The sequence below is a fragment of the Rutidosis leptorrhynchoides genome, chromosome 7, assembly GCF_046630445.1.
Source record: "Rutidosis leptorrhynchoides isolate AG116_Rl617_1_P2 chromosome 7, CSIRO_AGI_Rlap_v1, whole genome shotgun sequence".
Classification (NCBI taxonomy): Eukaryota; Viridiplantae; Streptophyta; class Magnoliopsida; order Asterales; family Asteraceae; genus Rutidosis; species Rutidosis leptorrhynchoides.
Window position 1 is genome coordinate 128736687 of NC_092339.1, and position 72089 is coordinate 128808775.

Consider the following 72089-nt stretch of genomic DNA (forward strand, 5'->3'; position numbering starts at 1 on the left):
AAATAAAAATGTGATGAAATATGAAATAAAGGAATTATGCTTATTTAAACTTTCGTAATCATGATGTTCGACGTATTGATTTTAGTTTATTACCATGGGTTAATTGTCCTTTGTCCTGGATTATTCAATATGTCCATCTGGTTTTTGTCCATAACAGTCCATCAGTCATAAATATAAAGGGCGAGTGTCCTCGTCAAATTATCCTTATATCCGAAGTCAAATATTCCAACTAATTGGGGACTTAAACTATAATTACACCAATTTTCCTTGTATGTAATTCACCCCTGTTTTAATAAGTCCATTGACTATTAATCCATTCCCGTGTCCGGTTAAATGAACGATTATTAGTACTTATAAATATCCCGCCCATCGTGTCCGATCGAGTGTATATGGTTATTTATAGGTACATCCAATTGTAAATCTTTATATTAAATTAACGAACTATCATTCAATTAAACAAATATAAAGCTCATTAATAGCCCATAGTCTAATTTCCACAAGTGTCGTTCTTTTGTCCAAACCCCAATTATGGTACAAAGCCCAATAACCCCGTCTTTAATATTTTAGCCCAACATCACGATTACTTAGGCATTAATTAAGCATAATAATAACTTACCTACGAGATATTAATTTAAAAAGGTTGAACATAACTTACAATGATTAATAATAGCGTAGCGTTACACGAACATAATTTCGACTTACACCCTTACAACATTCGCTAACATACCCTTATTATTATTAAATTAAAATTATAAATTATATATATATATATATATATATATATATATATAAATTAAAATTATAAATTATATATATATATATATATATATATATATATATATATATATATATATATATATATATATATATCGTAGAGATAGAGAGGATAGAAAAAGTGTTACATTCGACCAAAAACTGCGAAATTTATAGGATGTCACCAACATTTTTGCTCCATGCGATCGCATGACATTTGTGCCTTCTGGCCATGCGATCGCATATCCTGGGAATCCAGCTCACATTTGCTTGTTTTCTTCTTGCCGACGGTTTTAATATATAATATAATATATATATAATTTTTAAGAATTAATTATATATTATATTATATTCATGAGCATAGTTGACTTGTAATTTTTAGTCCGTTGCGTCGAGTGTTGAGAGTTGACTCTGGTCCCATTCCGAATTTTCGAACGTCCTTTCGTACTATTTAATATCTTGTACTTTGCGTTTTGCGGCTCGTACTCTTGTAATTTTGAGACGTTTCTCATCAATAATTTGAACCAATTTGATTGTACTTTGTACTTTTGAGCTTTTTGGTCGTTTGCGTCTTCAATTAGTCGAATCTGTCTTTTGTCTTCACCTTTTATTATTTAAACGAATATCACTTGTAAATAAAACAATTGCAACTAAAAGCTTGTCTTTCTTGAGGGATAATGCTATGAAATATATGTTCGTTTTTAGCATTATCAACGGCTAGGGGTCGCAACTACTTGATGATGAATGAAGAAGCCAAATAATCAAATGAAGTCGTCTCAGGTACTTTCATGGTTAACTCTAGTCTGGCACGTATACTTTTTGATAGTGGTGCTAACTTGTCGTTTGTGTCTCCAAGATTTGTGCCTAAGTTGAATAAACCGCTAGCTAAGTTAATTCATTCGGTAGAAGTCAAAATAGCGGATGGTAAAACGGTGCTAGGGGTTGATGTTTGTAAAAATTGTAATGTTGTGTTTGGTACCGAAACTTTTGAAATCGATCTCATTCCGATGACTTTGGGTGATTTTGATATTGTTGTTGGTATGGATTGGCTCGATCGTAATAGAGCCGATATTGCATGCCATGATAAATTCATTCGTGTGAAGACCCCAAGTGGGGGAGAGTTAATTATTCACTGTGACGATCGCTCCAAATCCATATGGACGAACACGTCATTCATTGATTTCATTGCGAGGTATTTGACCCCTATGTGATACGTTTTGTAACATTGCATTCGTTTGAAAAGGTATTTCATAAATGAATATATAAATTCCAGGTTTTTAACATGTGATGATTCCTAGGTATAGACAATCACCATTTAAATGGTTTACAATAATACATCTGTTGACAATACAGTCAAAATAAGATACATGGTAATGGTTTGGTGAATGTAAGTTTCTTGTATATAGCATGTATGACTCCAAGCACATAACTTGTATCACGTATGAGCAAACAGCGGAAGACTTCTAGAAACCTGAGAATAAACATGCTTCAAGTGTCAACACAAAGGTTGGTGAGTTCATAGTTTTAATATTACACATAATCCGTATATCAATGTGGATTACAAAAGTTCAGTTGTTTCATTCAAAACGTTTATCATTATGTTTTAAATAAAAGGTGGACCACAAGATTTCAGTTGTTTCATCCGAAACGTTTATCAATCGGTTCTACAAAATTGAGCACCCTGGTAACTAAACTTTAACGTTTATATAATTTGTACCCTCTGTATAATCATCTTAATAATACACGCAAACCAACGTATACGCTTCTCAAATAGCATACGTCCGTTAAAAGGCTAGTGCTCTAGCTCGGACGGGGATGTCAAGCCCTATGGATCCATATATAACTACTCGCGCCCACCAGTTCTTATAACCGGAAGTTACTAGTTACCAAAGCTAAGGGATTTTCGGTTTAAACTCAGTGTAGAATTTAGTATGTACTTGTATCCATTGCGTTTAAAATAAAGTGCATGTATTCTCAGCCCAAAAATATAGATTGCAAAAGCAATTAAAAAGGGAGCAATGAAACTCACGCATATAAATATTGTATATCTGTTAATAAAGCATTTGCATGTATTCTCAGCCCAAAAATATATGTAAAAAGGGATCAAATGAACTCACTGTTTAATATTGATATACAATATTGCAGAAAAGCACGTAGACGCATCGGAGATGATAAACACGAGGTTTGATTCACAAAAAAATACCCCCGAACATTACCCATAACCTCCTTGGCAATAATCCATAATTTCCTTAGCTCTAGCTTGCTCGAAAACTCATTTTGAAAATTACTTGGACAGCACTCCGTCGTAATATTTGATGTACATTATTATTTTTGTATCGCAAAAATAATAACACTAATAATAAAAAATAATAATAAGATTAATAATAATCTTATTAATAATAATAATAATAATAATAATAATATAAATAATAAATAAAATAAATACGGAGTAATATGTATGTGTGTGTTATTTTTCTTTCTTTACTCGGCAGAAAATGTTGCAATTTATAGAACCTGGCCTGAAATCTGGAGTCATGCGACTCGCATGGAAATGGCCTTCTGGCCATGCGACTCGCATGAGGACCAGGGACAGCTCACATTGTTTTGGCTCCTAGCTTGTCGACATAATAAATAAATATAAATATAATATATATAATTTATATAATTAATTATATATTATATTAAATTCACGTGCATAGTTGACTTGTAATTTTTGTTCCGATAAGTCGTACGTCATCACTCGACTTATGTCCCGGTTCCGGTTTCTCGAACGCATTTTCGTACGCTTAGAAAACTTGCATTTTACATTTCGTGACACGTACCTTTGTCAAAATATAGCCTTAAATTATCCCTTAATTATATCACTCAAAGTGTATCTTAAACTTTCGAGTGTTTTGGTCATTTACTTCTATAAATCATCGTCTCGCTATTTGTTAAAATACATTTTTATAATAGTGTTTTACTGTAGCAAAGTCAATTTCACTGTAGCAAATTGGAATTTTCGAAAACACTGTAGCATTTTGAGTAATGTGGCAATTTGAAAACACTGTAACAAATTAGTGTTTAACTGGTTCATCTTAAACGCTTTAGTTAACTTATCTAAATATCAATTGAATCAATAAACGAATGTTACTATCGTTTATTATATATATGTATATATCTTTTTAATATACATAAATCAGTTTTTAAATACACATTGGAAGTTATTTATAAATAAATTTTAATAATAAATATTTCAACTTATCATATACATTCAAATAGATATTTAAACCAATAAGTTTAATGTACGGTATCAAACAATTAATACATTGTTACCTTTTCATGTTATAGTATATATGTATCTATTTACATATAATTGTTCGCGAATCGTCGAAAACAACCGAAGGGTATTTAAATATATAAAAGTAATTCAAAAATTTTGAGATTCAGTTTTACAGACTTTGCTTATCGTGTCGGAAATGTTAATCATACAAAGATTAAGTTTAAATTTAGTCGAAATTTCTGGGTCATCACATTCACGGTGATAAATGAAGAAGACTTGTGCCGATATGCACTTTTGCACGGGCACGTCGTTTCCTTGTTAGTGGTGGCATGGCTTTTCTTGCCCATGTAGTTGATACTCGTGATGAGCTACCACCCATTCATGAAATTCCGGTGGTTAACGAATTTGAAGATGTTTTTCCGGATAAGTTACCGGGTGTTCCGGCGGAAAGACAAGTCAAATTTCGCATTGAGTTGGTTCCGGGGGCTACCCCCATTGCTAAAACTCCTTATCGTTTAGCGCCGACAAAAATGCAAGAATTGTTAAATCAAACCCAAGAGTTGCTTGAGAAGGGTTTTATTCGACCGAGTTCCTCGCCATGGGGTGCTCCAGTTCTATTTGTGAAAAAGAAAGACGGTAGTATGCGGATGTGCATTGATTATCAGGAGTTGAACAAAGTGACGATCAAGAATCATTATCCATTGCCTTGGATTGACGATTTGTTTGACCAACTCCAAGGTGCAACGTATTTTTCTAAGATTGACTTACGGTCCGGCTATCACCAAGTACGGGTCCGTGAGGAAGATATAGAGAAGACGGCTTTCCGAACTCGTTACGGGCATTTTGAGTTTGTATTTATGCCTTTTGGTCTTACGAATGCACCGGCGGCATTCATGGATCTTATGAACCGAGTGTGCCAACCTATGTTGGACAAGTCAGTAATTGTGTTCATTGACGACATACTTGTTTATTCTAAGAGTATGAAGGAACATGAGCACCATTTGCGTGAAGTGTTGAAGACATTGCGGAAGGAGAAGTTGTATGCTAAATTATCCAAATGTGAATTTTGGCTAAGGGAAGTTCAATTCCTTGGCCATATTGTGAATAAAGAAGGTATTCAAGTAGATCTGGGGAAGATTGAGACGGTGAAGAGTTGGGGACGACCGACTACGCCTACGAAAATCTGAAGTTTTCTCGGATTGGCCAGTTATTATCGTCGGTTTATCCAAGACTTTTCTAAGATTGCTTCTCCTTTGACGAAGTTGACAAGGAAGAACGTAAGGTTCGATTAGGAAAACGAGCAAGAAATTGCTTTTCAATTGCCAAAAGAGAAGTTGTGTCAAGCTCCGGTGTTAATGTTACCAGAAGGGGTAGAAAACATGATGGTTTATTGTGATGCTTCTTTAAATGGGCTCGGGTGTGTTCTAATACAAAGGGGTAAAGTCATCGCTTACGCCTCTCGATAATTAAAGGAACACGAAAAGAGATACCCGACTCATGATCTTGAATTGGCGGCGGTGGTACATGCGTTGAAAATTTGGCGCCATTACTTGTATGGTGTCAAGTGTACGATTTATTCGGATCACAAGAGTTTGAAACATCTTTTTGATCAACGATATTTGAACTATCGTCAACGTAGGTGGATGGATGTGGTAAAGGATTATGATTGTGAAATACTTTATGTAACGACCCAGAATTTTCCGATCGTTCTATACTTATGAGATTAATATTTACACAAATTAAACCTTACCAACATGATAAGCAATTCAAACTGTTGAGACATATATTTTTGAAAAGAGTTTTACACAACGTTTGACCGTCCAATTTGACCGGTGATATCACGAACTATATAACACACGATAATTATACGATTATGTATATGTACATATCTATACATATTTAACATGATTTAAGGATGGTTTAACATTTCATTGTGAGCTAACAACAATGAGTTATAAGTATACTTTGAGACCACTAACTTAAGTTTTCAAAACGATAACTATATGTAACGTTCTTTGACATATATACTTACAATCTATAATGTGTTGTGATTTATGTCACCAATATGATTTAAGTGTAATGGGATTAATTTGTAACCAAAATAATCTTGATAAATATCGAACAAGTTTGGGGAAGTGTGGAGTGCACACTTGTTTGAACTTATCTTGATTATGACGGGGGTTCGGGGGCAACGCCCCCGATAAGCGGGGTCCAAGGGGTGGCAACCCCTGGCGGGGTCCAAGGGGCAGAGCCCCTGGCTGGGGTCGACATTGCTTTATTAAAAATGTCTTAAAATTTTATTTTTGGAAATTTATTTTTTTGGGCTAACATTGCTTTATTAAAAATGTCTTAAAATTTTATTTTTGGCCCGGTTAGACCCAAAATAAAAGCCCGATTTTGAGCTTCTTTTACCGTATCATACTCATCATCCATATGTATTTACTATTGGTAAATACACATCAAATCAATATCCTTATCAGCTTTAGATCTGCCCTAGATAAGAGGGAATCTTATTTGTAAGCTAGCATACATTATTACTCAAAAATTCAACACAATAATTTGTCCTTGTTCCCTCAACAACCAGACTGTCCTATAAGTATCACCATCACCTTGGTTTTTCATTTCATTCTTACAACCATCTTTCTCTAACCAAAAACACACTCTTAGGAACTCTAAGTGTTCTTCACAATCTCAGCAAATACTCATGAAGAACTAGCTTCATGAACAACCTATAATCATCATAAGAAAGTTTGATCAAGATTATTTTCTATCTTTTCCAGTAGCTTTATCCAAGTAACTTGAGGTAGTAACCTTATTCATAATCTTATTCAATTCATATTTATATAGCTATCTTATTTTGTGTTATAAAATTTTTAACAACAAGAACATAGTTTGAATGATTTCAAACCCGTTCGCAAACTAAATAGATCCTTCTAATTTGATTTTTAAAACACTTCAAAACCTATAATATATCATATTATGACAAAATCGGATTAATCATATCTTGGCTAATTAACATAATATTTAATATATATTTACTTATGATTTAATTTTATATATTCCAGGACCACCCGTAAACAACACGAGAAAATTAATCATAAGACCTCATGATTGTACGCAACACGTCATCTGACAATACGGTACTTTATGTACGCAACACGTCATTTGACAACATGGTACCATGGGTCGAGATTAATTCTGATCAATACGAATACGATGGGGTCTTTATTTATTTTATTGAGCAACTAACTGTGGACCATTAACAACAGACTGCTAACTACGGACTAAGAAAATATTAAAAGTATTATAAGTATATATATATATATATGTAATGATTACTTGAAAAGAAAATATGTTGATATATTATATATATGGTTAGGTTCGTGATATCTATCGGAGACCAAGTCGAGTTAAATACCTTCAAGGAAAAGGTGAGTATATAGTCCCACTTTTAAACTCTAAATATTTCGGGATGAGAATACATGCATTTTATGATTTACGTTATGGACACAAGTGATTAAAAATATATATTCTACGTTGAGTTGTACCACTGGCATACTTCCCTGTAACTTGGTAACTATTATTTACATGAGGTATTGTAAACGCGAATCCTGTTGATAGATCTATCGGGCCTGACAACCCCAACCGGACTGGACGACCAGTATTCAATGGTTGCACAGTACTTCGTTTCGGTAACTACACTTGGTACGGTGTAGTAAGATTTCATAATAAAGGGAATATGCGACGTTGATTAAATGTTAAGTATGGTTATCAAGTGCTCAACAACTTAGAATATTTTTATTAAAACGTTTATATATGAAATCTTGTGGTCTATATTTATAACGCTGCCGGCATTAAACCTATATCTCACCAACTTTATGTTGACGTTTTAAGCATGTTTATTCTCAGGTGATAACTAAAAGCTTCCGCTGCAACATGTTGAATTTAAGCAAGATCTTGAGTATGCATATTTGTGTCAAAAATAAAACTGCATATCGGAGGATTTGTAATGTAAAATATGTTGGAGGTTGTATTGTTATTATCACATGTAAAGTTTGTAAGTCTAAGATTATCGCTAAATGATAATCATTATTAAGTTGTTTAAACCTTGTATTTGTAATAAAAGCTATGGTTTGTATTGTAAAAACGAATGCAGTTTTTGAAAAATGTCACATATAGAGGTCAATACCTCGCGATGAAATCATATGTTATTGTATTCATCCTTATGGTTAAGGTCGGGTTATGACACTTTATCATCCGGGTAAGGCGAATGTGGTCGCGGATGCGTTAAGTCGAAAGAGTCAACATCAGGCAATACAAGTAGGATCGTTACGCATGATTATTACTAACGATTTTCTTGTAAAGCTTGGCGAGATTTAAATTGAAGCTTTTGTTAACAACAAACATGAAGAACGAATTGTGGGGCAAACGGAGTCTATTACTTTAGGCCCTCATGGTTTGTTATCCTTTCAAGGACGAGTGTGGGTGCCTAAAATGGGTGATAATCGACGAGTGCTACTTGATGAAGCGCATAAATCAAAGTATTCCATTTACCCGGGCGCAACGAAGATGTATCTTGATTTACGAAAGGAGTATTGGTGGCCGGGCATGAAACGCGATGTTGTTAAGTATGTTGAACAATGCGTTACGTGTTTGCAAGTTAAGGCCGAATACCAAAAGCCGTATGGTATGTTACAACCGTTAGAAATCTCGAAATGGAAATGGGATCACATTACCATGGATTTCATTACAAAGTTACCAAGGACGGTGAGAACCCAATTTGATTCGATTTGGGTGATAGTTGATCGGTTGACGAAGAGTGCCTTGTTTCTTCCCATTCTGGAAGCGATATCATCGGAGACTTTGGCTAAGTTGTTCATCAAGGAAGTGATATCAAGGCATGGGGTTCCTATATCTATTATTTCTAATCGAGATACCCGTTTCACATCTCGGTTTTGGGAAAAGTTTCAAGAAGATATGGGTACACAATTGAAATTGAGCACGGCGTATCATCCTCAAACGGACGGTCAAACTGAACGTACAAATCAAACATTGGAGGATATGTTACGGGCGTATATTATCGATTTCGGTGGTAGTTGGGATGAGCATTTGCCTTTGGTGGAATTCTCGTACAATAATAGCTATCATGCTAGTATTGGAATGCCACCGTATGAGATGCTTTATGGGCGAAGGTGTCGAACTCCCATTTGTTGGGGTGAGGTGGGTCAAAGAGAAATCTGGAGTACCGATTTGGTCTTAGAGACGAATAGCAAGATCGATATGATTCGGGCTCAATTGAAAAAGGCTCAAGATAGACAAAAGTCGTATGCTGACAAACGAAGACGACCGATCGAATTCCAAGAGGGCGACATGGTGATACTTAAAGTTTCGCCATGGAAAGGTGTTATTCGGTTTCGAAAACGAGGGAAGTTAGCTCCTCGGTTTATTGGTCCGTTTAAGATTTTAGTTCGTGTTGGTAAAGTTGCGTATCGTTTGGAATTACCCGAAGAGCTTGCGGGGATCCATAATACATTTCATGTTTCCCATCTCCGTAAGTGTCTTGCGGATGATTCTTTATGGGTACCATTAGACGAGATTGAGCTAAACAACAAGTTGGAGTATGTTGAGAAGCCGATTGCCATACTCGATGAAAAGGTAAAGAGATTGAGACATAAAGAGGTGAGAACTTTTAAAGTCCAATGGAGTCGTAGTAAAGGTTCCGAGTTTACATGGGAACCCGAAGAGTTTGTATTGGTGTACCTCCCGGCTTGTCATGCGGCTTGGATCGCGAGGACGCGCTCCGATTCAAGTGGGGGAGAGTTGTAACATCCCATTCTTCCCATACATGTCTAAAGGTACATACTTAATTATTAGTACGCTTATAACTTGTGCATTTGTGTGATTAAAAGACCTAAGTGCTAGTTATTGTGTAAATATATATATGAATCTGTATGTGTGTGTATATATATATATATATATATATATATATATATATATATATATATATATATATATATATATATATATATATATGTTTAGAATATATGCATGTACGAGTATATGCATGGGTCCTTGTTGATGTTAAGTCTTGTGAGACTAAAAGACAAAGTTTAGACGTGCATAGGAAGCGTGAACAAGGTGCACAAGTTGAATAAATCGTTAAGTTGTGTAAAGTTGTCGAATGGGTCAGTTGAAGGCCATTACCGCGCCGCGGAAGCCTTTGTCGCGCCGCGACATTGAACTCAAAAGAAAGTCATGAGGCTTGCTAAGAAGGGTCGAGTTTTCCTTTATATGTCGCGCCGCGGAGAATAGGGTCGCGCCGCGACCAATAACTAGAATCTGAGTCAGGAATGATTTAAGACAGCTCGTAAAATGCGTTAATTGCCGCGCCGCGACAATTGGGGCCGCGCCGCGACCCACTGGGTGAACTGGTTCCAGATTTTTGTTTTAAAATAAGGGGTTCAAGGGCAAATTCGTCTTTTTACATGAAGATCTGATTGAAGCATTAAATCTCCACCACTTATCCATTTAATTCATTTCCTTTTCTCTTTTCTTTCTCTAATTCCTCTCAAAACTTAAAAACCCATTTGTTTTCAAGTGAGATTTGAGAGTGGAGATTTGTGAATCAAACCTTGGAGCAAGAATTAAAGTTGTTCTCCTCGTTCTTAGCTACGAGTGGATAGTGTTGGTAAGTCTTAACTCCATATTTTGAGTTTTAATTAGTTTATGCTAGGGTTTGGTTCATTTGGAACTTGTAAGACCCATTTGGGGGTAATATGGGTAGATTTGGGTTAGATTGATGAAAGTAAACCGTAATGGCCATAACCTAGGGTTTGGTCTTATGATTTGAGATGTGTAAGTGTTAATCGTGTTGTTAAGCACTAAAACACTTGTTAAATGTTAAAAAATGGTAAATGGGTTAAGTTGACCCACTTTGTAAGTTTAAGTGTTGAAATGGGTCAAAATAGTAAGGTTGACCTAGTTTGGGTGAAATGGGTATGAATTACCCTAAGTTTTTGTTGGTTTAAGTTGGTAGACTTTAAATCACTAGTTTTAGTGATTTAATATGTGTCTTGGCCATTTATGGGCGGTTTTGGTGTAAGTAAGCTATTTAATGCTAATGGGTCATTAAATGCTCAAGTGTAAGTAATGTGGTTAGCTCCACTAGTTGTGTATTGAAAGTGTACTTATGTATTAGGTACATTGCTTTGAAGTTCGGAAGTGCATAATCATCATCCTTGTATTAAGGTGAGTGGAATAATTATGCGTGTACGTATGTAATGTATTTATTTGTGTGGTATGAATGTGGAATTATCGCGGTGTTCAAGACACCACATTCTAAGTAACGAGTAGTATTGTCACGGTGTTCAAGACACTACTCATTGTTTGATTGACATGTGGTATCGTCGCGGTGTTTAAGACACCACATTGTCATAGGAGTGGATGCCGCGGTGTTCAAGGCACCACTCATGGTTTTGATTGACATGTGGAATCGTCGCGGTGTTCAAGACGCCACGTTGTCATGGGGGTGAGTTAGTCGCGGTGTTCAAGACATCACCCGGGGGATTAGTGATTACGCGGTGTTTAAGTAACACTAATGGATGTTATGAACTCCGACGGTCTTCTGCGAGTACCGTTCCCTTGTACGATTGGTTCACCATGGTTGTGTGAATTTGTATCTAGCATATTAAATTGTGAACTATATGCTATTGTTGTTGCTAGCTTCTTGTGAATTGTGGATAGTAGTTTATGCATGATGTTTGCATGGTTATCGAATTGCTAGCTTGTATGCGGTATGGTATGTGATTGCAAGTAAGTAGGTTATATATGAACATGTATAATTATTGCATTCACTAAGCCTTAGCTTACCCCTCTCGTTGTTTATCTTTTAGATGCAGGTGCGGATAGGGGAAAGGGGGTTGTTGGGCACTAGGTGTCCTTTGATGATGTTTCGTTGGAGGCTTTGAAGTTGGCCTAGCGTTTTGGGTAGTTTAGCCCCAAACCATGCTCGAAGTGTTGTTTGGATTAAAACTATCGTTTTTGGATAGGTCAAACTTGTATCACATTTGTTAATGGCCTTCGTGCCTTTTGTAAAACATTAAACTTGTAGTATGTTCTAATGGAACGTGTAGTATGGTTACATATTTAATTGGCGCGTAAATGTGTATTATAAAAAAAAAATTATTGTATGGAATACGGGTTGGGTTGTTTCGTGAATTCTTTGTAGGAGCATCCTACACGATTTCTTGTTGAATTAGTTCCACTGCTAGATTCAGAGTTATTGTTATTTTGCATCGCCGCCTGCACTGCGGCTATGTTCGCAGCAAGGAAAACACGGAAGTCTTCCTCACTCATGTTCAAGTTCTGACGAGTCGCCAGTGCCATTTCCTTCAAAAATAGCCAAAAGAATTGAGTTAATCGTATAGAATTTAAGAGTAGTCAATATATTTCATAGCATAATATGAACTTATTTATAAAAGCTTTTTCTTCATATTAGCATTTTATAGTTTTAATTCGGGTAGTACCTACCCGTTAAGTTCATACTTAGTAGCTATTATACAATTCAACTACTACGATTCTATATGAAAAACTTTTTACAATAATATTTCGCGTTCAAACTTTATACAATATTTTACAAACTTACAATACTGCTATTATACATATAGGATGAAATATAGCACATAATAACTTTGCTACTCGGCAGCTATGAAGGCAATTCTAGTTAATACGCAAGTTGTTCAGCAAAAGAAATAAAGACACGTAATTCATAAGTCCAGAAACAAGTCATGCATTCAGGTTTTACTAAGACAACTTTCCATCCTTGATCTTGTGGAAAGTAACCGTTATGACCATTGGCTAGGCAGCATGTTGTAATGTCGTCAAAAGGACGAGGGTTTCGTAATGTCCAACAGCCCCGTAATAATCTAAAAACCTTGTTTCTCACCCCAACTACTGAATCCGTCACTTGTGGGAAGGTTTTATTTAAAAGTTGTAATCCGATGTTCTTTTTCTCACTTTGGTAAGAAGCGAACATCACTAACCCGTAAGTATAACATGCTTCTTTATGTTGCATGTTAGAAGCTCTTTCTAACTCACGAAATCCTATGTTGGGATATGTTGAGTCAAAATAGGTTCTTAACCCGTAACGTAAAATTGCATTTGGGTTCCCCGCATTTAACGCTTTAAAGAAAACACGGCGTAACTTACGGTCTCCCCAATGTGATATACCCCACCTATCATAGGAAAGCCTTTTATAAACTAAGGCATTTCTAGAAAGTCTTTCAAATGTTTGACAAGTTAATTTCGCCATAACTAAATGTGCTGATGAATTCTGACCGACTCTAGATAAGATTTCCTCAATCATATCCTCTGGTAGATCTTCTAAAATATTCGGTTTTCTACCCTTAACGTCCATTTTATTTTTATACTGTAAAATAGACAAGGATTAGATTCGTAAAAGATAATTAACAAACAATACAAGCAATTTTTACATAGAACATAAAAGTACAAGCACACTACAATACATATAATACACAACATGATTACAACCCTCTAATCTGAATCACTGGTTTCTTCTTCTTCGGACTTGGTTCGTTTTCCTAATTTTCTAGGAATATATGGTGTTCCTCTAATACGAGCCGTCGTTTTCTAAAATGGTATAGAAAAACCTGGTGGTTTAGAGGTTCCCGGGTCATTGTTACATTTTAGGAAATACGGATGTTGCCGATACATATAAAGTTCATCGGGGTCAGAATCGGGTTTCTCTATTTTTATACCTTTTCCCTTATTATTTTCTTTCGCTTTATTAAATTGGGTCGAGGTAATTTCTATAACATCATCGAAATCCTCATCGAGATCCGATTCATTAGAAAATTGATAATCTTCCCAATATTTTGCTTCCTCGGCGGAAACACCATTGACCATTATTAACTTTGGTCCGTTGGTTGAGGATTTTCTTTTATTTAATCGATTTACTATAGGTATCAATATTTCTTTCTCCGGAGCCTCTTCTTCTTTCGATTCCTCCTCTTCCGATTCCTCCTCTTCCGATTCCTCTTCTTCCGGTTCCTCCTCTTCCGGTTCCTCCTCTTTCGGTTCCTCTTCTTCCGGTTCCTCTTCGGGAATTTGTGAATCTTCCTAAAATATATTCGACTCTTCATTATTATTAGGTGAATCGATGGGATTTATACTAGTGGTAGACATCTATCCCACAATATCAAACACATTAAGAGGTTAATATATCACATAATATTTACATGTTAATAATATATAGTTTCCAACAAAAGTGTTAAGCAATCGTTTTTAAAGAAAACACGGTCGAAGTCCAGACTCACTAATGTATCCTAACAAACTTGATAAGACACACCAATGAAAATTTCTGGTTCTCTAATACCAACGCTCGGATACTAACTGAAATGTCCCGTTCATGTTAATTATAAACGTTCCATATTAATTGATGTCGTTGCGAGGTTTTGACCTCTATATGAGACGTTTTTCAAAGACTGCATTCATTTTTAAAACAACCATAACCTTTATTTTATCTATAAAGGTTTAAAAAGCATTACGTAGATTATCAAATAATGATAATCTAAAATATACCGTTTACACACGACCATTACATAATAGTTTACAATAAGAATATATTACATCAAAAAAATAAGTTTCTTGAATGCAGTTTTTACATAATATCATACAAGCATGGACTCCAAATCTTGTCCTTATTTTAGTATGCAACAGCGAAAGCTCTTAATAATCACCTGAGAATAAACATGCTTAAAACGTCAACAAAAAAATGTTGGTGAGTTATAGGTTTAACCTATATATTATCAAATCGTAATAATAGACCACAAGATTTCATATTTCAATACACATCCCATACATAGAGATAAAAATCATTCATATAGTTTGAACACCTGGTAACCGACATTAACAAGATGCATATAAGAATATCCCCTATCATTCTGGGACATCCATCGGACATGATAAAACAACATCGAAGTACTAAAGCATCCGCTACAACGGATGGGGTTTGTTGGGCCCAATAGATCTATCTTTAGGATTCGCGTTAATTAGTAGACTGGTTTACTAATTCTTAGGTTACCAAGTAAAAGGGGCATTTTCGGCTTTGATCGTTCAACCATAGAAAGTAGTTTCATGTACTTGTGTCTAATTTGTAAAACATTTATAAAGCTGCATGTATTCTCATCCCAAAAATATTAGATTTTAAAAGTGGGACTATAACTCACTTTCACAGATTTTTACTTTGTCGGGAAGTAAGACTTGGCCACTGGTCGATTCACGAACCTATAATAAATATGTACATATATATCAAAGTATGTTCAAAATATATTTACAACATTTTTAATACATTTTAATGTTTTAAGTTTATTAAGTCAGCTGTCCTCGTTAGTAACCTACAACTAGTTGTCCAGAGTTAGATGTACAGAAATAAATTGATATATATTATCTTGAATCAAACCACGACCCAGTGTATACACGTCTCAGGCTAGGTCACAACTCAAAGTATATGTATTTTTGGAATCAACCTCAACTCTGTATAGCTAACTCCAACATTACTGCATATAGAGTGTCTATGGTTGTGCCAAATAATATATATAGATGTGTCGATATGATATGTCAAAACATTTGCATACGTGTCTATGGTATCCCAAGATTACATAATATATTAGAATACATGTATAATACAATATAAATTAGCAAGGATATGATTAATATAGATTTGTTACCAATTTTCACGTAGCTACAACAAGAAAAATTATCCAATCTTGTTTTACCCATAACTTCTTCGTCTTAAATCCGTTTTGAGTGAATCAAATTGCTATGGTTTCATATTGAACTCTATTTTATGAATCTAAACAGAAAAAGTATAGGTTTATAGTCGTAAATATAAGTTACAAGTCATTTTGTGTAAGAGGTAGTCATTTCAGTCGAAAGAACGACGTCTTGATGACCATTTTGAAAAACATACTTCCACTTTGAGTTTAACCACGATTTTTGGATATAGTTTCATGTTCATAAGAAAAATCATTTTCTCAGAAGAATAACTTTAAAATCAAAGTTTATCATAGTTTTTAATAATCAAACCCAAAACAGCCCGCGGTGTTACTACGACGGCGTATGTCCGGTTTTACGGTGTTTTTCGTGATTCTGGGTTTTAAATCATTAAGTTAGCATATCATATAGATATAGAACATGTGTTTAGTTGATTTTAAAAGTCAAGTTAGAAGGATTAACTTTTGTTTGCAAACAAGTTTAGGATTAACTAAACTATGTTCTAGTGATTTCAAGTTTAAACCTTCGAATAAGGTAGTTTTATATATATGAATCGAATGATGTTATGAACATCATTATGTAACACTCGTGAAGCAGTCCTAGCTGTTAGATTACTATTTTTATCCTCGGGTTGTGTGGTGTTATTATATGCTCTTATTTTAATTTTATATTTATTATTATTTAATGATGTGGATAGGACCAGTTTGTGACAAGGGTCACAGAACAGGTTTGTTTATTTAATTTGGACTCCGTTAGGGCAGTCAAATTAAGTACGAAAGATATCAGATAACTGATAAATACCCGTGTGTTTCACAGTGTGGGAATTAAACCCAAATATGTTGTCTAGTGCTGCCTATTTTCTCCATTCTTCCAGATTATTCCCAAACTCCCCGTTCTTCATCTTCTCCACCTACACTAAACCCTAATTGCCAAAATTTGTTCTTGAGCTCGAATTAAGCATATAATCTTCTTCCTTGTGATTTACTGATTCTATCAAGGTAAGAATCACAAGCTTTCATACTTTAATATTTGAGAAAATAGAGTTTTTGTGTTAGTATTTACAAAGTGTGTAATTTGGGTTAAAATGGTTAGATTTGATGTTGTTTGAGTCTAAATCTTGTGGGTTTATGTTTCTACATGTTTAGTGTCTTTGATTTGGTCAGTTTTGAGGTCGTAACCGAGCTCTAGAGCAAGAATTGGTTGAATTTGGGTGAAACCCATCACTTTGTTCTTCAGCTTCTGCAGATAAACACAGTCGGCCGACTGTCTCTTGACAGTCGACCGACGCGACCATCGATCGACTGACTCGACCATCGGCCGAGTAAGTGTCTGTGAGAGACCATCGACCGAGTGTCTAGACACTAGGCCGAGTGAGTGTAGACAGTCGGCTGACTGTCTCTGACAGTCGACCGAGTGTCTTTGGAAGTGTAAAATTTTACTAAGTGTTGATTTTTAGCCGTTATGCTGCCCGTTTGTATTTTGATGATAATAATATTATAACTAACTTGTGAGTATTGTTTTCAAGTGATACAGACGAGGAGAAGACTCGGTGACATTAGACTACTGAGTGATGTCGGTATCGGTGAGTGGGACTAACTGGAGAATATAGTATATAGAAGCATGTTATATTATGATTGTCATGCTTGTTAGATATACTTATTGTTGTGGTTAGTTAGTTCTTGTGATGACTGCATGTTAGTTGATGCTTGTCTGCTGGAGCCCAGTGCGTCCCTATTGTGTGGTAGCCTCGGTAGGAGAGATCAACCTGCGGGTTGGGTTCCTATGTGGTAGCCTAGACAGCCGTGGTGTATATATATGTGAATGACGCGTCCGTCGCGTGTGGATTATGTATATACATACGGTGGTGGAGGAACTTCTGGTAAGCCCCAGTTCGATCAGCTGGTGGTTAATGGTTTGGCCGAGCCTCCAGAGTCTCTGTAGACGGCACTTGGGTGATGTTTGTGTGTTAGACTATGTGACATGATTAGTATAATGGTTCCTGTATACTATTACCTGTAGTTAGTTGCACTCACTTAGCTTCGTGCTAATCCCCCACATCTTCCCTGCAGGTTACGGATATGGTGTATGATAGTTATCAGGATGAAGATGGGATGCTGGAAGATATGTTTGATAAAGCCGAAAACTCTGATGTCATGTCTTTTATATTAAAAGCTATTTTAATGTTTAATATAACACCCGGTCATTTATTGATTGATGTATTTACTATTAATGGGATTTTATATACATACATGTTTATATTACATATCTATAAATTGGTCTTCCGCTGTATAATTAAAAAAAAAATCTGGGATGTTAAAACTTGGTATCAGAGCGTAGGTTTGGCAGCATGTGCACGAAAGTGACATGTTCCCAAACCATGTGTTGAGTCAAACATATCTTGGGGGTGGGTTAAGTGAGTGAAGTAGGTATTGATGAGTTAGTTGGCGGAAACTAACAGATTATCTACTTAGCTTTTGTGTGTGAGATGTTGTTATAAGACAGGTATGAAGATCGATTCCACCCTGCTGGTGCCCCATTGACCCTCAATGCTGACAGAACTTCGGTGGATGCATCTGATGCTGATTTGGATGAAGGATTTGACGAGTATTAGTTGACGTGGCTTTAATGATGAGGATTCAGTTGCAGAATTGATGAGGGTTAAGGGTGCGGGTGCGATCGAGGTGTTGATAGATATAGAAGATGTCTTCTTATTCATAAAGGTACATTCTTGTTACATTGCTGTAATTGTTATTATTGTACATGTAGATTGTGTTCTTGTCTTGTTGAATTTTGTATTTGTTATGATGATAATATGTGGCGATTAGTGTTGCTAGTTGCAGTTGATTGCTTATTCCTATAAGGTAGAAGTAGATGGCTGTTGACGGATCTAGTTACAACGATTGTGTCTGGAACTACCCTTGCCACTATCGAGATTTTATTTCCTTAGACTGCCTGCCATGTTCTGCGAGACTTTATAGATATGACCTTTGTGTTATGGTGTTATGTTACTGTGAATGATTTGTTAGTAATAACCAAGGCGAATATGAAATCTTTTCCTTGCCATTGACTGATGGGACACGCGTAGTGACCCATAGAGACTGATTAAGGTAGTGACCCCTTGATGATTAGTGAAGGTCCCGAAACCTATTGTGTAACTATGTGAAGTGAAGATTTAATGTTTGTCGACCATGACTGAACCAGTAGATGACGGATCCGATGATATTATAGTATGACGGGACTTGTTGTGTTGGACTTAGGTGAAATGTAATTCTTTCCATGGATCGACGGGACACACGTTGTGGCCCGTAAGGATTGGAATAGAGTAGTAGTTTCTTTGTCTTCTAATAAGAGGACCCAGACCCTGTTTGTTACTGTCGTATGTTTGTGGTTTGCGTGTCATGTATGATGTAGACTTTTTGGTTCAGATGTTTGTGAGCGTAGTAAGACCTTGAAAGGAGTCGCTTTTCCTACCTTAGACTCAGGTGAGTTGGTGGTGACATTTAAGAAGTATGTTTGAAAGGAGCTTTCCATGTAGTCTTGACTGAAGATAGGAAAATTATTTTTTGTGGTTATGTAAGGATTATCACTAGCCTGGCTGTACTGTTGCATGATTTGACTAGCTAAGTAGGACCTGTAGAGTTGTCCTGAGAAGTTGTTGATTTTTTGTGAATTGATATGACTCATTAGATGTCAGTATGTAAGACGTTCGTTTAGTGACTTTCTTGGAAGTAGAGCAGACCTTAACGGGAATAGAAATTCAGTTCAAGCTGAATTATGATGAATCTTGACTAGGTCGGGAGACGAGATTAGAACATTGATCATATTACTGTTAAGATAGAAGCATTGATCTGGTAGTTCGATAGTGACCGTTATGAATAGTTTGTCTTTTGAAGATTTTAATATAAGGTCGAGGACGGACAATAATAGCATTTGCAAATAAGACGAAGTAAGTAGGTATAGTTTATTGGATGTTGGATCAGAGTTACTACTAAAGAGGACTTAGTAGAATTTAGATCGAATTAGAACCGAGTTAGGTGTTTTCTTTCAAGACTTTTGCGGTTTTGACAGCCTTAGATTGTAAAATCTATTAGTTTGGGATATAGTGGAGATTTATAACTACCGGTGACTTAGGAAGATAGACCGTGTTGTTTTGATGAACTCTATTAAGATCTTGTTCCAAAATACTCGAAATGAAAGTGTGATTTAGAATGATGTATTACATCTGGCCAACGAAAATACGTTATAGTAAATCATACAGTAGTTTCGAGAGTCGAAAGAGATGTAACAAGTGTTAGATCGGATGTTGTTTGACGATGAATGTGATTTTCGATGAACCGTGGACCGAGAGTAGACTTTGCCGACATAGTAAGGTTAGTTGAACAATATTTGGACCTAGGCTATTGATGATCGAATAAGCCTTAGTTTTGAGTTCTGATGAAGTTCGGAGTAAAATTAAGTCGATGCAGAGATAGTTTTAGCAGTGTCAAACGCGTGTATTGATATCATTTGATGAATGTTAATTGTTTGTGGTAGTGGATATCGTTGACTTGAAATCTATGTTCGAATGATTAATGTTGGTTTAATATTGCATTTGTAAGTGTTTCTTCTAATGATGATATGAATAAAGTCATGCTTTAAGTGAAGAATTTTGGGTAAGTATCAACCTAGATAAGTGATTTATGACGAAACCCTTAAATATCGAATTTGAACTAGGTATTTAATTGCGGGTTCTGGTAGCACTTTAACCAAGTGACGATCTTTCTGATGTAACTGTAGCAGTGTTGGGCATGTGTATTGATGTTACTTGAGGAAATTAATACTTGGATAATTAATTTTAGAATGTGTGGACGATTATTCTTTACTCAAGATTTGTGATGTAATGATTGAATTGATTTGTAATTGGGTTGGTAATCATTTCTACTATGATTAAGTTGAGCAGAATCACGATTTAGTCGTTGAATAATTGGGTGAATATTGAACCAGATAAGCGAATTTCAACGAAATTCTTGAATATCGGGGTTGAAACATGTATTAAATTACGGAGTTTGGGTAATTTAGTGTAATCCGAGTTGATTTGGCTATGTTGTAGTGATGAAATTAGCTAAGTTTGTGTATTCTAAGGTAAATGATAGCCATTACTCTGTGTTTGAGAGTGAGTTGATCTAGGAAATTCGATGAAGGTGACTTGGGGATAACCTCAAATCATGATTGACAAATATAATGTAGTGGGTCATTAGTAGTGACTCGAGAGTTAGTGTGTAAAACCTAGATATGAGATGGAATCTTCGTGGTATTTTGTAAGATTATTGATAGATCAAGTTTGGAGTTCAGACGAAATTAGACTTTTTCAGTTATTAGATAGCGGCAGGTTGTCAGTATTAAATTTTTTTAGCTCGTGGTAAAGAATGTTTTCTAGACCGAAATGTGAGGAACGATTCGGATATCGTGTATTGTGAGTAAGTAAGTTTGCAGATCGGCATATAGCAGGTCTTGACCCTTGGATAGTAGACTAGCAGATGGTGTGTTTGGCTTTAAACCGATAAGTTAGCTTTTGACCTATGAGAATGGATGGAGCTTTGTAAGGCGTATGACCGTAGGACCTGATTTGATTTAGGTTACGTTGTAGCCCGTTGTGGTGGTTTGTAATACCCATGACCTTTGTAGATTTGGTGATGTAGAATTGTGGGCTTAACTGAGTTGAGTGTTTATGTGACACGTTGACAACAGATAGATGACTTAGAATAAACTGAATAGGAGATTTGATGGATTTACTTTATGGGTAATCTCGAAATTTGATGGATCAGTTCGATTCGATGAAATTGACAGTGTATAACCGTTGGTATCTTCAGAAAATGGGGTGTAGTGACAGATTGACGTGAAACTTTTTGTGGAAAACCGAGGAAATTAGACTGATTGATGTAAATGGGAGGACTAAATGATGGATAGTTACATATGATTCGAGAATACGATATGTAAGCGGAAACTTGTTGTGAACCATTTTGTAGAAGTCAATTAAGTTGATGATGGGTCTATATAATACTTTATGGGTTGTCTTGTATTTGAATGAATGTTGATTGTATATAGTGTTGAATTGTTTGATCGTTATCCTCTTAGCTTAGCGCTATGATAAAAGATGACGTGCACGGCCTTTGTTAAACAGTGGATGGTTGGTACTTGGTTACCCCTTCAAGCGATAATTGTGATGCTATAGATAATTGTGGGATAAATTATCTGAATGTTGTGTTGCGTGATTGGAGTTGTTCGTAAAGAAAGGGTTGGCATTGACTTAATGACGGTGAATTTTTTAAATTAACGATTTTGGCTTATGGACTGACAGATGAGAAAACTAATGAACCTTGGTAATGCTTGTTATCTTAGGATGTGTTTTGGTGTAGCTACCGGTGTGACCAATTGTGTTGATATTTATTACATGTGACCGTATTGGCTATGACTTAGCAGATTCCGAGGACGGAATCTCTTTAAGGGGGAAGATTTGTAACACCCTCGAAGCGGGCCTAGCTGTTAGATTACTATTTTTGTCCTCGGGTTGTGTGGTGTTATTATATGCTCTTATTTTAATTTTATATTTATTATTATTTAATGATGTGGATAGGACCAGTTTGTGACAAGGGTCACAGAACAGGTTTGTTTATTTAATTTGGACTCCGTTAGGGCAGTCAAATTAAGTACGAAAGATATCAGATAACTGATAAATACCCGTGTGTTTCACAGTGTGGGAATTAAACCCAAATATGTTGTCTAGTGCTGCCTATTTTCTCCATTCTTCCAGATTATTCCCAAACACCCCGTTCTTCATCTTCTCCACCTACACCAAACCCTAATTGCCAAAATTTGATCTTGAGCTCGAATTAAGCATATAATCTTCTTCCTTGTGATTTACTGATTCTATCAAGGTAAGAATCACAAGCTTTCATGCTTTAATCTTTGAGAAAATGGAGTTTTTGTATTAGTTTTTACAAAGTGTGTAATTTGGGTCAAAATGGTTAGATTTGATGTTGTTTGAGTCTAAATCTTGTGGGTTTATGTTTCTACATGTTTAGTGTCTTTGATTTGGTCAGTTTTGAGGTCGTAACCGAGCTCTAGAGCAAGAATTGGTTGAATTTGGGTGAAACCCGTCACTTTGTTCTTCAGCTTCTGCAGATAAACACAGTCGGCCGACTGTCTCTTGACAATCGACCGACCGACGCGACCATCGACCGACTGACTCGACCATCGACCGAGTGAGTGTCTGTGAGAGACCATCGATCGAGTGTCTAGACACTCGGCCGAGTGAGTGTAGACAGTCGGCCGACTGTCTCTGACAGTCGACCGAGTGTCTTTGGAAGTGTAAAATTTTACTAAGTGTTGATTTTTAGCTGTTATGCTGCCCGTTTGTATTTTGATGATAATAATATTATAACTAACTTGTGAGTATTGTTTTCAGGTGATACAGACGAGGAGAAGACTCGGTGACATTAGACTACCGAGTGATGTCGGTATCGGTGAGTGGGACTAACTGGAGAATATAGTATATAGAAGCATGTTATATTATGATTGCCATGCTTGTTAGATATACTTATTGTTGTGGTTAGTTAGTTCTTGTGATGACTGCATATTAGTTGATGCTTGTCTGCTGGAGCCCAGTGCGTCCCTATTGTGTGGTAGCCTCGGTAGGAGAGATCAACCTGCGGGTTGAGTTCCTCTGTGGTAGCCTAGACAGCCGTGGTGTATATATATGTGAATGACGCGTCCGTCGCGTGTGGATTATGTATATACATACGGTGGTGGAGGAACTTCTGGTAAGCCCCAGTCCGATCAGCTGGTGGTTAATGGTTTGCCCGAGCCGCCAGAGTCTCTGTAGACGGCACTTGGGTGATGTTTGTGTGTTAGACTATGTGACATGATTAGTATAACGGTTCCTTTATACTATTACCTGTAGTTAGTTGCACTCACTTAGCTTCGTGCTAATCCCCCACATCTTCCCTGCAGGTTATGGATATGTTGTATGATAGTTATCAGGATGAAGATGGGATGCTGGAAGATATGTTTGACAAAGTTGGAAACTCTGATGTTGTGTCTTTTATATTAAAAGCTGTTTTAATGTTTAATATAACACCCGGTCATTTATTGATTGACGTATTTACTATTAATGGGATTTTATATACATACATGTTTATATAAAACTTGGTATCAGAGCGTAGGTTTGGCAGCTTGTGCAAGAAAGTGACATGTTAGTTGCCAAATGATGGTTCCCACATGTGTTAAGTGACTCACATGGGCTACTAAGAGCTGATCATTGGAGTGTATATACCAATAGTACACACATCTAAAAGCTGTGTATTGTACGAGTACGAATACGGGTGCATACGAGTAGAATTGTTGATGAAACTGAACGAGGATGTAATTGTAAGCATTTTTGTTAAGTAGAAGTATTTTGATAAGTGTCTTGAAGTCTTTCAAAAGTGTATGAATACATATTAAAACACTACATGTATATACATTTTAACTGAGACGTTAAGTCATCGTTAGTCGTTACATGTAAATGTTGTTTTGAAACCTTTAGGTTAACGATCTTGTTAAATGTTGTTAACCCATTGTTTATTATATCTAAAGAGATGTTAAATTATTACATTATCATGATATCATGATATATTAATATATCTTAGTATGATATATATACAGTTAAATGTTGTTACAACGATAATCGTTACATATATGTCTCGTTTCGAAATCATTAAGTTAGTAGTCTTGTTTTTACATATGTAGTTCATTGTTAATACACTTAATAACATGTTTACTTATTATTTATCATGATTAAACATAGTGTATCAATATCTTAATATAATTCATATGTATTTAGTAAGACGTTGTTATAACGATAATCGTTATATATATCGTTTCGAGTTTCTTAATTCAATAAACTCAATTTTATGTATATAATTCATTGTTAAAATACCTAATGAGATACTTACTTATCATAATATCATGTTAACTATATATAATCATATATATGTCATCATATAGTTTTTACAAGTTTTAACGTTCGTGAATCACCGGTCAACTTGGGTGGTCAATTGACTATATGAAACCTATTTCAATTAATCAAGTCTTAACAAGTTTGATTGCTTAACATGTTGGAAACACTTAATCATGTAAATAACAATTTCATTTAATATATATTAACATGGAAAAGTTCGGGTCACTACAGATTATTTGGCCGAAACGGCCGTTGATATGCCGGCAATATGCGACCCTGAGCAACTTCCCGTGCCTCCTCTCGAACTATGGTAGCTCTATACCGACGGCGCAGCAAGTTCTGAAGGCACTGGTGCAGGGTTAATCCTCACAGGTCCGTATCAGGAAGAGCATACGTACGCGCTGCGGTTCAACTTTAAGGTGACGAACAACGAGGCAGAGTACGAAGCTCTATTAGCAGGGACGCGTATAGCCCAAGAGTTGGGAGTAAATAAGCTGCAAGCTTATGAAGATTCGCAGCTAGTCGCCAATCAGGTAAACGGCACATTTGACGCCAATGACAAATCAATGCAATCATACCTGGCTCTGGTCCACTCTCTAGCTGATACGTTCGTTGACTTCAGGATCAGCCAAATCCCTAGGAGCCAGAATAAGCAGGCGGATGTATTCAGTAAGCTGGCTGCCCTCACCTTCAATCATCTGGAAAAGAAAATATTAGTAGAGCAAGTCTTTAAGAAATCCACAGAGCTAGAAACAACGATTGCGTCCGTTGAAGAAGAAGAAGCGACTTGGATGACAGATATCATGGAATTCCTGCAGACTGGGTCTTTGCCTGAAGGGGAAAAGGAAGCGATGAAGATCAAGGTGAAAGCGCCGAATTACGAATTGCGAGGGGAAATTATATATCAAAAGTCTTATCTAGGAGCGTCCCTACGTTGCGTAGGACCCAAGGAAACCGCTATGATTATTGACGAGGTTCATAAGGGATCTTGCGGGTTGCATTCTGGGTGGAGCACAGTCACCGAGAGGATTAAAAGATTAGGGTATTATTGGCCCAGAATGTACGCTGACACAGCTGAAAGGATAAGAATTTGTCAAGAGTGCCAGTTGCACGCACCTGTTAGCAGAGCGCCACAACACCCTATGATACCTATCACATCACCGTGGCCATTTTGCAAGTGAGATATTGACATAGTGAGACCTTTCCCAAAGGGTACGGGAAACACTGAATATCTAGTGGTTGCTATCGACTTCTTCACCAAATGGGTAGAAGCAAAACCACTGCGCACCATCACCAGTAAGCAGATTAGAGATTTCTTTTGGGAAAGCATCGTATGCAGATTCGGTGTACCTAACGAAATTGTTAGTGATAACGGTACACAATTTGAAGGCAACCCCTTCCGCAGCTGGTGTCAGGATTTGAATATTAAATAGCGCTTCACCTCCGTCATGCACCCTCAGGCTAATGGTCAATGTGAGGTTACGAATAGAGATATTGTTCACGCCATCAAAGCAAGGTTGGGAAAGAAGCTTAGCGGATGGGTAGATGAGTTACCAAAAGTTCTATGGGCACACAGGACAATGCACAAGAACAGCACATGAGAGACACCGTTCAGTTTGATATACGGTTCAGAGGCGGTAATCCCGGCGGAAATAACGGTTCAAACAAAAAGAATTTTGTCGTACGGCGAGGACGAAAATGGTGAAATATTGCGCACTAATCTAAATTATGCGGAGGAGCGCAGGGAAATGGCAGCAATCCAAGAAGCTGCCAACAAACAGCGCATTGCAAAATATTACAACAAGCGTGTAAGGGCAAGAACTTATAAGGTGGGAGACCTTGTGTGGCACGACAACCAAGAAAGCAGCGCCCAGAACACTGGGAAGTTAGGGCCAAACTGGGAAGGACCTTACAAGGTCATTGGGATCAGTAACACTTGAACTTACAAACTGGCAGAGCTTAAGGGAAATCCAATCAAGCGGACCTGGCATGCTACCGTGCTTAAAAAATGCTACTTGTAATATAGAAAATAGGAGAATTGATCACTCACCTACTTTGTCTAGATTTACATGTAATTACTAAACAACGCGCCTTTGTAGGTCGACTGTGTGCTGCATTATTGTAAACTCATTTTTCGATTATATTAAGTCATTTTCAGTTATAATTTCATGTACCTCTCGGAGCTGAATAGCTTTATGATTTGAACTGCACGCGCACAGTAAATACTAGCGCGTTCCTTCCTACTTAAGGGATGACTTTCCCTAGCTCCCGTGCGGCAGAAGTCTGTTTGGTGACAGACTAGACTAATTACCGGAGAGCGACGGTCATTGGGTTAACCCAGTTCCACCCGAGCAGACCTAGGGATCTGCGAGTCATGAATATAAACAAAAAAGTGTTGGTCGCGCTTGACCACAGTCCCAAACCAACGTGTGGAAAACTCCTTGACGCGACTACGAGGGTGCGATATAAGTGTGTATTGAGTGCACATCAATACACGTGAAGACTCACAACGATACACTAGGAGTACAAATAAAAAAAGGGTATCAATAACGAAAATAGTAACAAGAGCGATTTATAAAACGGAAACATCAAATCACGAAAAGTGTACTTTTATTTCATAAAAAATGCACATATTACAAAATATTACATGCGCCGTGACGCATTATGATATTACAAAATAAACCTACAACTTAGAATACACTGAGTCTTGCGCTGTCGCTTGCGGATCGCGCAACAACTCCTCTAGACGAGGAATAGGAATATGGCGCAAAGCTTTACAAGCTTCCCTAGCTTTCTCACGCGCATCAAGCATAAGGCAATCTTGAATAGCCTTGGGAAGAACGGCGGGCATCTGAATATGCCTCTTTATAGTATCCCAAAAGTGAAGGCGTTCAACATCCTGTATAGCTTTCAAAGCGTTCTCATATCAATCATTCACGATGTCGCTGTTCATAGCATGGTCCACTATGCGGGGGAGACCTGTTGAAATGCCCCGTTCATATAGATTATAAACGATTCACAATAGTTGATTTCATTGCGAGGTACTTGACCTCTATATGATACATTTTACAAACATTGCATTCATTTTTAAAAGACGAACTTTCTTTACATCGAAAGTTGACGGCATGCATACCATTTCATAATACATCCAACTATAATTGACTTAATGATAATCTTGATGAACTCAATGACTCGAATGCAACGTCTTTTGAAATATGTCATGAATGACTCCAAGTAATATCTCTAAAATGAGCAAATGCACAGCGGAAGATTGCTTTCATACCTGAGAATAAATATGCTTTAAAGTGTCAACTAAAAGGTTGGTGAGTTCATTAGTTTATCATCAATATTCATTTCCATCATTTTTAATAGACCACAAGATTTTATATTTTCATTTCTCATAAACATCATGCATGCATGTAGCCATCTGCATAAAAATCATTCATATGGATTGAACACCTGGTAACCGACATTAACCATAATGCATAGAATATCCCCACAGACATCGACGTCTGTATAAATAATCTCGAAGTACTAAAGCCATCCATAAACATGAATGGGGATTGCTAGGCCCAATAGATCTGTCTTTAGGATTAACGTCAATTAGGGGCCATTTCCCTAATTCTTAGGTTACCAGACTTGAAGGGCGATATTCGATTTCGATAATCCAACCATATAATGTAGTTTTCGATTACTTGTGTCTATTTCGTCAAACATTTATAAAAGCAGTGCATGTATTCTCAGTCCCAAAAATATATATTGCAAAAGCATTTAAAAAGGGAGCAAATGAAACTCACAATACGTTATTTTGTAGTAAAAATATGCATACGACGGAACTGAACAATGCAGGGTTGGCCTCAGATTCACGAACCTATATCATTTATATATATATATTAACACACATAATTGTAATCAAACAAATATATATATATATATCTATATATATATATATATATATATATATATATATATATATATATATATATATATATATATATATATATAAATTTATTAGTTATATCATTTTTATATTAATAATGTATATATGTTTCATATATTCATTTTGTATATAAAAATATTGATTTTGTTACGTTATATGTATTAAATATATTTATATATATATATGTATATATCATTTTTTTGTTAAAAATAGTAATTATAATAATACTAAAATAGTATTAGTAATGGTTAAAATGATAATAATGATAATACTTATAATGATTTAATAACATTACTAATAATGATGATAATGATAATTTGTCAAGAGTGCCAGTTGCACGCACCTGTTAGCAGAGCGCCACAACACCCTATGATACCTATCACATCACCGTGGCCATTTTGCAAGTGAGATATTGACATAGTGAGACCTTTCCCAAAGGGTACGGGAAACGCTGAATATCTAGTGGTTGCTATCGACTTCTTCACCAAATGGGTAGAAGCAAAACCACTGCGCACCATCACCAGTAAGCAGATTAGAGATTTCTTTTGGGAAAGCATCGTATGCAGATTCGGTGTACCTAACGAAATTGTTGGTGATAACGGTACACAATTTGAAGGCAACCCCTTCCGCAGCTGGTGTCAGGATTTGAATATTAAATAGCGCTTCACCTCCGTCGTGCACCCTCAGGCTAATGGTCAATGTGAGGTTACGAATAGAGATATTGTTCACGCCATCAAAGCAAGGTTGGGAAAGAAGCTTAGCAGATGGGTAGATGAGTTACCAAAAGTCCTATGGGCACACAGGACAATGCACAAGAACAGCACATGAGAGACACCGTTCAGTTTGATATACGGTTCAGAGGCGGTAATCCCGGCGGAAATAACGGTTCAAACAAAAAGAATTTTGTCGTACGGCGAGGACGAAAATGGTGAAAGATTGCCCACTAATCTAAATTATGCGGAGGAGCGCAGGGAAATGGCAGCAATCCAAGAAGCTGCCAACAAACAGCGCATTGCAAAATATTACAACAAGCGTGTAAGGGCAAGAACTTATAAGGTGGGAGACCTTGTGTGGCACGACAACCAAGCAAGCAGCGCCCAGAACACTGGGAAGTTAGGGCCAAACTGGGAAGGACCTTACAAGGTCATTGGGATCAGTAACACTTGAACTTACAAACTGGCAGAGCTTAAGGGAAATCCAATCAAGCGGACCTGGCATGCTACCGTGCTTAAAAAATGCTACTTGTAATATAGAAAATAGGAGAATTGATCACTCACCTACTTTGTCTAGATTTACATGTAATTACTAAACAACGCGCCTTTGTAGGTCGACTGTGTGCTGCATTATTGTAAACTCATTTTTCGATTATATTAAGTCATTTTCAGTTATAATTTCATGTACCTCTCGGAGCTGAATAGCTTTATGATTTGAACTGCACGCGCACAGTAAATACTAGCGCGTTCCTTCCTACTTAAGGGATGACTTTCCCTAGCTCCCGTGCGGCAGAAGTCTGTTTGGCGACAGACTAGACTAATTACCGGAGAGCGACGGTCATTGGGTTAACCCAGTTCCACCCGAGCAGACCTAGGGATCTGCGAGTCATGAATATAAACAAAAAAGTGTTGGTCGCGCTTGACCACAGTCCCAAACCAACGTGTGGAAAACTCCTTGACGCGACTACGATGGTGCGATATAAGTGTGTATTGAGTGCACATCAATACACGTGAAGACTAACAACGATACGCTAGGAGTACAAATAAAAAAAGGGTATCAATAACGAAAATAGTAACAAGAGCGATTTATAAAACGGAAACATCAAATCACGAAAAGTGTACTTTTATTTCATAAAAAATGCACATATTACAAAATATTACATGCGCCGTGACGCATTATGATATTACAAAATAAACCTACAACTTAGAATACACTGAGTCTTGCGCTGTCGCTTGCGGATCGCGCAACAACTCCTCTAGACGAGGAATAGGAATATGGCGCAAAGCTTTACAAGCTTCCCAAGCTTTCTCACGCGCATCAAGCATAAGGCAATCTTGAATAGCCTTGGGAAGAACGGCGGGCATCTGAATATGCCTCTTTATAGTATCCCAAAAGTGAAGGCGTTCAACATCCTGTATAGCTTTCAAAGCGTTCTCATATCAATCATTCACGATGTCGCTGTTCATAGCATGGTCCACTATGCGGGGGAGACCTGTTGAAATGCCCCGTTCATATAGATTATAAACGATTCACAATAGTTGATTTCATTGCGAGGTACTTGACCTCTATATGATACATTTTACAAACATTGCATTCATTTTTAAAAGACGAACTTTCTTTACATCGAAAGTTGACGGCATGCATACCATTTCATAATACATCCAACTATAATTGACTTAATGATAATCTTGATGAACTCAATGACTCGAATGCAACGTCTTTTGAAATATGTCATGAATGACTCCAAGTAATATCTCTAAAATGAGCAAATGCACAGCGGAAGATTGCTTTCATACCTGAGAATAAATATGCTTTAAAGTGTCAACTAAAAGGTTGGTGAGTTCATTAGTTTATCATCAATATTCATTTCCATCATTTTTAATAGACCACAAGATTTTATATTTTCATTTCTCATAAACATCATGCATGCATGTAGCCATCTGCATAAAAATCATTCATATGGATTGAACACCTGGTAACCGACATTAACCATAATGCATAGAATATCCCCACAGACATCGACGTCTGTATAAATAATCTCGAAGTACTAAAGCCATCCATAAACATGAATGGGGATTGCTAGGCCCAATAGATCTGTCTTTAGGATTAACGTCAATTAGGGGCCATTTCCCTAATTCTTAGGTTACCAGACTTGAAGGGCGATATTCGATTTCGATAATCCAACCATATAATGTAGTTTTCGATTACTTGTGTCTATTTCGTCAAACATTTATAAAAGCAGTGCATGTATTCTCAGTCCCAAAAATATATATTGCAAAAGCATTTAAAAAGGGAGCAAATGAAACTCACAATACGTTATTTTGTAGTAAAAATATGCATACGACGGAACTGAACAATGCAGGGTTGGCCTCAGATTCACGAACCTATATCATTTATATATATATATATATTAACACACATAATTGTAATCAAACAAATATATATATATATATATATATATATATATATATATATATATATATATATATATATATATATATATATATATATATATATATATATAAATTTATTAGTTATATCATTTTTATATTAATAATGTATATATGTTTCATATATTCATTTTGTATATAAAAATATTGATTTTGTTACGTTATATGTATTAAATATATTTATATATATATATGTAAATATCATTTTTTTGTTAAAAATAGTAATTATAATAATACTAAAATAGTATTAGTAATGGTTAAAATGATAATAATGATAATACTTATAATGATTTAATAACATTACTAATAATGATGATAATGATAATTTGTCAAGAGTGCCAGTTGCACGCACCTGTTAGCAGAGCGCCACAACACCCTATGATACCTATCACATCACCGTGGCCATTTTGCAAGTGAGATATTGACATAGTGAGACCTTTCCCAAAGGGTACGGGAAACGCTGAATATCTAGTGGTTGCTATCGACTTCTTCACCAAATGGGTAGAAGCAAAACCACTGCGCACCATCACCAGTAAGCAGATTAGAGATTTCTTTTGGGAAAGCATCGTATGCAGATTCGGTGTACCTAACGAAATTGTTGGTGATAACGGTACACAATTTGAAGGCAACCCCTTCCGCAGCTGGTGTCAGGATTTGAATATTAAATAGCGCTTCACCTCCGTCGTGCACCCTCAGGCTAATGGTCAATGTGAGGTTACGAATAGAGATATTGTTCACGCCATCAAAGCAAGGTTGGGAAAGAAGCTTAGCGGATGGGTAGATGAGTTACCAAAAGTCCTATGGGCACACAGGACAATGCACAAGAACAGCACATGAGAGACACCGTTCAGTTTGATATACGGTTCAGAGGCGGTAATCCCGGCGGAAATAACGGTTCAAACAAAAAGAATTTTGTCGTACGGCGAGGACGAAAATGGTGAAAGATTGCGCACTAATCTAAATTATGCGGAGGAGCGCAGGGAAATGGCAGCAATCCAAGAAGCTGCCAACAAACAGCGCATTGCAAAATATTACAACAAGCGTGTAAGGGCAAGAACTTATAAGGTGGGAGACCTTGTGTGGCACGACAACCAAGCAAGCAGCGCCCAGAACACTGGGAAGTTAGGGCCAAACTGGGAAGGACCTTACAAGGTCATTGGGATCAGTAACACTTGAACTTACAAACTGGCAGAGCTTAAGGGAAATCTAATCAAGCGGACCTGGCATGCTACCGTGCTTAAAAAATGCTACTTGTAATATAGAAAATAGGAGAATTGATCACTCACCTACTTTGTCTAGATTTACATGTAATTACTAAACAATGCGCCTTTGTAGGTCGACTGTGTGCTGCATTATTGTAAACTCATTTTTCGATTATATTAAGTCATTTTCAGTTATAATTTCATGTACCTCTCGGAGCTGAATAGCTTTATGATTTGAACTGCACGCGCACAGTAAATACTAGCGCGTTCCTTCCTACTTAAGGGATGACTTTCCCTAGCTCCCGTGCGGCAGAAGTCTGTTTGGCGACAGACTAGACTAATTACCGGAGAGCGACGGTCATTGGGTTAACCCAGTTCCACCCGAGCAGACCTAGGGATCTGCGAGTCATGAATATAAACAAAAAAGTGTTGGTCGCGCTTGACCACAGTCCCAAACCAACGTGTGGGAAACTCCTTGACGCAACTACGAGGGTGCGATCTAAGTGTGTATTGAGTGCACATCAATACACGTGAAGACTCACAACGATACGCTAGGAGTACAAATAAAAAAAGGGTATCAATAACGAAAATAGTAACAAGAGCGATTTATAAAACGGAAACATCAAATCACGAAAAGTGTACTTTTATTTCATAAAAAATGCACATATTACAAAATATTACATGCGCCGTGACGCATTATGATATTACAAAATAAACCTACAACTTAGAATACACTGAGTCTTGCGCTGTCGCTTGCGGATCGCGCAACAACTCCTCTAGACGAGGAATAGGAATATGGCGCAAAGCTTTACAAGCTTCCCTAGCTTTCTCACGCGCATCAAGCATAAGGCAATCTTGAATAGCCTTGGGAAGAACGGCGGGCATCTGAATATGCCTCTTTATAGTATCCCAAAGGTATAGCAGTGATGATGGTTTAGTGGTGGTTTTTGGTTTGGTTCTAATCATGAAATAGAAAAATTATAGCAGTTGTAGCAGCCGTCGTTAATCAACATCATCAAGTGGATGTTTTAATTAATCGAATAGAGAATAGGAAATATCATCGCTAATCATGACCTTTATCATATTGTTATCATCATCTTTATTCTTTTCAATGACAGAAAAATGAAGTGAGTTGCAGCTTTTTCTGTTGACAACAGGAACCAAGAGACAATCAATTGATGGTGGTTTGGAATGGTAACGGTTGTGATTCGAAAACAGAAATAGAAATAAGCAGTTGCAGCAGTGATGAATGATGGTGGTGATGGTGTGTTTGAAGGTGGTCCAAAGGTGGTTTGGGTGATTCATGAAGAGAGAGGGAGAGTGATATATATATATATATATATATATATATATATATATATATATATATATATATATATATATATATATATATATATATATATATATATATATATATATATATATATATATATATATAGAGAGAGAGAGAGGTGGTGTTCATGAGTTGTGAAGGTGGCGGTGTTGTGATGGTTTTATGGTGGCGGTTCAAGAAGGTGGTGAGGTTGAAGGTTCATCAAACAAAAACCTATTGGAGGTGGTGATGACAATCGGATTAAAATAAAGAGAGAGAGAGAGAGAAGAAAGGTATAGCAAAGTTGATGGTGGTGGTTCTTTGGCAGGAAAACCACTCTTAACAGCAAGGGTATTCGGTTGTGATGTTTGTGATTACTAACTACAACAAGAAGGTGGTACTCGTGGGTTTACGAAGAAGAAGAAAAAAATTCGATTTATGGTGGTAGTGATGATGGCCGATGGTGGCGAGGGTGTTAGGTGGTGGCTCACGAGGTTGATCAAGGTGAACCTAAGGTGATCAAGAGTGATGGTGGTTTGGTTTCAAATAGGGATGGTTGGTGTGGTGTTTGAACGTAAGAAACAGAAACATAAATGGTTTGGTGTTTGAGATGATTGATCGAGCTTGTAAGGGATATATAGATACGTAGATATAAACTTACATATAGATATAGATATATTTATATATATTAGAATATCATATATCAAGTATCATTATCACATATTTGTCAAAAGAAACAGTAATTGATATGGAAAAGGAATATAAGCATAGTTTAGCAGCCTGATGTTTTGGATTTTATGTGCCGACAGTTTTGAAAGGATATTATTTCGTACCCTTTGTTACTCAGTGGCGAATAAAAAGTACTCAGAGAAATCCCATATTTTTAAATTATCTATATTTATTTATTTCGATCATTATGGTATAAAATTCAATTATTAATTTAATAAATAAAAATTACATCAACTGTCCCTCTCGATTCTGGGTAAAATATGAAAAATGTTGAAATTTATTAATTAGCTTCTAAATATATTTTTAATAAGCCTAAAATTTATATGGCTCATTTTCGGATCACCGTTTATTTTAAAATCACATAAGTTCGTTTATAACTTGTTTATTATCAATCGAATGATAATTGAGTGTTACTATTAATTTCCAAATAAATTCGAAACTATATATATATATATATATATATATATATATATATATATATATATATATATTCAATACACTTTATTTATATGTATATAGATACTTTTTAAATAATAATCATTATAATATCCTATTTTTATTTTACTTTACATAAATAAATTTTAGTAACAACAACATACAATATTTAAAATTATGTTTTCAATTATTATTTATATATATATATATACACCTATCAAGTTACAATTAATTGTTCGTGAATCATCGGAACTGGTCGAAGGTCAAATGATTTCATAAAATAGTTCAAAAATTTGGAAATTCAATTTAATAGACTTTGCTTATCATGTCGAAACCATATAAAGATTAAGTTTAAATTTGGTCGAAAATTTCTGGGTCGTCACAGTACCTACCCGTTAAAGAAATTTTGTCCCCGAAATTTGATAGAGATCGTCATGGCTGACAATAAGAATGTTTTCATGATGAATATGAGTTGATAAATAGAGTTTTATTACCATAGAGTAATATGGATAAAATAATTCGATTACTCGAAGAGTACGATTGAAGCTATCACAAAAGAGTGAAATAAGAAAAATCAAGTTTGTCTTAACTTTTGACGCAGTCACGGTTGATTTTTGGGATTCAAGAGATTTAAAGATAATCTTCAAAATCGATATAAGATTTGATTCTTCGGTAAAAGAGAAATTTAGGATCCTTTTTAATTAAATGTGGTTATCTGTCCTGATTGTTTTGTCTGATATTTCACTATAAACGAACTTCTTTCGTTCCATTATTTTCACAACTCTCATCTTTTATACTTCAATTCATATTTCCAAAACATTTGCCAAATTATCAGAAGTCACTGGAAAAGATAGAATTATCAAGAAAATATGTTCTTGATTTATTTAGAGATTTAGTAGAATGTAAAAGTCGTGTAACATGGCACATGATGACGTTATAGTCTGTGAATCATCACGCTCCATTAGAAACTCAGCATGACTTACTATAATATAATCACGTTGATCAAGTATCATTATATTATACTAACTTATGCTTCAGTTCCCAACACTACTTCAAAAACATTCAAATTTTAAATTCGAATTTTTCAGAATTCAGAAACTAAAACAGTTTCTTTTATGATGTAACACAGATAACACGAGGAGATAAATGATTTCAGATAAGAATAATTATGAAAATATCTTCAGATATATCAAGGATATTTATAATGAAAGATACGATGATTTCTTACAATTTCTAATATCGAAGGATAATGAAGAATATTTGTCCGTAAAGGTTTAGAGTCATGAGCAAGGTATTCGTTAATGACTTCAGCAAATACTGAATCATTTAGATTCTTTGTAGGCAGGTTTAGTCTTTATGATTTGTCCACAGCCTCCTTCATAGTTTGCTCAATTCGTTTTCCAATTCCAAACCTTCTCTTTTTCTGAGCTTTGCCAACACATTATTCTTTATCATCAAACTTCCGACTGTTAATGTCGTTTACAGTTTTTGTTGCTTCATTCAGCTTTTTCAAAACTCAAAAAAGTGATTCATAAGCTAAAGCTATAACAACCCTGAAATTTCCGACTAAATTTGAACATAACTTTGACTAGTTCTGACGACTCACGAACAATTATTTGTAAATAATAATACATTAGTATTAATTTATTATATTAATATTATTATTATTAATATATTATTTGACAATATTATCATTTATAATTATCATTACCAGTATTATTGTTATTAGTATTATTATTATTATTATTGTTACTAATATTATTATTATTACATAGTTATCATTATTAATAATGATAATTTAACTTTTTTATTAAAATTATTATTGTTATTATTATTATTAATATTAACATATTATTATTAATATCATTATTAAACTTGATATTAATTATTATTATTATAATTATAATTATTATGATTAATATTTATTATTAATTCTATTGTTATTATTATTAATATTATTATTATTAATTAAAAAAATAAATATAGAAGTCAAAAACAATGTACTGATTTATATATAAATCTGCTTTTAATTTTCTAAAATCGTGAACTACTTTTTATTTTTTTTATCACAATCTGTTTAATTTTTAATTCTTTCTCAGATTCATGATCTACTTTTAATTTGTTTAAGCTATCATGATCTGCTTTATATCTATTTATCATGAATTCCAACTCGATCTCAATCAGCTTCTATTTTTTATTTTTATTTTATCATCCTGATTAAACTCATGTCGACCCATTCATCTATATATAAATTGATTAAGCTGTGTTTATAATGAAAACGTTCACTTCTTTCATCATCAATATCAATTATCAACTATAAATCACTGTATTGTGAAGAATAAAAAAATAAAATTTAAAACTGCACGCCATACCTCTGTTCTTGTTCATATTTCCAAAAGCTCGAAAACGAATCCCATTTCAAAATCTTTAAATGCAATTGTGATAGGAATCTTGTACTCAAACTATCTGCTAAGTTTCACGATTCAATTCTTCCTATTAATTTCGAATTTTGAAGTCAAACTTTAAAAATAAAAAGTCAACCGAAGTGTTCATCATCAAATTCGAGTTCGTGTTTCTGTTTCATATTCAATTGATGATTCCAATAGTTTCTTTGAGTGATTTGCAAAATAATTCGTGTTGGAACCATAAGCCAAAATAGCCTCAAATTTGAAATCATTATTTATTTATTTTAATTTTTTACAGCGAAGCTGTTACAGCAACTTTTTTATTTATTTATTCTTTCTTTCTTTTTCTATTAAGTTCAATCACCACAAATAAATCGTTTCTGTTTTGTTCTAAAATCCTAAAACCAATGTGGTATCCATTGTTAAGATTAAAACGGGTTCTGATCGATTTAAAGTTTGAAGAAGATGAAGAATAACTAGAAAAAGAATAAATATAATTTTGTTGGGTATTAAAACAGAAAACTAGCAGCAGAGCAAATGGTTTAAGTGTGTTTGTGTTAAGAGGGAGGTCACGGGTTCGAGCCCCGTCTTGGATAATTTTTTTTAGAAAAAGCCTATAAGGTAGTTTTCATTTTCATCATTATTATTATTATTATTATTATTATTATTATTATTATTATTATTATTATTATTATTATTATTATTATTATTATTATTATTATTGTTGTTGTTATTATTAAAATTATTATTATTATTACTACTAACATCATTAAAAGTATTATTAAGATTATTAGTATTATTATTAACTATCATTATTATTATCATTTTAAATATTATTATCATTATTATGATTAGAATTATTATTATTATTATTATTATTATTATTATTATTATTATTATTATTATTATTATTTTGAAAACAATACAAATTATTATTATTATCATTGTTATTAGTACTAGTATCATTTTATAATTATAAGTATTATTATTAATATTATCGTTATTATTATTATTACTAATATGATTATCTTTATTAGTATTATTATTATTATTAAAAAGTATTATCATTATTATCATTTTTACAAAAATTATCATTTTTGCTATCATTAAAACTATATTATTATTATTATTATTATTATTATTATTATTATTTTTACTACTAGTATCATTATTATTATTATTATTTCTATTATGACTAGTATATCAGTATTGTTATTATATTCGTTATAATCAAATACAACTTTTATCTACTATTATTAATAGTATTTTACCAAATAAATATTATGTATATATTCATAAGTAATACTACATAAAAGTATGTAATAATCACATTAACAATTTTTAGATAAATATTCAAATATAACAAGTTAGGTATTTTTAATATAATACTAATCAAACATATATGTATATATATATATATATATATATATATATATATATATATATATATATATATATATTAACATAACCATATAAGTATTAATCATTTTCGTATACACAAATTAAATATATAAGATATATAATTTAAGATACAATATATAAACTTATTCAAATTACGAGTATATGTGTTAATATATATACTTGATATAGGTTCGTGAATCCAAGGTCAACTCTACATTTGTTCAATGCCGTCATATGTATTTTTACTACAAAATACAGTATTGTGAGTTTTCATAGCTCCCTTTTTATATATATTTTTGGGCTGAGAATACATGCGCAACTTTTATAACTGTTTACGTTTAGACACAAGTACTCAATTATTATTTATGTTATATACGTGCTTTGTCATGCTAAATCCCTGCCGTAATATCGTTAATTGCTGAGGTATAAGATGCAAGCTTAGTTATTGTGAGTAGCGCTACTGAGAGTGATGTCTCTAGTCAGTTGACCGTTGGTCTTTGGCTACATAATAATGATTCAACGACATGAATAACAAGTGTCACTGGGTAACTTTGTTTAGTCGCGATATTACAAACAACAACTCTTTCGATTGATATATTTGGTATTAATCAACTTTAAACTGAAATCTTGTGGTCTAATGCTATATTGAACTATTGATTTATGATAAACCTATGAACTCACTCAACCTCGTGTTGACTTTTTAAGCATGTTTATTCTCGGGTCCTACATAATGCTTCCGCTGTGTATTTGCTAATTGAAAGCAACATTTCAACGAGTCATTCATGGATAATTTGAAGGACTTGCATTTGCTAATTTGATGATGATTGCTTGCTATGCTTGGAGTCTTCATTACATATCATATCAATTAAAGACATTTAATGCGTTGTTTGTTAAATACAATGTAATCTATTTATCTTCCGCTGCAAAACTCAATAAAACGTCTCATATAGAGTCGTTCTCATTTATACAACTGTGATTTGATATAATTAGTCACAAATACCCCAGACCCTATTTGGGGTGTGACAGATTGGTATCAGAGCAGTGTTGTTGTAGAGAACCAGGATTGCATTTTATGTGTGCCTTATACAATTAGATACCTTAGCAATGTAGGACTACAACTTTCCTTGACTATAGTGCCTTTAATTGTTGCCTTTAAATGTTAAATGCTACACTATACTTTATAAACTTTACTTATCTTAGAATGCCGAGTCAATCTAAGAACTCTGCTCATTCTCCTAAGTACTATCCAATTCCGCCACCACATTTAAATGCGACACCAAGATTTCTGAAATTCTTGACATTCCTATGTCATCTATCATGGTTTTGTGTATTACATATGTATTACATGAAATGTTATCCATGACTTTTAAAATTTCTATGTTTGTTACTACTCAATCAAGCGTATATAACCTTCCTGTTATATTATGTACCTATATGCCTTATGCCTTTATGCATCGGTTTGCGAACTGAAAAATGTCATTGAGTTATCGAAAATCTCAAAGACATTATAACGTCATAACTATTCATATTCATTACTTTTAAAATTTTTGCTTTCTCGTTGTTTTTGATCATTGAACTTTCTTGACGAGTGGCGTCTACGAAACTCTAGAATGGAAGGGTTTGGATTACCGATTTAAAGGATCCTATAGCTTAAGCCCCTAGACCTGAATAGGCCATTACGAATTGAAAATCTTTAATCGAAAGATTATTTGATTACATACTTATCATTTTTAATCTAGACACGTCATACTGCAATTATTGCATAAATAGAGTATAGACAAATCATATCTTATCATATCTATCCCAATAGACTTTGTCTAACACTTTTCCTAAATTTCCTCAGTAAATTACGGAAATCTTTTTGCTATATATATATGTATTCGAGGAGACAAATATATCATTCAGTATTCAACACTCATCTCATAACAAAAACCCTAATTCCAATCACATAATATGGATTTTTCATTTGATTCCTCGAGCTCCACAGGCAGCGTAACCGGAACAAACGAACCAATTAGCCATCATCTATTTTGGATGAACTGAGGGTGGGTTCGTAGTTGACTCAATCAATGGAGAAGTGGAGAAGGTGATCCTTTTCACCCACCACATTGCCCTATTGGCGAAGAACCTGAAGCGCTTATCGGCGAACCCGTTCGGAACACTATTTTCACCCTCATTTCCAGGATATCCCTTCACGAATATATAATATCTAGAATTTCAGATCTTATCGTCCCCTTGTCCGAACCGCCAATCATCCCAGTATAATAGAAGAAGTCAACGAGCTTCGCGCTCGAGTAGTGGCTTTAGAAAATATGGTGCAAAACCTACGAGCACCAGCAGCAGCACCAGCAGCATAACCAGCACCACCAGTACCATCAGCATCACCACCAACAGCATCAGCTTCACCAACAACAACATCTGCATTCCACGCCTCAACATCATACTCGATACCTCAAACATCAACATCATACACCCCATAGAATATTAGTAATAATGAGTTAAGATGTATTGACTCGTTATTCCTGAAGAATTATATATGTATGTGTGTGTGTGTATATATATATATATATATATATATGCTTTGGAACAATAATAAATCTTTTCGTACAAAGCTATTTCGTGTGAATCTTAACTAGTATGTACTACTTGGTTAATTCATATCACTAATATGCTATGATGTACATCCTTTGTTAATGACTTAACAATCGTTAATCACTGCTTCAACACAATAAACTCCATTTCATAATAAACCAAGTGTATTATTCAAATACATGTTTGGTTTTACACTTTCATTTTCGACATACTCGAAGCTTTCTAGAAAACATCATTCGTGCCTTGCGGATTTCACAAGAATTTCACGAGCACCAACATCATATACCAAGGTATATCAATCACAATGAACAATGAAGCATTGATTCATAACTTCATTAGCGAAATATTTCGCGACAATTATGAAATCTCTAAGGTTTTGGAGATTATTTATTCCCGTTTCAACAGCAAATCAAATGAGTTTAATATTATATTAACTCATTAAATCTATATTATATCTGAAGAATACATATATGAACGTATATCTTCTCTTTTGTACAAACTGTTAATTTTGAAAATATTTTAACGGGTAGGTGATGTGTGCAGCGACGTATACGAAATAGTTATATATTTATTATGAAATACTATTAAATACGATACAATTTTACACAAGTTATTTATTTATTTATAGAGTGGATATACCTAAACCTTGCTACAACACTTATAGGCAGTGTACCTAATCGTATAGTAGTGTAGTTTTTAGTAAGTTCGGTTCGTCCACAGGGAACTAGCCAAGTTTAACGCTATATTTTTAAAACTAAATTTGTATATATATATATATATATATATATATATATATATATATATATATATATATATATATATATATATATATATATATGTAGTATTATTATTATTATAAAAGGGGGTTTTTACCGTTTAATGACCGGTTTGTCGATTTTAAAACTTTAGTCGCAGTTAAAACCTAATGTAAAATATTAAAAATAAATATAACTTAATTTAAAGCGTAAAGTAAATGACAATAATTAAAATGCGATAAATAAAATTGCAATAATTAAAAAGTACGATAATTAAAAGTGCAATAAATAAAATGACAGTAAATAAAAGTGCGATAAAATATGAAATAAAGGAATTATGCTTATTTAAACTTCCGTAATCATGATGTTTGACGTGTTGATTTTAATTTATTACCATGGGTTAATTGTCCTTTGTCCTGGATTATTCGATATGTCCATCTGGTTTTTGTCCATAACAGTCCATTAGTCATAAATATAAAGTGCGAGTGTCCTCGTCAAATTATCCTTATATCCGAAGTCAAATATTCCAACTAATTGGGGACATAAACTGTAATAAGGTTTTAATACTTTATTATCACTTACACCAAGTGTCCTTGCATGTAATCCACCACTATTTTAATGAGTCCATTGACTATTAATCCATTCCCGTGTCCGGTCAAATGAACGATTATTAGTACTTATAAATATCCCGCCCATCGTGTCCGATCGAGTGTATGTGGTTATTTATAATTACGTCCAATTATAAATCTTTATATTAAATTAACGAACTATCATTCAATTAAACAAATATAAAGCCCATTAATAGTCCATAGTCCAATTTCCACAAGTGTCGGTCTTTTGTCCAAACCTCAATTATGGTACAAAGCCCAATAACCTCGTCTTTAATATTTAGCCCAACATCATGATTACTTCGGATTAAATAAGCATAATAATAATTTAGCTACGAGACATTAATTTAAAAAGGTTGAACATAACTTACAATGAGTATTAATAGCGTAACGTTACACGGATAGAATTTCGACTTATACACTTACAACATTCGCCACTATAACCTTATTATTATTAAACTTAAATTAAAATTATAATTATAAAATATAAATATAAATATAAATATATCGTAGATAGAAAGATAGAAAAAGGATGTTGAAATTGATCAGAATGCGCGGCCTTTTATAGGCCCACGTTTCACTGTAGAGCTCCGCGAGTGCGGATGTTTTCTTCATAAAAGCTCCGCGAGTGCGGGTGTCTGGAATCCAGCTCACCAAATGAATTCAACGTGGGCTGCTTTGATTAAAATAATATATAATATATATATATATAATTAATTATATATAATATTATATTCTTGTGCATAGTTGACTTATAATTTTTGGCCCGTTGCGTCGCGCGCTGAAAGTTGATTCATTTCTCGGTTCTGGATTTTTGAACGCCTTTTCGTAAAATTTAATATCTTGTACTTTGTGTTTCACGGCTTGTACTATTGTAATTTTTAGACGTTTCTCATCAATAATTTGAACCACTTGGATTGTACTTTGTACTTTTTAGCTTTTTGGTCATTTGCGTCTTCAATTCGTCGAATCTGTCTTTTGTCTTCACCCATTAATATTTAAACGAATGTCACTTGTAAATAGAACAATTGCAACTAAAAGCTTGTCTTTCTTGAGGGATAATGCTATGAAATATATGTTCATTTTTAGCATTATCAAATATTCCCACACTTGAGCGTTGCTTGTCCTCAAGCAATATAGAACTTGAAAATAGCTTAACTAGAATCACTTCTTTATTCTTCACACTTTGTACATCAGTGATTTTAATACGGCGGTATGAATAATGGTAGTAACGATGTGGTTTACAGTCCCACATGACTATAAAAATTTAGATCCTTTAAAGAAATTGGATCTTTATGAAAACATTTGATTTTTTTGAAAATTCAATCTAGCTTTTATCCTAGATAAGTTTTCTGGAATAACCCTTCACCGGTGTTTGCAAAATGTTTTTGTGGGTTTTGTGGGTTTCGGATTTGAAAATTTTAGCTCAAAACTTGCGGTTTTGTGTCACCCACTTGCTAACCTTGTATTGGGAAAGCAACACGTCCAGTTTACTTGCTCCGTATATTACCTTTCGGTAAACTACCGTTCGATTGTAAAGGAAAGCGTTGAACAAGCAACTGTTAAGGCATGTCCCGTGACATGCTTTTGATTATGGTCTATATCATGTCGGATGCAATTACTATCCTTGGTAGGAGTAATAGTAAAGATCACCTTAAAGTTTTTCGGTCTGGCACAAGGTCCTGTCTTCGACCATGCTATGCAACCACCATTCTTACGGTTGACACCCGATTTGGTTTAGGTGACCTAATAAATTCTAGGTGAATTTCTAGGATTCTATGTTCAATGGTAATGAACGCATTGAAATGGATTTTCAGAAAAAACAAATCGGTTTGTAATTTTGATCAAAATATTTTCTCGTTCAAGCTCGAGTTTAGATATCATCGAATTCCATGAGTTTGAATTCTCAATCTTTAAGGTCAATCTCAAGGATTGAGTAATATCAGTCTTAAAAGCTGATTTTTGATCTTTAAGGAGATTATCCTTTCTGGGGATCTGATTCATTAGTCTTATAAGCTAATTTGCATGGTGCCCCCCATTGTACGAGATAGATCCTCTCATGGTTAGGATAAGTCTGACCACTTGGCGACCCTGTTTGATGCTGAGGTCCGTGGATCTCCAGCTGATTTTCGAGAAAACTTTTCAAGGTTTTTCGTAGACTCTACAACTGGTCTGGATGACAACTTCCTGACCTAAATCAAGAAGCGCGTGTCTTTTTCTCGGAAGACTTTACTTCCTTTTAAATCAAGTGGCACATTTCTTTCAAATATATTATAAGAAATCGGGTAAAACTGATAAAATTGTCCAAAACAAAAGTATCTTCAATTATTTGTACAAAAATATGTGATATATGTTCTAAATAACTTGGTAAATTTTTCCCACACTTGGCTTTTATTTTCCTTTCTTTGCCTTTTTATTTTCCTCTATTCCATTTTAAATGAATTCTAACATTTTGAGTTGTTTCTCAATTTATGTCCTTTCCGAGGTAACAATAATTTCGGTGTTAACACCTAGTCTTATCGTTCATAAATATGTATAAACATGATTTTGAGTTCATTTAGTTGAAAATTTTGAAAAATTTTACTAGAATTGGGTAGTCAGTATATAAGACTAGGGTTGTTCTTTATTATCAGAGAGCACTAGATTCTAATACAACTACTGCGTTACTAGTATTTTTAATGGTAACCAAGTGTTTAAATTTAAAATTTTAAAAATTCGAAAGAATTTAACCCCTTCCCACACTTAAGATCTTGCAATGCCCTCATTTGCAAGAAATCAGTAACAATTTAAATTATTGAGGGTGATTAGCGTAAAAAGATGATTAAGATTTTACCAAAGTTTTCAAACATATTGGATTTTTTTTTTATAAATATAAAATCTTTAATAATAAAACAATTAATTAAATTTAAAATTTTGTTTTCCTTTTTATTTAGGACGGGGTTGTTTCGGTACGTTTACCTAGTCCGTCCCTTGACAAAATTTTAAAATTCGTCATTTTAAAGCGATTGTTTTAAAAGCAAAGATTTTTAGGTTTTTTAAATGTTTTTGGCATACTTTAATTCAATAAGATTAAAAATAATGATAATAAAATTTCTCGTCCCGCCCTCGGGTAAAGCAATTTCGTTTCAATGACCTAGTCTTCAACTCACGATGAATTTTAAATATCAATTTTTTAACTTAATGAAATAAAGTAAATTTTTGTTTTTAAATTCTCACCAAAATTAATTTTAAAATGCATAAAATTAAAAATTCATTTAAATATAATTAATATTTTTAATTTTACAAACTTATATTAAAAATAGTAGTTTAAAATATTTACAAACTTAAATATATTGCTTTTTAAAAATTTACATTAATAATTTAATATTTATATATTAATTTTAAAAACAAGGTAAAAATTAAAATAAAAAATCTTTTTGGTCTTTTATCTCACTTTAATCAATCAAATATTATCAAAAATATACGCCCCTCTTTTGAGTAAAGTAATTTCTGCTATTTTACCTAGTTTTACTCCTGACGAATTTTTGAAATATTTTGGATTGATTGATTAAAGATATTTATATCTTATGAATAAACGGTAAATTTCGCATTGATGTAATAAATTTTTGTATGATATCAATAATTTCGGTTTCGCATACCTAATTTTATTGAATATCAATTTAATACTTTATAGCGAACGATTCAGCATTTATTATCAAAAGGTTAAAAGCAATAAAATAAAATAAAAACTGTACATACTTACCTGTGAGAAAGAATTCTCAGAGACCTGCTTTAGCTGACTCAAAGGAGAGTCGTGTGATTTGGTTTTCCATAGCTACATAAGTATAACTTCGATTCTTCAATAACTTTTCTTCTAAACATATGAACGGTCCTTCTCTGCATAGAGTAACAAATTCGGTATTTGAATATGTTTGATTGTTCGAACATTTACCTTCGTGTGACCATTTTCCGCATTTATGGCATCTTTCAAGGTGTTGTGCTCTTCTTTTTGTTGCAGATTTTGATTTTCCTTTACCAAAATGTGTCTTATGATGATCTTTCCTGAGTTCTTTTCTCACTTCGTCCATTTTTTCTCTTATGAATGATACCAGTTCACTCGGGAAGATGTTATTATTACGTTTAGTAATCATAGCTTGTAGTAGTAGACCATGGTTCAGATCAAAGGAATTCTTCATCTCGTAAAACCTAAAAAAATAAAAATTCAGAATGGAGGGAGAAGACTAGTTCTTTAGGGTCTGCTAGGGAAAGACCATTCGAATTCCATTCTCGAGAACTACACGAAAACTGAATATCTAACTCTAACATAAATACATATTACCCTAAAAAGATTCGAATCTTCCCACACTTAGTTAGTTGTGGTGTCGAAATTGTGATTAACTTCATCTTCAACTTCCATTGGATTATCTATGTAATGTTTAACTCTGTGACCATTAACCTTAAATTCAATCCCATTTGAATTTATTAATTCTACTGTTCCATATGGGAAAACTCTTTTGACTATGAATGGTCCAGACCATCTTGATTTCAATTTTTCAGGAAATAGCTTGAATCGTGAATTGAAAAGAAGAACTCTGTCTCATTCTTTAAATTCTTTTGAACTTCTGATTCTTTTATCATGCCATTTCTTCGTTCTTTCCTTATATATTAACGAATTTTCGTATGCTTCATGTCTTAATTCTTCTAATTCATTTAATTGACTTAACCGTAGATGTCCGGCTTCATGTAAATCAAGATTACATGTCTTCAAAGCCCAAAATGCTTTGTGCTCAATTTCTACTGGAAGGTGACATGCTTTTCCGTAAACGAGTTTAAAAGGTGTGGTTCCAATTGGAGTTTTGTAGGCTGTTCTAAAAGCCCGGAGTGCATCCTCCAATTTCATGGACCATTCCTTCGGATTTGATCCTACGGTTTTCTCTAGAATACGATTTAATGCTCGGTTGGTATTTTCAATTTGTCCACTTGTTTGTGGATGATAAGCGGTTGAGATTTTATGAGTTACTCCATATCTTTTGAGAACTTTCTCAAGTTGATTATTACAGAAATGAGTACCCCGATCACTTATTAAAGCTTTCGGTGTTCCAAATCTTGCAAAAAGACGTTTTAAAAAGTTGACTACAACTCGTGCATCGTTAGTTGGGATAGCTTGTGCTTCCGCCCATTTAGATACATAATCAATGGCAACGAGAATGTAGAGATTATTATGAGATTTTGGAAATGGACCCATAAAGTCAATACTCCAAACGTCAAATACTTCACATACTTGAATGACATTTTGTGGCATTTCATCACGTTAACTTATTTTTCCGGCCCTTTGACATGCATTACAGGATTTACAAAGAAGGTGTGCGTCTTTGAAAATTGTAGGCCAATAGAATCCAGCGTCGTAAACTTTTCTTGCTGTGAGTTGAGGCCCATAATGCCCTCTTGTTGGTCCTGTGTGACAATGGTTTAAGATTTGACTGGCTTCATCCCCGAATACACATCAGCGTATTATTCCATCGGGACAACTTTTAAACAAATGTGGATCTTCCCAGAAATAGTGTTTTATATCACTAAAGAATTTCTTTCATTTTTGGTACGACAACCCTTTTTCAAGGAATCCACATACTAAGTAATTTGCATAGTATGCAAACCATGGAATTTCACTATAATCTATCTTCAATAGATATTCATCAGGAAAGTTATCTTGTATGGCCGATTCATTTAGAACTTCTAATTCAGGATTTTCAAGACGAGAAAGATGATCAGCGGCGAGATTTTCTGCTCCCTTTTTGTCTCGGATTTCAATATTGAACTCTTGTAGGAGTGAGATCCAACGGATTAATCGTGGTTTGGCATCTTATTTTTAAAATAGGTATCTAAGAGCAGAATGGTCGGTATAGACCACCGTTTTAGCTAGAACGAGATATGAACAAAATTTGTCAAAAGCAACGAAAATAGCAAGGAGTTCTTTTTCAGTAGTTGTGTAATTCGTCTGTGCTCCTTGTAATGTTTTACTAGCGTAATAAATAGGTTGAAATCGTTTTTCAATCCTTTGTCCTAAAACGGCTCCCATTGCGAAATCACTTGCATCGCACATGAGTTTAAATGGTAGATTTCAATTTGAAGTTATCATGATCGGCACATTAGTGAGTTTTTCTTTAAAAATATTAAACGATTTGATGCATTCATCTGAAAAGATGAATGGAGCATCCTTTTCTAGGAGTTTATTCATAGGAGTGGCAATTTTAGAAAAATCTTTTATGAAACGTCGGTAAAAACCGGCATGCCCTAGAAAACTCCTAACTCCTCTAACATTGGTGGGATGTGGAAGTTTAGCAATTACATCTACTTTAGCTTTATCCACTTTAATTCCTTCCTTTGAAATTTTATGACCAAGAACGATGCCTTCTTTAACCATGAAATGACATTTCTCCCAATTAAGTACTAGATTTGATTGCTCGCATCTAATAAGCATTCGTTCAAGATTAATTAGACATGATTCAAAAGTATCACCGAAGATTGAAAAGTCATCCATGAAAACTTCCATGCATTCTTCTATCATGTCATGAAAAATCGCCATCATGCACCTTTGAAAGGTTGCAGGGGCGTTGCAAAGTCCAAATGGCATGCGTTTGTAAGCAAAAGTATAATAAGGGCATGTGAACGTAGTTTTCTCTTGGTCCTCGGGTGCGATTGGAATTTGAAAATATCCGGAGAAACCGTCAAGAAAACAATAGTAACTATTTTCGGCTAATCTTTTCAACATTTGATCAATGAAAGGTAAGGGAAAGTGATCTTTTCTGGTGGCGTCATTTAATTTTCTATAATCAACACAAACACGTCATCCTGTTACAGTCCTAGTAGGAATAATCTCATTTTTTTCATTTGTGATGACAGTCATGCCACCCTTCTTAGGTACGCATTGAACTGGGCTTACCCATGGACTATCAGAGATTGGATAAATTAAACCTGCATCAAGCAGTTTAATAATTTCTTTCTTATCAACATCTTGCATATTAGGATTTAGTCTTCGTTGGCGTTACACATACGTTTTATGACCTTCTTCCATAAGGATTTTATGTGTGCAATACGAAGGACTTATGCCTTTAATGTCATGAATCTTCCATGCAATAGCTGGTTTATGAGCTTTTAGCACAGAAATGAGTTGAGATTTTTCATTTTCAGTAAGAGAAGACGATATTATTACAGGTAATTCAGATTCACCATGTAAATAAGCATATTCCAAATGGTTTGGAAGCGGTTTTAACTCTAATGTCGGTGGTTCTTTTATCGATGATTTGTATCGATATCTGTCTTCCTCTTTTAGCATTTGAATTTCTTATGTTGTTGGTTCGTATTCATTAGCCATGAGTGCAGCTAACATTTCAGCTTCATCAATTGGTTCAGTTCCTTCTCCTAAAGAACATTCTCCCGTTCCTTGTAATTCTGGAAATTCTTCTAACAATTCTGCATGTGAATCTATAGTTTGAATATAATAACATGTATCATCTGCAGATTGCGGTTGTTGCATTGCTCTATCAACTGAAAAGGTAACACTCTCGTCCTCTATACTTAGGGTCAGTTTCTTACCGAACACGTCTATTATTGCTTTAGCCGTGTTTAAGAATGGTCTTCCTAATATGAGAGGAACTCGAGAATCTTCTTCCATATCTAGAATAACAAAATCTACTAGAAATACTAAAGTACCAACTTTAACTACATGTTTTCCATTATCCCTCTAGGATATTTTACTGATCGATCGGCTAGTTGTATGCTTATTAGTGTTGGTTTCAATTCTCTAAGGTCTAGTTTAGCGTATAGTGAATACGGCATTAAATTTATACTAGCACCTAAGTCTGCCAATGCTTCTATTGAACTAAGACTACCCAGAAAACATGGAATTATGAAACTTCCTGGATCAGAGAGTTTTTCTGGTATCTTATTCAACAGCACTGCAAAACAATTTGCATTCATAGTAACAGCCGAGAGTTCTTCCATTTTTTTCCTATTTGTGATTAGATCTTTCAAGAATTTGGCATTCTTGATATCACATCAATGAAAGAAAGATTTACATTTATTTGTTTAAACATATCCAAGAATTTGGATTGCTCGGCTTCAAGTCTTTCTTTTCTCATTTTACTCGGGTAAGGGAGTGGTGGTTGATATGGTTTAACATAAGGTTTAGCCTTAACTGTATTATCTTCATTAACCTTTTCAACTACTGGTTCTGTTTTCTTATCTTGCTCGGATTGTGGTTCTTGTGGAGTAGGAATAGAGTCATCAGAAATTACAGGTATTTCAGGTGGTTTAAGTGTAATACCACTTCTCGTGGTAATGGCTTTAGCTGTTTCATTCCGGGGGTTAGCATTTGTATCGCTAGGTAGACTTTCCGGTTTTCTTTCACCTATTAACCTTGCTAGGTTGCTTACTTCTTGTTCCAGATTTTGAATAGAAGCTTGTTGATTTCTAAATGCTTGAGAATTTTATTCATTAGTTTGTTTCTGAGATGTGAAAAACTGAGTTTGAGATTCAACTTGCTACATCATATCTTCTAAATTTGGCTTTTTATCATCGATTTGTGGTGGTTTAATTGGAAAAATAGGTCTTTGCTGATTATAAGTATTGTTAGATACTTGTTGATTGCTAGGACCTTGTTGATTGTTGTATGGAACATTTCGGTTATAATTCTGGTTTTGATTGTAGATTGGTCTTGGCGGTTGATAATTATTCTGATAATTATTTCCAGACCTTTGGTTCATGTATGAAACATTCTCTCTTTGTTCCATTGTATGTTCAATACTGAGACAATCTTTTGTCAAATGTGGTCCTCCACACTGCTCAAAACTAATTCGTATTGAGTGAATATCTTTAGTCATCTTTTCCATTCGTCTCTCGACAGCATCTATCTTTGCAGAAATGGAATCAAAGTCATGGCTAGAATCGGCTCTAGCTACTTTAGATGATCTAACGATATCTTTTTCTTGATGCCACTCATGTGAGGGGGAAGCAGTGTTATCAATAATTTTGTAAGCTTCAGTTGCGGTTTTCTTCATAATGGAACCACCAGCTGCTATATCGATGTCTTTTCTTGTAGTGATGTCGCATCCTTGGTAGAATATTTGTACTATTTGATAAGTGTCTAAACCATGTTGCGGACATCCTCTTAACAACTTTCCAAATCTTGTTCACGCCTCATATAGAGTTTCATTTGACTTTTGTGTGAACGTAACAATTTCTCCTTGAAGTCTCACGGCTTTAGATGCCGGAAAGAATTGTTTAAGAAATTTTTCAACTAAAACGTCCCATGTATCAATCGCCCCTTCAGGTAATGATTCTAACCAATCTTTGGCTTCTCCCTTTAAAGTCCAGGGAAATAACATGAGATAGATTTGTTCATCCTCAACTTCTCTGATTTTGAATAGAGTACATATCCTATTAAAGGTTCGAAGATGTTCGTTTGGATCTTCCTTCGGCGCACCACTAAATTGGCAATGATTAGTTACCATGTGTAGGATTTGTCCTTTTATTTCATAATCTGGCGTATTAATGTCAGGTTGAGTAATGGCATGACCTTGGCCAGTGCGTTTAGCTCTCATTCGTTCTTCCATACTTAGAGGTTCCAGATTTTCCATGATTGAGTTTGTTGAATCTGAATCACTAGAGGATTCTGACTTAATGGTTTCTTCCTTGACAATCTCTGGATGAGTGATTTGTGGTTCAGGAGGAATGATTAATGGTTCAGGATCTCTGAATTGTCCCTGAATATCCTCCGGGTTCTCAATTGTGAAGTCGGGTTCAAAAAATGGATTATCGGAAATTTGAATTGGAGTACTTGGTCGACTAGATGATGATTCTAAAGAAAAATCAACGGCGACAATATTTGCTAGATGTCTTGATCTGGTTACAGGTGGTGAACGTATGAAAGGTGGTGAACGTTTTGCTTTGTGCATTCACTGAATATCCTATTAGTTATAAAAAATAAAAATTAGATAAGTTACCAAATTAATAGACTTTTCTGATTTTGCCCACGTTTTGAATAGCCAATAGATGCAGCAGGTAGCCAGGACCCTTTAAATCGGAAGCCCATAACTCGCCACTAACAAATCCAACTATTACTACGAACCAGAAAATTTTGGATGTCTATCAATTTAACCACTTAAAATAATTTTTTTTTTGAAATTTTAGAGAAGAAATAGAAAATTCTATGTCCTAAAACTAGAGCGTCGAGAAATAAGAAAGAAAAAGATCGCGTCGAAAAACGTTGAAAAAAATAAACAGTCGAAAAATAAAAATAAGAAAATAAAGTGTCGAAACTTAGAATTCTAAAAACTTAAGTCTAAAAGTTGCATCTAAAGGTATTAAAGCTTAAAGAAATTCTATATCAAAAATGCAATAACTTAAAAAGGTACTAAAACTAAAAACGACGTCGCAAAATTCTAAAGCACCTAAATTTTAGTCTAAAGAAAAAGTACTTAAGGGATTTTACGGCAAAGTCTAAAAATCTAGAAATAAAAATAACTACGGCTAAAACTAATCTTAAAACTAATTACGAGCGAAAAATATAAATATTACTAATAAACGATTAAAAAGATATAAAATTTAAAAATAAAACTTAAATTATAAAAATACAATTTTTACAAAAATATTATTTTTATAATTTTATTTTATAAAAATATTAGTTTTATATATTAATAAAACTAATTAAAACTTAAAATTAATTAAAACTAAACTTACACTAATTATATTAAATTAAAACCCTAATTTTAATTAATAATAATTAATTTTAACCCTAATTTCGTAATTAATGTTGTCCAATGTTTGACCTGTCAGAGAACTCCGCGAGTGCAGATACCAGCTGGCAAAAAGCTCCGCGAGTGCGGAGGATACAGATTCAGCTGAGGTGCAGGTCGAATTCGTGCAGGTTCAGTTGTTTTTTTTTTCTGTTTTTATTTTATAGAAAATATAATTTAAACAAAACTTATATTTTTTTCAAATACTTATTAGTTTGTTGTAACTTAAAAAAATAAAATTTTTTTAATTAAAACACCTAAATAGATATATATATATATATATATATATATATATATATATATATATATATATATATATATATATGTTTTTATATTTAAAGCGTATTTTTACAAAAAGAAATTAAAACTTAATAATTTTTTTTATAGCGTTTCGCTTTCGGCGTTTATGAAGTCCCCGGCAGCGGCGCCAAAAAATACTTGATGTTAAAGCGAAGGGGTACAAAATACTATTAATTTTTACTAGGAAATACTATTAAATACGATACAATTTTACACAAGTTATTTATTTATTTATAGAGTGGATATACCTAAACCTTGCTACAACACTTATAGGCAGTGTACCTAATCGTATAGTAGTGTAGTTTTTAGTAAGTCCGGTTCGTCCACAGGAAACTAGTCAAGTTTAACGCTATATTTTTAAAACTAAATTTGTATATAAATATATATATATATATAAATATATATATATATATATATATATATATATATATATATATATATATATATATATATATATATATATATATATATATATATATATATATATTTATAAGTAGTATTATTATTATAAAAGGAGGTTTTTACCGTTTAATGACCGGTTTGTCGATTTTAAAACTTTAGTCGCAGTTAAAATCTAATGTAAAATATTAAAAATAAATATAACTTAATTTAAAGCGTAAAGTAAATGACAATAATTAAAATGCGATAAATAAAATTGTGATAATTAAAAAGTACGATAATAAAAAGTGCAATAAATAAAATGACAGTAAATAAAAGTGCGATAAAATATGAAATAAAGGAATTATGCTTATTTAAACTTCCGTAATCATGATGTTTGACGTGTTGATTTTAATTTATTACCATGGGTTAATTGTCCTTTGTCCTGGATTATTCGATATGTCCATCTGGTTTTTGTCCATAACAGTCCATCAGTCATAAATATAAAGTGCGAGTGTCCTCATCAAATTATCCTTATATCCGAAGTCAAATATTCCAACTAATTGGGGACTTAAACTGTAATAAGGTTTTAATACTTTATTATCAATTACACCAAGTGTCCTTGCATGTAATCCACCCCTATTTTAATGAGTCCATTGACTATTAATCCATTCCCGTGTCCGGTCAAATGAACTATTATTAGTACTTATAAATATCCCGCCCATCGTGTCTGATCGAGTGTATGTGGTTATTTATAATTACGTTCAATTGTAAATCTTTATATTAAATTAACGAACTATCATTCAATTAAACAAATATAAAGCCCATTAATAGTCCATAGTCCAATTTCCACAAGTGTCGGTCTTTTGTCCAAACCCTAATTATGGTATAAAGCCCAATAACCCCGTCTTTAATATTTAGCCCAACATCATGATTACTTCGGCTTAAATAAGCATAATAATAATTTAGCTACGAGACATTAATTTAAAAAGGTTGAACATAACTTACAATGAGTATTAATAGCGTAGCGTTACACGGACAGAATTTCGACTTATACACTTACAACATTCGCCACTATAACCTTATTATTATTAAACTTAAATTAAAATTATAATTATAAAATATAAATATAAATATATCTTAGACAGAAAGATAGAAAAAGGATGTTGAAATTGATCAGAATGCGCGACCTTTTATAGGCCCACGTTTCACTGTAGAGCTCCGCGAGTGCGGATGTTTTCTTCATAAAAGCTCCGCGAGTGCGAAGGTCTGGAATCCAGCTCACCAAATGAATTCAACGTGGGATGCTTTGATTAAAATAATATATATATATATATATATATATATATATATATATATATATATATATATATATATATATATATATATAATTAATTATATATAATATTATATTCTTGTGCATAGTTGACTTGTAATTTTTGGTCAGTTGCGTCGCGCGCTGAAAGTCGATTCATGTCTGGGTTCCGGATTTTCGAACGCCTTATCGTACAATTTAATATTTTGTACTTTGTGTTTCACGGCTTGTACTATTGTAATTTTTAGACGTTTCTCATCAATAATTTGAACCACTTGGATTGTACATTGTACTTTTTAGCTTTTTGATCATTTGCGTCTTCAATTCGTCGAATCTATCTTTTGTCTTCACCCATTAATATTTAAAGGAATATCACTTGTAAATAGAACAATTGCAACTAAAAGCTTGTCTTTCTTGAGGGATAATGATATGAAATATATGTTCGTTTTTAGCATTATCAGTAGGTAATACCCGAGAAATATTTATATCTCACATTAATATGTTACATTGTACATTCTTTAAATTTTGATTCAATAATTAATAACTATACTACTTACATCCACAGATATATGTAGCCATTCACCAAAGAACAACTATTTTCATACAAATTCAATTACATATTCTAAACAGAACAGAATCCAAGTCAAGATTTAGCAGGAGATCACTCTTAGATTCCTACGTCTTTTAAAGCTATACTTTGACTTCAAAACTGTGCTAGAACATCACTTCTATTCATAAAACTCAGAAAAAATATTCGTTCAAAATTCTAGAACATTATATCTTGATGATTACCATCTGCGTTCAAACTTTTCAAAATTCTTGAAAACACCTCGGATTGATAATCAATGATTCAGATTCGTTAACCTTGAGAATGCTGACGAAGCAGCGAAAGCTATAGATGGTCTTAATGGCCAAAAGTTTGATGATAAAGAATGATGTATTGAAAAAGCTCAGATTTGGAACTGAAAAACAGATTGAGCTAACCATGATGGAGACCAAGGACAAATACAAAGATCAAACATATATTCAAAGAATCCAGGTAATTCTGGATCCGATGAAATCGTTAGAGAATATCTTGCTCCGAAGTCATGTTAAAAGCTTGCGAAAAATTTTTCTTCATCAACTTTCGAACTTAGAAATTACAAAATATCATCATAAATATCCTCGATATTTCTGAGGATATTTTCATAAATATTCTCGTCCGAAATTATATACCTCTTCGTGCTATCTGTATTACATTATATTGGAAATTCTGCAAAATTCAAGTTTAAATTTATAAATATTTTGAAGAAGTGTTGGGAATTGAAGCATGAGTTAGTATAATGTAATGACGTCAGGCCAACGTGATTATATTACAGTAAGTCATGCTAAATTTTTAATGAAAGATGATGATTCATAGACTTTATAATCATCATTTGCCATGTTACACGACTCTTACATTCTACTTAACCTCTGAACATATCAAGAACATGTATTCTTGATAGTTCTATCCTCAGTAATTTTGGTAATTTAACAAATCAAATCATGATATTATGTTCCTTTCTACTTAGAACATTAAGTTCATTTGAAACTTCATACCTACGAATTCTGAACCATTATTCGCTTGACTTAAAGCCAGGAAGGAAAAACAAAAGCATGGAGCTCTTAAATATAAAGGAAAATATAAAGCCCGATAACAACACAGAAATTACAAACCGTGTATATCAAAACTTATAGCAACATAAAGACACGGGAGAATCAAAAACACTATAACTAATAGTGCTCCAAATAAACATATATTTAGTAGCAGTATCCTCCCAATATGTAAATTATTTAGTTGTAATTTTTCTATTGTAAGTTGTAATCGTTTATATTAAATAAGTGCGAAGACAAAAGGCGAAAACGAAGATTTGAAGACACAAACGTTCAAAAAGCTCAAATGTACAAGATACAATTCAAAAGGTTCAATTTATTGATGAGAAACGTCTAAAAATGACAAGAGTACTAGTTACAAAACGCAAAGTACACGATATAAAATAGTACGCAAGGACGTTCGAAAATCCGGAATCGGGACATGAGTCAACTATCAACGCCCGACGCAACGGACTAAAAATTACAAGTCTACTATGCACAAGAATATAATATAATATATAAATAATTATATTAATTATTTATATTTTATATTTATATATAAATTATGTCGACAAGCAAGGTTCCAAAATTATGTGAGCTGGATTTTCAAACTCCACGACTCGCGGAGTTTGCAGGCTTAAAACTCCACGACTCGCGGAGCTGTCAGAAATCAAAACGCCTATAAAAGGCCATGCATTCTGCCGAGTAAAAATAAAAAAAATAATAATAATAATACTCTGTAATAAATAATATATATATATATATATATATATATATATATATATATATATATATATATATATAGTATAGGGTAGTTTTATATTAGATTAGTTCGGGTTATGTAAAGGTTATTTTACGGGTTTTTGAAGTCGAAATTCTGTCCGTGTAACACTACGCGATAAATACTCAATGTAAGTTATGTTCTCCTTTTTAAATTAATGTCTCGTACTTAAGTTATTATTATACTTATTTAATACCGAAGTAATCATGATGCTGGGCTAAAAATATTAAAATTGGGTAATTGGACTTTGTACCATAATTGGGGTTTGGATAAAAGAACGACACTTGTGAAAATTAGACTATGGGCTATTAATGGGTTTTATATTAACTAAACAATACCTTGTTAATTTAATATACAAACTTATAATTTGAAGTATTTATATATAACCACATACGCTTGACTGGGTACGGTGGGCGGGATATCTATAAATACCAATAATTATTTATTTTACTGGACACGGAACTGAATTAATAGTTAATAGACTTGTTGAAACAGGGGTGAATTACATTCAAGGGTAATTGGTGTAATTGTTAACAAAGTAGTAAAACCTTGGTTTACACGCAGTCGATAACCTGGTGTATTCATTAAACAAAGTATTTAAACCTTGTTACAATTCGAATCCCCAATTAGTTGGAATATTTGACTTCGGGAATAAGAATAATTTGACAAAGGCTTTCGCTCTTTATATTTATGACTGATGGACTATTATGGACAAATCCGTATGGACATATTAAATAATCCAGGACAAAGGACAATTAACCCATGGGCATAAAACTAAAATCAACACGTCAAACATCATGATTATGGAAGTTTAAATAAGCATAATTCCTTTATTTTCATATTTAATTGCACTTCTAATTATTGCACTTTTATTTATTGTTATTGTATTTAATTGCACTTTTAATTATCGTACTTTTTAATTATCGCACTTTTATTTATCGAAATTTCATTATCGTTATTTATTTTACGTTTTAAATTAAGTTATATTTATTTTACATTCGGTTTTAACTGCGACTAAAGTTTTAAAATCGACAAACCGGTCATTAAACGGTAAAAACTCCCTTTTATATATTATTAATATAATATATTTTGTACAAATATAATTTTTTAAAAATATAGTGTGCAATAAGCCCGCTCTCTGTGGAACGAACCGGACTTACTAAAAACTACACTACTGTACGATTAGGTACACTACCTATAGTGTTGTAGCAAGGTTTAGGTATATCCTATTTGTAAATAAATAATTAAAACTTGTGTAATTTGTAACGTATTTCGTAGTAAAATATAGTACTATCACGTACCCCCACGCTACCACATCAAGTTTTTGGCGCCGCTGCCGGGGACTCGGCGAAACGCTATATTTTTAATTTATTTTTGTATAAATATATTTATATATATTTTTAGAAAAACAATATAAAATTAAAAAAAAACACGTTTTTCAAACTCCGCGACTCGCGGAGTTTGCAGGCTTAAAACTCCACGACTCGCGGAGCCACCCTGACAGGCACACCCAGGAACCCTACTTCGCATTTAATTACGGAGTAATATTATTTATTATTATTTTAAAACCCTAATTAGGTTTAATTAATTTAATATTTAATTTTTAGTTTTAATTAAATTTGTAATAATTACTTTTAATTAGTTTTATTATATATAAAAATTAATACTTTTATAAAATAAAAATATAAAAATAATATTTTTATAAATATTGTACTTTTTACAACTTTAAGTTTATTTTTATTTTTTTTGTTTATTTTTATTTGTTTTTAGCGTAATATTTGTATTTTTATTGTTCGTAGCTAGTTTTAAATTTAGTATTTTGCCGTAGCTTATTTTTATTTCTAGATTTTTAGGCTTTGCCGTAAATTCCCTTAAGTGCTTTTTCTTTAGATTAAGATTTAGGCGCTTTAGAATTTTGCGAAGCCGTTTTTCGCTTTAGTTTTAAATAGATTTTAGTGCCTTTAAGTAATTGCCGTTTTCTGAATAAAATTGCATTTACCTTTAGACCTTTAGGCGCAACTTTTTAGATATAATTTTTAGACTTTTAAGTTTCGACGTTTTTCTTTCTTATTTTTATTTTTCGACGTTTTTCGACGCGCACTCTTTTTCTTTCTTATTTCTCGCCACGCTAGTTTTAGGACTTAGAAATTTTCTCTACTTCTTCTCTAATAATTCAAAACGAAAAATTATTTTAAGCGGTTAAATTGATAGACATACAAATTTTCTGCTTCGTAGTAATAGTTGGATTTGTTAGTGGCTGAGTTGTGAGCTTCCGATTTAAAGGGTTCTGGCTCCCTGCTACATCTTTTGGCTATTCGAAACGTGGGCAAAAGCAGAAAAGTCTATTAATTTGATAACTTTAAATAATTTTTATCTTTTTATAACTAATAGGATAATTAGTGAATGCACCACATTGTAGCTAAAATTTGGCCATCGCAATAAAATGGAAAATTTTGAAAACGGGGCCTTAGAAACTCTTTATGACATCCGAAATCAATTTAATCAATACTCTCAAACGAGTGTTGATGACAATTCGATCAGTCAATCTTGGATCACGAACGACGAAACAATAACTGGTTGTGAAATCTGTGGAGATTATCACTCAACATGGGAATGTTACTATTACGTTCCTATGGAAAATTACGCACCCACGGAACCTGAATGGAATGATTATGAAGAATACAATTCAAATTGGTATTATTCCCAAGAATATTTCCAAACTCAACAACCAGTAGACGAGGAAAATTACGTGTCTGAAAATTTATTAGACAATATGAAAATCAAACTCGAAGAACTCAATGCTCAAAATGAACAAATGAGAGAGTTTGTAAACCGGCAAGCTGAAACTCTATCAGACTACACACCTGTTGATCTGAGGAGTCGTGTGCAAGAAAATCTCATATCATCGAATTTTGATGAATTCGAGAGCTCCGAAATCACCAACTATCCCGATGATACTTTTTATTCAGTCTTACCAATTTCACAACATATCGACACATTAGCATCTACCGACGAAATCATCGATCCATCAATGGATAAAGAAGAAGTAAGGGTGACAAATTGGTACTCTTGGGAATATGATAACGTTGAAAATTTTACCCCCGAGGCCAAACCGAACTTCACCATTCCACAACCTTCCAACCTAATATTCTCAATAGATGAGTCATCCACCAGAAATGAACTACGAGCTGTAATAGATAATGACACCTCGAATTTCACCCAATTGGGTAATAGAGGTGAAAACTTTGATCCTGAGAATAAAAGGAAGGAAATATTAGGAATTGTCCACCCTATAGAAATAAGTATGTCGGTGTATATCGATCCATTTGACCAAAAACCAGAAAAGAGACATATCCATTTACTAAAACCTACACTTAAAAAAGAATTAAGTAGTGACAATCGGGCGAGTCTAAACTTTAAACCCATTGATATATTATACACCACCCGAGATGTAAATAACTGGCTCACTACTCTAATTCTTGGAACTCATTCTACCGACTTCACATGTCGTCAGCAAAGTGTGGGGAAGTCTAACCCCACTTAACGTTAAATTCGGGGTTCGAGTTAGTGCATAACTCGTTAATAAAAATGCATGATAATTTAGGGTAAAATACGTATATTCAAAGATTAGCAAACAGTTCAGAAAAGCAACCATTTTTGAAGAAAAATATGTGTGATAAAACAAGAAGGAATGAACGATGAGGTGCGCCATCTATCATTTGACGAGCTTTGTAATTACAAACTGGGTATTTTCAATCACTTTTCTACACTAATCACCCTCATGAATTTATAATTAGAGTCTGATTTCATGCAAATGAGGGCATTGCATGATCTCAAGTGTGGGGAAGGGTTATAAATTCTCTCGGGTTTATTCGCCAAATTTTATGAAAATTTGAAAAATTTTCAACTAAATGAATTTAAAATCATGTTTATATATATTTATGAACGGTGAAAATTAGGTGTTAATACCGAAATTATCGTTACCTCGGAAAGGACATAAATTGAGAAACACCCTAAAACGCTTGAATTTATTTATTTAAGAATAAAAAGGCAAAGAAAGAAACTAAGTGTGGGGAGAATGTACCTAGTTATTCAATTAAAAACTATCTAGCACATGTTTCTGTAAAGTTTATTGCAGGTGCTTTTGTTTTGGACTAAATTAACTATTTTACCCGATAAAAGAAAAGAAAAGATGGATCTACACGATAAATCAATTCCATCATTAAAAGGAAGTAAAGTCTTCCGAAAAAGACACGCGCTTCTTGATTTAGGTCAAGAAGTTGTCGTCCAGACCAGCTGTAGGTTAACGAAAAATCTAGAAAAGTCATCACTAAAATCAGCAGGAAATCCACGGACCTCAGTATCAAACAGGGTCACCAAGTGGTCAGATTTATCCTAACCATGAGAAGGATTTATCTCGTACAATGGGGGGAGACCGTGCAAATTAGATTGATAAGACTAATGAATCAGATTCCCAGAAAGGATAATCTCCTTAAAGATTAAAAATCGGCTTTTAAGCCTGATATTACTCAATCCTTGAGATTGACCTTAAAGATTGAGAATTACAAACTCATGGAATTCAATGATATCTAAACTCGAGCTTGAACGAGAAAATATTTTGATCAAAATTACAAACCGATTTGTTTTCTGAAAACCTATTTTCAATGCGTTCATTACCATTGAACGTAAAATCCTAGGAATTCACCTGGAATTCATTAGGTCACCTGAACCAAATCGGGTGTCAACCGTAAGAACGGTGGTTGCATAGCATGGTCAAAGACAGGACCTTGTGCCAGACCGGAAAATTATAAGGGTGAGCTTTACTATTGCTCCTACAAAAGATAGTAATTGCGTCCGACACGTTATAGACCATAATCAAAAGCAAGTCACGGGACATTGCCTTAACAGTTGCTTGTTCATCGCTTTCCTTTACAACCGGACGGTAGTTTACCGAAAGGTAATATACGGGACAAGTAAACTGGACGTGTTGCTTTCCTAATACAAGGTTAGCAAGTGGGTGACACAAAACCATAAGTTTTGAGCTAAAATTTTCAAATCTGAAACCCACAAAACCCACAAAAATATTTTGCAACACCGGTGAAGGGTTATTCCGGAAAACTTATCTAGGGTAAAAGCTAGATTAAATTTTCAAAAAGATCAAATGTATCCTTAAGGATCTACATTTTCATAGTCATGTGGGACTGTAAACCACATCGTTACTATCATTGTTTATACCGCCGTATCAAAATCACTGATGTATAAAGTGTGAAGAATAAAGAAGTGATTCGTGTGATTTAATTTCAAGTTCTGTATTGCTTGAGGACAAGCAACGTTCAAGTGTGGGGATATTTGATAGTGCTCCAAATGAACATATATTTAGTAGCAATATCCTCCCAATATGTAAATTATTTAGTTGTAATTTTCCTATTGTAAGTTGTAATCGTTTATATTAAATAAGTGCGAAGACAAAAGGCGAAAACGAAGATTTGAAGACACAAACGTCCAAAAAGCTCAAATGTACAAGATACAATTCAAAAGGTTTAATTTATTGATGAGAAACGTCTAAAAATGACAAGAGTACAAGTTACAAAACGCAAAGTACACGATATAAAATAGTACGCAAAGACGTTCGAAAATCCAGAATCGGGACATGAGTCAACTATCAACGCCCGACGCAACGGACTAAAAATTACAAGTCTACTATGCACAAGAATATAATATAATATATAAATAATAATATTAATTATTTATATTTTATATTTATATATAAATTATGTCGACAATCAAGGTTCCAAAATTATGTGAGCTGGATTTTCAAACTCCACGACTCGCGGAGTTTGTAGGCTTAAAACTCCACGACTCGCGGAGTTTGTAGGCTTAAAACTCCACGACTCGCGGAGCTGTCAGAAATCAAAACGCCTATAAAAGGCCATGCATTCTGCCGAGTAAAAATAAAAATAATAATAATAATAATACTCTGTAATAAATAATAAATAAATATATAATATATATATATATATATATATATATATATATATATATATATATATATATAGTATAGGGTAGTTTTATATTAGATTAGTTCGGGTTATGTAAAGGTTATTTTACGGGTTTTTGAAGTCGAAATTCTGTCCGTGTAACACTACGCGATAAATACTCAATGTAAGTTATGTTCTCCTTTTTAAATTAATGTCTCGTACTTAAGTTATTATTATGCTTATTTAATACCGAAGTAATCATGATGTTGGGCTAAAAATATTAAAATTGGGTAATTGGGCTTTGTACCATAATTGAGGTTTGGATAAAAGAACGACACTTGTGGAAATTAGACTATGGGCTATTAATGAGTTTTATATTAACTAAACAATACCTTGTTAATTTAATATACAAACTTATAATTTGACGTATTTATATATAACCACATACGCTTGACTGGGTACGGTGGGCGGGATATCTATAAATACCAATAATTATTCATTTTACCGGACACGGAACTGGATTAATAGTTAATAGACTTGTTGAAACAGGGGTGAATTACATTCAAGGGTAATTGGTGTAATTGTTAACAAAGTAGTAAAACCTTGGTTTACACGCAGTCGATAACCTGGTGTATTCATTAAACAAAGTATTTAAACCTTGTTACAATTCGAATCCCCAATTAGTTGGAATATTTGACTTCAGGAATAAGAATAATTTGACGAAGGCTTTCGCTCTTTATATTTATGACTGATGGACTATTATGGACAAATCCGTATGGACATATTAAATAATCCAGGACAAAGGACAATTAACCCATGGGCATAAAACTAAAATCAACACGTCAAACATCATGATTATGGAAGTTTAAATAAGCATAATTCCTTTATTTTCATATTTAATTGCACTTCTAATTATTGCACTTTTATTTATTGTTATTGTATTTAATTGCACTTTTAATTATCGTACTTTTTAATTATCGCACTTTTATTTATCGAAATTTCATTATCGTTATTTATTTTATGTTTTAAATTAAGTTATATTTATTTTACATTCGGTTTTAACTGCGACTAAAGTTTTAAAATCGACAAACCGGTCATTAAACGGTAAAAACCCCCTTTTATATATTATTAATATAATATATTTTGTACAAATATAATTGTTTAAAAATATAGTGTGCAATAAGCCCGCTCCCTGTGGAACGAACCGGACTTACTAAAAACTACACTACTGTACGATTAGGTACACTGCCTATAGTGTTGTAGCGAGGTTTAGGTATATCCCATTTGTAAATAAATAATTAAAACTTGTGTAATTTGTAACGTATTTCGTAGTAAAATATAGTACTATCACGTACCCCCACGCTACCACATCAATAACCCCAAGGTAATAGTAGAAGTAAACAGATTCCTCCAGTGGTAGATGAAAAAGAAGAAAGACATAAGCGATAATCAGAAAAATATCCAGGATAAGAACTGGATGGAGCATTTTCACAATCTTTGAAAATATGAATTAAGGAAGAAAGTATCGGAGTGGTGAAAATAATGAAACGGAAGAAGTTAATTTAAAGCGAAATTCCAGACACAGCAATCGAGGCAATTTACCGCATTTAATCAAAGAAATCCTAATTTCCTTAAATACCGGAGAATCAAATCTTATAAAGATTACGAAGATTTTCTTTTAATTCCTTAAATCCCGGAAATCAATCGTGACTACGTCAAAAGTTAAGGCGAACATTTAATTTCCTCATTTCAATCTTTTGTGATAGCTTCGTTTATACTCTTCCTATAATCGAATCGTTTTATCCATATTATTCAAAGGTGATAAAACTCTATTTTTAACTCATATTCATCATTAAAATATTTTTGTTGTCAATAATGACGATCTCTATCAAATTTCATGACCGTGATTTACACGAACTCCTCTCTATTTTGTCTGCCCTAATATTGTGGCATAAACGCTCAAGGTTTTAAATGAGCTCAATACTATTCATAACACATTTTATGTGTTCAGTTTATTGAGATGCTTATATAGCACCATCATCCCTTTTGAGGATAACCTAATCAATGACACTCTTGTTAAATCCTTTAGATAACCTCCGCATTAATGATAAAATGCACTTCATAGAAGAACCTGTAGAAAATATGGTTCGTATAATTTAAACTCTTGAAACAAAACAGTATTCTATCTGTTGGAATTCACGCAAGGCCCCGAGTATACCTGAGAACGTGAAAACCAAATAAAACGAAAATACCCTCACCTGTTACAAACAACGCCGACTGATGGCAACAACTAAAATTTCGGGACGAAATTTCTTTTAACGGGTAGGTATTATAACCCGGAAATTTCCGACTAAATTTAAACATAACTTTGACTAGTTCCGACGACTCACGAACAATTATTTGTAAATAATAATACATTAGTATTAATTTATTATATTATTGTTATTATTAATATAATATATAATATATAACAATATTATCATTTATAATTATCATTACCAGTATTATTGTTATTAGTATTATTATTATTGTTACTAATATTATTATTATTACATAGTTATCATTATTAATAATGATAATTTAAACTTTTTATTAAAATTATTATTGTTATTATTATTATTAATATTAACATATTATTATTAATATCATTATTAAACTTGATATTAATTATTATTATTATAATTATAATTATTATGATTAATATGTATTATTAATTCTATTGTTATTATTATTATTATTTTTATTATTACTAGTATTATTATTATTAATTAAAAAAAAATATAGAAGTAAAAAACAATGTAATGAATTATATATAAATCTGCTTTTAATTTTTCTAAAATTGTGAACTACTTTTTATTTTTTTATCACAATCTGTTTAATTTTTAATTCTTTCTCAGATTCATGATCTACTTTTAATTTGTTTAAGCTATCATGATCTGCTTTATTTCTGTTTATCATGAATTCCAGCTCGATCTCAATCAGCTTCTATTTTTTATTATTTTTTTATCATCCTGATTAAACTCATGTCAACCCATTCATCTGTATATAAATCGATTAAGCTGTGTTTATAATGAAAACATTCACTTCTTTCATCATCAATATCAATTATCAATTATAAATCACTGCATTGTGAAGAATAAAAAAAAATAAAATTTAAAACTGCACGCCATACCTCTTTTCTTGTTCATATTTCTAAAAGCTCGAAAACGAATCCCATTTCAAAATCTTTAAATGCAGTTGTGATAGGAATCTTGTACTCAAACTATCTGCTAAGTTTCACGATTCAATTCTTCCTATTGATTTCGAATTTTGAAGTCAAACTTTAAAAATAAAAAGTCAACCGAAGTGTTCATCATCAAATTCGAGTTCGTGTTTCTGTTTCATATTCAATTAATGATTCCAATAGTTTCTTTGAGTGATTTGCAAACTAATTCGTGTTGGAACCATAAGCCAAAACAGCCTCAAATTCGAAATCATTATTTATTTATTTTATTTTTTTACAGCGAAGCTGTTACAGCAACTTTTTTTTTATTTTTTCTTTCTTTCTTTTTCTGTTAAGTTCAATCACCACAAATAAATCGTTTCTATTTTGTTCTAAAATCCTAAAACCAATGTGGTATCCATCGTTAAGATTAAAACGGGTACTGATCGATTTAAAGTTTGAAGAAGATGAAGAATAACAGAAAAAGAATAAATAAAATTTTGATGGGTATTAAAACAGAAAACTAGCAGCAGAACAAATGGTTTAAGTGTGTTTGTGTTAAGAGGGAGGTCACGGGTTCGAGCCCCGTCTTGAGCAATTTTTTTTGGAAAAAGCCTATAAGGTAGTTTTCATTTTTATCATTATTATTATTATTATTATTATTATTATTATTATTATTATTATTATTATTATTATTATTATTATTATTATTATTATTATTATTAAAATTATTATTATTATTACTACTAACATCATTAAAAGTATTATTAAGATTATTAGTATTATTATTAACTATCATTATTATTATCATTTTAAATATTATTATCATTATTATGATTAGAATTATTATTATTATTATTATTATTATTATTATTATTATTATTATTATTATTATTATTATTATTTTGAAAACAATACAAATTATTATTATTATCATTGTTATTAGTACTAGTATCGTTTTATAATTATAAGTATTATTATTAATATTATCGTTATTATTATTACTAATATGATTATCTTTATTAGTATTATTATTATTATTAAAAAGTATTATCATTATTATCATTTTTATAAAAATTATCATTTTTGCTATCATTAAAACTATATTATTATTCTTATTATTATTATTTTTACTACTAGTATCATTATTATTATTATTATTATTATTATTATTATTATTATTATTATTATTTCTATTATGACTAGTATATCAGTATTGTTATTATATTCGTTATAATCAAATACAACTTTTATCTACTATTATTAATAGTATTTTACCAAATAAATATTATGTATATATCCATAAGTAATATTACATAAAAGTATGTAATAATCACATTAACAATTTTTAGATAAATATTCAAATATAACAAGTTAGGTATTTTTAATATAATACTAATCAAACATATATGTATATGTATATATATATATATATATATATATATATATATATATATATATATATATATATATATATATATATATATTAACATAACCATATAAGTATTAATCATTTTTGTATACACAAATTAAATATATAAGATATATAATTTAAGATACAATATATAAACTTATTCAAATTACGAGTATATGTGTTAATATATATACTTGATATAGGTTCGTGAATCCAAGGTTAACTCTACATTTGTTCAATGTCGTCATATGTATTTTTACTACAAAATACAGTATTGTGAGTTTTCATAGCTCCCTTTTTATATATATTTTTGGGCTGAGAATACATGCGCAACTTTTATAACTGTTTACGTTTAGACACAAGTACTCAATTATTATTTATATTATATACGTTCTTTGTCATGCTAAATCCCTGCCGTAATATCATTAATTGCTGAGGTATAAGATGCAAGCTTAGTTATTGTGAGTAGCGCTACTGAGAGTGACGTCTCTAGTCAGTTGACCGTTGGTCTTTGGCTACATAATAATGATTCAACGACATGAATAACAAGTGTCACTGGGTAACTTTGTTTAGTCGCGATATTACAAACAACAACTCTTTCGATTGATATATTTGGTATTAATCAACTTTAAACTGAAATCTTGTGGTCTAATGCTATATTGAACTATCGATTTATGATAAACCTATGAACTCACTCAACCTCGTGTTGACTTTTTAAGCATGTTTATTCTCGGGTCCTACATAATGCTTCCGCTGTGTATTTGTTAATTGAAAGCAACATTTCAACGAGTCATTCATGGATAATTTGAAGGACTTGCATTTGCTAATTTGATGATGATTGCTTGCTATGCTTGGAGTCTTCATTACATATCATATCAATTAAAGACATTTAATGCATTGTTTGTTAAATACAATGTAATCTATTTATCTTCCGCTGCAAAACTCAATAAAACGTCTCATATAGAGTCGTGAAAAAAGCGCTTTTCAGAAATTCAGAGTTGAAGTTCGTAAATCCAGGAGATAGAAGACACACACACACACACACACACACACACACACACACACACACACATACATATATATATATATATATAATTGTTGTCATAGAATCGCTGAAAAATTCGAGATTATCGATTGATGCCTCTCGGTATTTGGTATGGTAATTATCGTTACAAGATGCCGATGAGTTCATGATAAGACTTCAATAGGTAAATATAGTGATTTGTCGGAGAGATTTAAGCCAAGGAGCAACGAGGTTGCTGGTACATCTGCTGGTAATATGGTGGAATATGAAAGGTTCCCTGGTAACAATAAAAGTGCGCACATATATATATCAAAGTTATAATAAGGTTGTTTCGAACAAAAAGTCAAAGTTGACTTGCTGGAGCTGTGACAAAACTGGCTATCTCGAACAGGAGTTGCAAAGTTATTTTCGATAATAATAACACTAAAGGAATTAGCACAGCTGTGTGTTAAACGTTTACTCAGGTTCCGAGAGTTTTTCAGGTGCATAACTATATGCATAAATCTTTCCTTCCATAGATGAAGTGTAGTTGGTTCATCCTCTCGATTGAGGTGTTTTCAAGAATTATGAAAGGTTTGAATGCAGATTGTAATCGACAAGATACAAATGAGGTTTAAGATGAAATCAAGTGGCAAACTTGAAGAAATATTTAGTTTCATATGTTATAATCAATATTTTAATTCATTTTAATTGTCCAATGTTAGTAGTCCACACTTAGTAGTTCAATAATTCATATATAGTTTAATATATAATATTCGAATTAATTAATACGTATCGTGACCCATTGTATACATGTCTCAGACTCGATCACAACTCAAAGTATATATATTATTTTAGAATCAACCTCAACCCTGTATAGCTAACTCGATCACTACCGCATATAGAGTGTCTATGGTTATTCTAAATAATATATATAGATGACGTCGATATGATATGTTTAAACATTGTATATGTGTCCCGATGATATTTAAAGTGTGTAAAATAAATAACAGAAATTAAATGACAATAAATAAAATTGCGAGAATTAAAATTGCGATAAATAAATTGCGATAATAAAATTGCGATAATTAAATTGCGATAATTAAAATTGCGATTAATAACTGTAATAAGGAATTAGCAGTTAGCTAGGAACAGTTAGCTAGGATTTTGTTAGCGTGGTTTCTTAACAGAATTTCTCATAGTTAATTTGTTTGTTTCTAACAAATTTTATTTTGTCCAATGTTTTCTTCATTATGCCACTTGTTGAATTCTGGTAAGTCAAAATTCAAATATGAAATTGAATGAAAATGGTTATTCTGTGGTGAACAGATTTGTATATCTGTGGATGTAAGCAGGATAGTAAATGACTGTTGAATCAGATTCGAAGAATGTACAGTGTAACTTATTAAGGTGAAATCTAAATATTCCTCGGGTATTACCTACCCGTTAAAATAGTTTCACCATTAATAGTTTGTACAAAAGAATTTTTAATTACAATCTTTATGAAAACATATATACATATATATTTTCTTCAGATCTAATCATGGATTTAATGAGTTAAATATGATATTAATCTCATTTGCTTTTCGGTTGGAGCTAGAATAAATAATCTCTAAGACTTTAAAGATTACATATTCACCACAGAATGTTTCTCCAATGATGTGATAGATTAATACTTCATCGGTTGTTTTTGTTGGTACTCCATGGTATCTATGGTACGTATGACGTTGATGCTCGAGGTACATATTGTGATGTTGAGGTGTGGGATGCGGATGTTGCTATTGGTGGTGGTGATGGTACTATTGGTGTTGCTGATGGTGGTACTGTTGCTGCCGGTGCTGCTGCTGGTGCTTGTAACCTTTGCACCATATTCTCCAAAGCCACTACTCGAGCGCGAAGCTCGTTGACTTCTTCTATTACACCGAGGTGATTGTCGGTTCGGATGAGCGGGCGAATAAGATCTAGAATTTGAGATAGTATATAATCATGATGAGATACTCTGGAAAT

The 72089-nt window shown here is 33.2% G+C and overlaps 3 protein-coding genes across 3 annotated transcripts; all 3 read left to right on the plus strand.

The window, feature by feature from the left end:
- Nucleotides 1–23800: 23800 nt before the first annotated feature.
- On the plus strand, nt 23801–26725 carry LOC139859599 (uncharacterized). Its single transcript, XM_071848380.1, has 4 exons — nt 23801–23944; nt 25100–25903; nt 25997–26159; nt 26418–26725. The coding sequence occupies exons 1-4, from the start codon at nt 23801–23803 to the stop codon at nt 26723–26725; spliced, it is 1419 nt and encodes a 472-aa protein (XP_071704481.1).
- A 2691-nt stretch (nt 26726–29416) lies between these two features.
- LOC139859600 (uncharacterized) lies at nt 29417–29892 on the plus strand. The gene is made up of 2 exons (XM_071848381.1): nt 29417–29468; nt 29585–29892. Exons 1-2 carry the CDS (start codon nt 29417–29419, stop codon nt 29890–29892), a joined length of 360 nt encoding a protein of 119 aa, XP_071704482.1.
- Nucleotides 29893–32589: 2697 nt separating this feature from the next.
- Nucleotides 32590–33065, plus strand: LOC139859601 (uncharacterized). The gene is made up of 2 exons (XM_071848382.1): nt 32590–32641; nt 32758–33065. The coding sequence occupies exons 1-2, from the start codon at nt 32590–32592 to the stop codon at nt 33063–33065; spliced, it is 360 nt and encodes a 119-aa protein (XP_071704483.1).
- Nucleotides 33066–72089: the final 39024 nt, after the last annotated feature.

What these genes read in the sequence shown, in the direction of transcription:
- LOC139859600 (XM_071848381.1), top strand. Translation starts at nt 29,417, where the DNA reads ATGGTCAATGTGAGGTTACGAATAGAGATATTGTTCACGCCATCAAAG. An exon ending in GTTCACGCCATCAAAGCAAG is followed by an intron (nt 29,469 to 29,584) that starts GTTGGGAAAGAA and finishes TATACGGTTCAG; the next exon opens with AGGCGGTAATCCCGGCGGAA.
- LOC139859599 (XM_071848380.1), top strand. Translation starts at nt 23,801, where the DNA reads ATGGATATGTTGTATGATAGTTATCAGGATGAAGATGGGATGCTGGAA. An exon ending in CCGGTCATTTATTGATTGAC is followed by an intron (nt 23,945 to 25,099) that starts GTATTTACTATT and finishes GAACTATGGTAG; the next exon opens with CTCTATACCGACGGCGCAGC. An exon ending in AGTGCCAGTTGCACGCACCT is followed by an intron (nt 25,904 to 25,996) that starts GTTAGCAGAGCG and finishes CCTTTCCCAAAG; the next exon opens with GGTACGGGAAACACTGAATA.
- LOC139859601 (XM_071848382.1), top strand. Translation starts at nt 32,590, where the DNA reads ATGGTCAATGTGAGGTTACGAATAGAGATATTGTTCACGCCATCAAAG. An exon ending in GTTCACGCCATCAAAGCAAG is followed by an intron (nt 32,642 to 32,757) that starts GTTGGGAAAGAA and finishes TATACGGTTCAG; the next exon opens with AGGCGGTAATCCCGGCGGAA.